General features: G+C 45.9%; 7 protein-coding genes across 8 annotated transcripts; 3 read left to right on the plus strand and 4 right to left on the minus strand.

Moving 5' to 3' along the window:
* Positions 1 to 3,650: 3,650 nt before the first annotated feature.
* Positions 3,651 to 22,404, plus strand: KHNYN (KH and NYN domain containing). 2 transcript variants are annotated; one of them, XM_054994817.1, is made up of 8 exons: positions 3,651 to 3,937; positions 8,237 to 8,532; positions 9,382 to 11,231; positions 13,636 to 13,766; positions 14,650 to 14,746; positions 17,371 to 17,478; positions 19,789 to 19,890; positions 20,704 to 22,404. In XM_054994817.1, the coding sequence occupies exons 2-8, from the start codon at positions 8,314 to 8,316 to the stop codon at positions 21,035 to 21,037; spliced, it is 2,841 nt and encodes a 946-aa protein (XP_054850792.1). In that variant the 5' UTR covers positions 3,651 to 3,937; positions 8,237 to 8,313; the 3' UTR covers positions 21,038 to 22,404. The 2 variants fall into 2 exon arrangements, with proteins under 2 accessions (XP_054850792.1, XP_054850791.1); XM_054994816.1 differs by lacking the exon at positions 3,651 to 3,937 and adding an exon at positions 5,110 to 5,197.
* Positions 22,405 to 24,305: 1,901 nt separating this feature from the next.
* Positions 24,306 to 29,029, minus strand: LOC129338267 (uncharacterized). Its single transcript, XM_054992344.1, has 2 exons — positions 28,908 to 29,029; positions 24,306 to 25,366 (listed from the first exon to the last, which is right to left on the minus strand). Exon 2 carries the CDS (start codon positions 25,358 to 25,360, stop codon positions 24,347 to 24,349), a length of 1,014 nt encoding a protein of 337 aa, XP_054848319.1. The 5' UTR covers positions 25,361 to 25,366; positions 28,908 to 29,029; the 3' UTR covers positions 24,306 to 24,346.
* A 2,123-nt stretch (positions 29,030 to 31,152) lies between these two features.
* Positions 31,153 to 33,200, minus strand: LOC129340473 (uncharacterized). The gene is made up of 2 exons (XM_054995294.1): positions 33,170 to 33,200; positions 31,153 to 32,237 (listed from the first exon to the last, which is right to left on the minus strand). Exon 2 carries the CDS (start codon positions 32,223 to 32,225, stop codon positions 31,254 to 31,256), a length of 972 nt encoding a protein of 323 aa, XP_054851269.1. The 5' UTR covers positions 32,226 to 32,237; positions 33,170 to 33,200; the 3' UTR covers positions 31,153 to 31,253.
* Positions 33,201 to 34,371: 1,171 nt separating this feature from the next.
* LOC129340181 (arylamine N-acetyltransferase, pineal gland isozyme NAT-10-like) lies at positions 34,372 to 38,935 on the minus strand. The gene is made up of 2 exons (XM_054994802.1): positions 38,447 to 38,935; positions 34,372 to 36,016 (listed from the first exon to the last, which is right to left on the minus strand). The coding sequence occupies exon 2, from the start codon at positions 35,724 to 35,726 to the stop codon at positions 34,914 to 34,916; it is 813 nt and encodes a 270-aa protein (XP_054850777.1). The 5' UTR covers positions 35,727 to 36,016; positions 38,447 to 38,935; the 3' UTR covers positions 34,372 to 34,913.
* Positions 38,936 to 44,063: 5,128 nt separating this feature from the next.
* On the minus strand, positions 44,064 to 44,816 carry LOC129339627 (olfactory receptor 2G6-like). The gene has a single exon (XM_054994208.1). It carries the CDS (start codon positions 44,814 to 44,816, stop codon positions 44,064 to 44,066), a length of 753 nt encoding a protein of 250 aa, XP_054850183.1.
* An 11,733-nt stretch (positions 44,817 to 56,549) lies between these two features.
* LOC129339628 (olfactory receptor 5A2-like) lies at positions 56,550 to 57,494 on the plus strand. The gene has a single exon (XM_054994209.1). The coding sequence runs from the start codon at positions 56,550 to 56,552 to the stop codon at positions 57,492 to 57,494; it is 945 nt and encodes a 314-aa protein (XP_054850184.1).
* A 10,574-nt stretch (positions 57,495 to 68,068) lies between these two features.
* Positions 68,069 to 68,995, plus strand: LOC129339629 (olfactory receptor 2D3-like). The gene has a single exon (XM_054994210.1). The coding sequence runs from the start codon at positions 68,069 to 68,071 to the stop codon at positions 68,993 to 68,995; it is 927 nt and encodes a 308-aa protein (XP_054850185.1).
* Positions 68,996 to 69,559: the final 564 nt, after the last annotated feature.

Consider the following 69,559-nt stretch of genomic DNA (forward strand, 5'->3'; position numbering starts at 1 on the left):
GTTGCGCTGCCTTATGTTGTTGGTCCACATTGACCACATCTTCCCTATTTAGCCCCCAAGCTATCTTCTTCTTCCCACCACAGTGTGTCATTGCCCCAGAATTTTTGCCTATGTTCCAGTATCTCTCAGTTCCTCGAACCCCAACTGCCAGACTTAGCGTCAAAATCAGTAAGATGTTTATAGATAATGGGATTTTCTTAGTTCTTTGAAATCAAATTTGCTGAAATAAACAATACTCACAATAATGAGTGTACTGTGCAGGATTTGTATGCGATAAAATGACCCATCAAGTCCTTGTTTTTACTGTGGGAACTGAGGGATTTACTCCGCTGGCCTGGATCTCAAGCTGCTGGGCCACTATGAAGAGTTGACCATGCCAGCTTTTATATCCCATGCATAATTAGAGTTGTCAACCTCCAGGTGGTGGCTGGAGATCTCCTGGAATTACAACTTTTCTCCAGGTCACAGAGATCAGTTCTTCTGGAGAAAATGGTGGCTTTGGAGGATAGACTCTGGTACTGTAACCTGCGGAGGTCTCTCCTCTCCCCAGGCTCCACTCCCCAAATCCCCAGGAATTTCCAGACCTTGAGCTGGCAACCGTGCAGGCATTTCCCTATCCAACTAGGTTTTACTCTCTTCTGCCACCTGCAGGCCATTGATAAAATTGCACTTTGATGGCCAGCCGTCAGACTCCATATTCGGGTTCAGAATCCATTCTTTAATACAGCCGGTATGAAAGCAGTGGAAAAATTCAACAGATACAAGAGTAAAAGCATACAGGTGAACATGCATAAGTGTAAGGTGATGCACAATCATACCAAAAAAATCCCAGCTCTTGAGTATATGCTGATGAACCATGAACTGGCTACGACTGAGACTGAGAGCCAAGCTACAAGTGACGCCTGACACAGGTTGGACACTTGTCAGCTTCCCTCAAGTTTTGATGGGCAATGTAGGCATCCTGGTCTTGCAGCTGTAATGGAGAGCCAAGCTGTAAAACCAGGACGCCTACATTTCCCATCAAAACTTGAAGGAAGCTGACAAGTGTCCAACCTGTGTAAGGCGTCACTAGTAGCTTGGCTCTGAAAGAGATCTTGGAGTTGTTGTGGAATGCTCAATGAAAATGTCGAGCCAGTGTGTGGCCACAAGGGGGAAAAAAGGCAAACTCCATGCTAGGAATTATGAGGAGAGATGGAAAGCAAAATGGCCAATATTGTAATGCCCTTGAATAAAGCTATGGTGCAGCCTCAGTTGGAATACTGTGTGCAGTTATGGTCCCCGATCTCAAAAAGGACATTGCAGAACTGGAAAAAATCCAAACGGGGGTGACCAAGATTAATGGGGCATCTTTTGTTTGACGAGATGCTGGAGTCTGGGACAGTTCAGTCTGGAAAAAAGACTGCTAAGGGGGGGGGGCGTGATAGAGGTTTATGAAGTTATGTACAGGGTGGAGAAAGTGAACAGAGGGTCTTTGGTCTCCCTCTCCCATAATACTAGAGCTTGGGGGCACCCAATGAAATTTTTGAGAAATAGGTTCAGAACAGAGTAAAGGAAATACTCAGTGAGTGTGGAATTCACTGTTAGGGGATGTAGTGATGGCCCCAAGCACAGACATCGTTAAAGAGGGTCAGGCGAATTCATGGAGGAGTGGTCCACCAATGACTACTACTAACCCCTGAAAAGACCACTCCTCTAATTCTCCAGGCTCTTATGATGGTTGCTTGCACAAAAGTGGCCAGTAGATGGCGCAATAGTTTGGGACCTTGCTGGCCAGGCAAAGTAGGGTGGGGGAAATGGAGGCAAGGAGGGAATTTCCCACAGAAAAGAAAGCCGTAGACTTAAGGGTTTGTCACTCCCCAGCCTAGTTTTGCTTGCATCTTCAGAATACGGACACTTTCAAGAGACGTCCCATCCTGACGGTAAGAATGTTTGGGCGGAAGGTCCAGGCCAGCAGTCTGGGTTGACCAAACTGCCTTTTTTCTCTAGGCTGAAAAGGACTTGGTTTTGTTTCATGGATGTTTTGGAGCCGTTCCTGCAGCCCGGGGACGGAAGGACACTTGGGTTCTTTTTGCAAGACCCAGAGGCACAGACCTGAATTTGATTTGGGACTTCTACAAGCTTAGCTTTGGAAGCCAAGCCGTTAGCGGTAACTGAGCAGGCATCTGTGCATGGGCAAAGGTGTTTTTCTCTGGTGACATTTTTATGCGAAGGTCAAATTAGGTGTGGAAGCTACTAAAAACAGCATTCATTGATGAAAATACCATCTCCCCAGATTTGCTGTGTTAACTTAATACAGGTATCAGGAGAGAAAACTTTAGTCATGGCTGACTCCAAGATGGACAGAGCCAAAGCTACTGACGAGTTCGAGTTCAGCCATCTTATGTTGGAGAGCCACTGTGTTGAGGAATAGAGACTTTCAGGTCATGAGTTTTCAGGAAAGCCATTCTGGTTGCCATCTGTCCAGAGATCAGCCTCTGAACCTATTTGCAACACTAGGGTTAATTCTGAAACATATACCATGATCATAAAGAGCACAGCGACTTCCAAGTCCAAAGGTATTTTATTCTTCATGGGGTTATATTTCATTTTTGACATTGTCACTGCTTGATCTACTGTATTTCTGCTGATGCTGTCTTAAATTGCTGAGTTTTTTAAAAAATATTTTGTAAGGCTTTCTGTTCATGTTTGGTCAGTCTCTGAAAACTGTCTCGAAAGCCCAATCTGGTTGAAAGTTGGTAGGAGATCAGTGTTTAGAATAAATAAATAACATGACCTTTAAAAGCAGTCTAAGGTCCAAAAACATCTTGTAAACAATGAGTAGGTAGCGTCAGCAATGAAAAGAGCTGAACTGTAGAGCCTGGTTGGAAGTCAGTCAGTGATTAAGCCACAAACCAACCGCCTGCTTGGGTGCCTGATCAAACTAGGAACCTTTTAATTCAGCATCTGTCGGGTGTCAGTGGGAGAATCTGTCTTTTCCTGTTTATATACTGCATTTTTACACAGTTCCCATGGCACTTCATACCTCCAAAAAGAGGCCGATGAAGAACTGACCCGAACCTCTCAACAGAGAGTATCGCACAGCTCTGGAGCCACAACTAAAAAGGCCCTACAGCCGGTGGCACCCCTTCTTAGCTCTTATAAAGTCAGTGTCTGCTAAACTCAAATTTCTGGGATCACATGAGAACAGTCCAAGGCGCAATGCAATGGCTGTTACTTACTGCCAACCTCTTGGCATCTTTACTTTGAAAGGCTGGAATGTACAGGGTGTGAAACAAACAGAAAAAAAGAGACAACAACAAAAAAACAGAAGTGAGCCTCAGTCTCGGAGGAAAAGAGCAATGGAGCTTTAATGTGTCAGAGTTTCCTTTACAGATCTAAAAAAAAAGTGGAAAAGATGAAGAAAAACTCAAACAAAATGCAGCTGGTGGAGGCCCGCCCTTTTGCCAATAAATTTTGCTATCTGGAATTTCCCCCAGGTGGCCCTGGATATGTTGGGCAAAGTTGCGGCTGTGCATGGGGACAAGCCAGGAGGCACGGAAGAGGAAACAGCGATCAAACCACTTTCACTGATGTTCTCCACAAGTGTGCACTCTGCACGTGCTTAAAAATGTGCAGTTAACCACGCAATTTTCAAACCTAAAAATCATGCAAGAAAGGCAGTTTGAGACACTTAGCAGTTCCTGGATGCTTTGAGCATCTCTGTGCAAAATTAAATAAACCTATGGCACCCTGCGCTTGCTTAAAGATGCAAAAAGCTTGTAACACAGCTTGTTGGCGCCAAGGTGACACTGGACTCAAAATCCTTGCAAACTGAAGGCCGAGACGATCCATCTCATGTTAGGCCCTTCCTCTTCTCCTAGTGCCTTTCATCTTTCCTAGCATTGTTTTTTCAAGTGACTCATCTTGCCATGATGTGACCAAAAGACGACAGCCTCAGGTTAGTCATTTTAGCTTATATTGAGAATTCTGGCGTGATCGGAGTCCAGTGGCACCTTAGAGACCAAAAAGACCAAGCATCTTGTTGGTCTCTAAGATGTCACCAGATCCAAAATCATTGCCCAGGTTTTGCAAACTGAAGGCTGTGGCTCCAATCCATTTCATTTGGAGTCTCTCTCGTCCTCTTTTTCTACTGCCTTCTACGTTTCCTACCTCTACTGCCTTTTCCGGTGACTTGCGTTTTCTCATGATGCTACCAAAATACCATAGCCTCAGTTTTGCCATTTTAGCTTCTAAGGAGAATTCAGGCTTGCTTGGATCTGAGACATTAGGGATAACTTTTTACAAAAGTGTTGCATGACACTCTGCGCATGCCCAGGAACAGCTGCCTCTATGAACAAATGGCCTCCAAAATGTCTTACCATTAACAGCCTTGCTCAGATCTTGCAAACTTAAGTCCATGCCTTCCTTTAGTGAGTCAAGCCATCTCATGTTCGAGCTTTCTCTTTTCCTACTGCCTTCAACTATTCCTAGCATTATTGACTTTTCTAGTGACTCGTCTTCTCATGTTGTGACCAAAGTACCATAACCTCAGTTTCACCGGTTTTGTTTCTAAGGATTGGGTCCCAGATCTTAAGTATAACTTTTTGCAAAAACTTGTTGCGTGGCACTCTGCACATGCCCAGGAACAGCTGCCTCTATGAATGAATAGCCTCCAAAATGTCTTACCATCAACAGCCTTGCTCAGATCTTGCAAACTGGAGGCTATGTCTTCCTTTACTGAGTCAAGCCGTCTCGTTTTAGGTCTTTTCCTACTGCCTTCCACTGTTCCTAGCCTTATTGGCTTTTGTCTTCTCACGATGCGAGCAAAGCAGAGTTTTGTCATTTTAGCTTCCACGGAGAATTCAGGCTTGCTCGGAGCCGAGGAGAACCTTGCGCAAAGACAGCTGTGGCACGGCACTCTGCACATGCCCAGGAACGAGGCCGGGAAGAGCTGGAGACGCTTCCCAAAGAACGCGCTGCAGCCGGGCCGGGCAGCCTCCGAGCAGGAAGCTGCAAAGCGAAAGGCGGCCCTCCTCCCTCCTCCTCCTCCTCCTCCTCCTCGGGTCGCCCCGCCCCGCTGGGAAACTCCGGGCTCGCCAACAGCGCCGGGCATTTCCGCCTGGCTCCCGAACGGAAGGTGGCCGGGGACGGGGGGCCGCGGCGAGGCTGGGCCGGGGGTGGCCATGGCTGCGAGGACGCGGCGCGCTCCGGAGCGGGGGTAGGCGAGCGCCCCGGCGGGGTCTGCGTTTGCTGGGGGTGGAGGATCGGCTGGGGGAGGGTGTGGGTGGGTCTCCCCCGCGGAGGGAGGGATCACGCCCTTTGGGGCAGGGTTTCCGAAGGAGAGCAAATCCACAGCCGGGGGAGTCGGCCCGCTTGCCTTTGGAAAGCCGTTAGAGCGCAGAAAGAGCTTTTGGGGGGGGGGGGGTGTCCGACGATGGTTATTTGTGCGAGCTTTATTAGCGCTCAGCAAGGCTGGGGTTGCCAACTGGTTGGGAAATTCCTGGAGATCGGGGGGGGTGGAGCCTAAGGTGGGCGGGGTTTGGGAAGGAGAGGGGGCTCAGTGGTGTGGAATGCCATAGAGACCACCCTCTAAAGTAGCCATTTTCTCCAGGGGATCTGATCTCTGTCGTCTTGGGATCACTGGGAATTCTGGGAGATCTCCCGGCATTACCTGGAGGTTGGCAGCCCGACTCAGAGCTGCATGGCTTCCCATAGTGGCCAGATCCTGTGCCCTCCGTCCATGCCACCCTCTTTCCCCTTCCCCGGTCAATCTCTGTTACCTGGAGATCACTTGGAATTCCAGATCTCCAGGCACTACCAGAAGGTTGGCAGCCCTAGATGCCAACCAGACCCAGAGCTGCATGGCTTGCCATAGTGGCCAGATCCTGTGCCCTCCATCCTTGCCACCCTCTTTCCCCTTCCCCTGTCTATATCTGTCATCTGGTGATCTCCAGGCACTACCTGGAGGTTGGCTACCCGAGGTGCTAGCCAGACCCACAACTGCATGGCTTCCCATAGTGGCCAGATCCTGTGCCCTCCGTCCATGCCACCCTCTTTCCCCTTCTCTGACATCTGGAGATCACTTGGAATTCTGGGAAATCTCCAGGCACTACCTGGAGGTTAGCAACCATAGCTGCCAGCCAGAGTCCGAGCTGCATGACTTCCAGTAGTGGAAGTCATTCAGCTTGCACTGCCCTCTTGCCCCTTCCCCTGCCAATCTCTGGAGCCCTGTTTGTAAGAACAGTGTGCATCTCTTGTGTTGCAGAGGTGCCGTTCCCTTCCTGCATCTTGCAGTGAGGAGCTGGGAGGCGAGGCAGGGGAGTGGAGCCTTTGCTTTGTTGTGCAGAATGGTCCCAGTTCAATCCCAGGCTCTCCAGTTAAATGATGTGAAAGTTCTTTCCCTGAAACTTCACTGAGCCGCTGCCTGTCAGAGTAGACGAGACTGGTCCGGACAGGGGCAGACTCAGTAGGAGGCCACTTCCTGCATTGCATCAACTAGTCCTAGAGAGAATGAAGACTAGCTGGAGCAAACGCAGGGTCCGCCTAGTCCAAGAGTGGACAAGCCAAGACCTCCAAGAGTGGACAAGCCAAGACCTCCAAGAGTGGACAAGCCAAGACCTCCAAGAGTGGACAAGCCAAGACCTCCTGGTGTCCAGCAGTCCCCCTGCACCGGCCCTCCTACAGGGAGAGGCAGCGACCTGTTAATTTGTAATAAACCAATATTTCATATAATCAAAAATCCCTGGCCTCCCTTTCCAGATAAAAATAGTTAAGGTAGGGAACAAAAAATAAAGTGCAATAATGACAAAAACCGAACGGTGGTGATAAGTGGGACGGGGGTGGTGGGGGTGGGTGGGAGGAACACCCTGTGCAGCAACCAAATTAAAACAGCCACAAAATAACTCTCTTAGGCAGGTGTCCACAGCTTGTCTCATCCAGCTGTGGGATGCCTTCTGCTCCTTGGAGCGAAGGGGTTTGTTTTAAATTCTCATTGAAGTGTAACCTGCCCTTTTTCCAGAGCCCACTGTGGGCCGAAATTAAATTAGGAAAAGAAAAACAGAGCTCACAAGCTGGAACAAGAACGTTAAGATGAACCTTGCTGGATTTGCCTGGCTATCCCAGCATCCTGTTTTCAACAGTGGCCAACCAGCTACCTCCCAGAAGCCTACAAGCAAGGCAATTGCCCTGTCTCTCCGTTTTGCTTTCAGAATCAGAGATTCAGAGATAGACTGTCTCTGGACCTAGAGGTTCCATTTAGCCCCTGTTGCTAATCTTAATCCACAGGTGGTAAATCATCGCAGTGTTAATTTAATAATTTAATTTTTATTTGACTTTTACTTGCCCTCCCCGCAAGCAGGTTCAGGGCTGGTCACAACAATATAACAGTAAATCCATTTAAAATACAATATATAGAAATAAAAACGGTCACATTAGCAAGTAAAAACCAGGTTACCCAAGATGGCTATCGGTGTCCACAATACATCCAATCACTCCAGATGTTATGAGGCCGGGCAGGTGGATGAAATATGATGTTAATAACAGGTGTTAATAAAAAACCACCTAGGAATTCACTGATTTTCCAAGGTACTTAATTATGGTTCGTTCGACTCACAGGATTTTGAGATCCTTCTTATCTCTTATTATTTGGCTCACGGGTTATGGTGATGCAATTGTGTGTTTACAGTTTGAGTCTCTTTTTTGCTCTTTGGTGTAGTGCTTGTTAATCAATAGCTTATACTCCTGTTTAGTGAATGTTTCATTATTTAGGATCTATATGGAACGTTAATTTAAAAACATTTTAAAAGCTTCTAGGAATTTACGGTCCTGCCTGTTGGTAACTGTTTCACCTCTTTAATGGAATCCTTACATAGTGTGTCTGTGGAAAGATCGAATATACACAACTCTACCCATATCTCAGTGCTGGTTTTCCCTTTCCTGTTTTTTCTGGCCACGCCCCCCCCAACCAGTACTTTATGGTTTCCCTCACCTTCTCTTTCTTTTCCCACTCCTGGTACAGATGATTGTAGAAGCAGAGAGAGCGTATCTCAATGCCTAGTGGTTAGAGTGCGGGAATAGGTTTGAGTGGCGATGCTTATACGGATAAAATGGAAGAGGGGAGAATGATGTTGGAAGCCATTTTGGGTCCCTGTCAGGGCAAAAGCAGGGTACAAATATATAAATGTTATTAATAATAAAGTGAAGGCTCAGCAGAGATCCTTTTTTTGCGTTTTTCAACAAATGGTTTCCTCCCCTGCAGCTTATTTGCCACATAAAGGCCCCCGTTGTCGCAGAAACCAAGAGTGACGCCACAACCTGCGACTGTGCTTTCCCGCCATGCCGAGCAGTGGCAGGACCCTGGATGAATTTGCTGTGCCTGAGGAGGCACAGGAGATGATGACGGTGCATCGTCCCCGGATCGAGCAGCTCTTCAGGGTGGAGTTGAACGTCCTGGGGGTGCTAGAGTTGGCACAGAGTCCCAACGGGCAACCCCAGGGGGCACGGAAGATTTGGCTACAACTGCAAGGATGCAGGGAGAATCTGCAGAGGGCAAAGGTAAGGGCTGGGACAGGGCTGGGCAGGGAAGGAATGGCCCTTTGGCTGAGCTGTGAAGATCCTGGATTATGGGTTGGATCCAGACAGCCTTTTCACTCAGTCCTGCCCAGTGCTGCTAACTACAGCCTCCATCTCACATGGCTTTCGGATCATGATCTCGTGCAAACCCTTTTTTGGAGATTCGAGGAGATTCCCCCCCCCTTTGTTTTTCACCAGCAGAAAAGCCGGTTGGATCCAACCCAATAATTTCATCCCGAATAAATTTGGTCCCAATATTTGGTCTCTGCCTCGCAGTTGCTAAAGCGAGCATCTCATCCTCCTGAAACTGCATCAGCGATCTGCACTCATTTGCTGTGCCGAGGCCGATTTCTGTTGAAAGGCTGCTGTCCCCGTGTCCAGGTCTTCCCCGTAATGGTCAGCTGCATTCACCGGGCACTCCAGTGGCCATCAGTTACTCCCCTTCCAGTGATTTGGAAAGGATAAATTTGAAGTGGTTCATGTTTATCCTTACGTGTGGAGAACCACTCTTCTAGACAGATTAGTGCCCCACCTAGAGCGGTGAGAAAGTTAGTGCTGTTATTATCCCCGCAATACAGCTAAGGAGCTGGGGCTGAGAGAAGTGGCTTACGCAGGGCCACCTGCCGAGCTCATGGCAGTAGTGGGATTCGAACCAGCAGAGTGCTGATTCACAGCCGAACCACTTAACCACTGTGCTACAGCAGAGCGTGCTTTGTGTGTTCATTTTGCTTGCGGCTTATTAGTTCTCTTTAGCTACAAGAGACTTAACAGCTACAAGTTGCCTTACATTGTTTCGCTTACTCTATCATGAGTTTTTCCCTTTTTTAAAAGGAATACATCAAAGGTCTTTGCGCTCCAGAACTGGATGAGGAGGTTCGGTACCCCAAGGACATGGAGTGCATCTTTCTAGGAGCCCATGGGTTGTTCCTGGACTGCCTCACCCAAGGGACATCTGCAGACCTCACCCTGCTCCGCCCTGGCTCCCTTTTAGTCTCCGGCTTGGCTGAAGCCTTTGTCATGGCCCAGAGTCGAATCCAGGACTTTGTGGAAAAATACAAGAAGAACCCCAAGCTGCAAGAGGAACGGGAGGCCCAAGTGAAGAGAGCCTTCCAGGAACTGGTGGAGACCTACGATGATAAATATGCTATGGACCTCTTGATCCTGCCAACTGCACTGAAGGAGGAGCTGCTCAGCTTGGTGAAGGAGTTTCGGGAAGAAGGGGGAGAGCAGAAGCAAAGGAATGGGTGTTGGTCACCACCGGGTTTTAGGCAAGACCGTTTGCCAGAATGGGAAACAGGAGGTGTGAGTGGTGGTGGACCTCAGTCTCTAAGTAGGCCTCAAAATATCTCTGGTGAGTCTATGGGGCTCAGCAGAGTTCGAGGGCAAAGTCAGTTTGGAAACTCTGGCTCTGTCTTCTGTGCAGGCTTTGCTAGGCCTCAGCAGTCTCCTCACAAGCCTCTGGGTTCTCCCCAACTACCATACTCAACTAGGCCTGGAAGTTTTAGGACTGACTTACCTTCCATGGTTGGTAGGCCACAAGAGCAGACTATGCCTCAGTTGTCAAGGGTTGACTCTCCCAAAGGGGGTGCTGAGGCTAGGCCCCAAGACGTTTTGGCTGGCCTGCAAAGCGTTCAAGGCTGGTCCAATGAGACAACCACCCCCAGTCCAACACTTCCCAAGAGTTCCTCCCAACCCATTGTAGTTGCTCTTCCTCAGTCTCAGATTTTTCCTGGTTACTCAGGACTAACAATGTCTTTGGAGGATCATGTGGTGGAAACAAAGCAGACTTTTCACGCAAGGGAATCCAGCCCTGTTAGCTTGCCTGAGGAAAGCAGCGAGGAGGAGTTGTCGTCATCGTTGTCGGACACGTTGCTGTCATCGGGGATGGAGAAGGAGTTCAAAATGAGACTCAACTTCTTTAAAACCATGGGCTATGAAGAGCAGGTGGTCAAAAAGGTGCTCCTGGAGGGTGGGGTCCGGGAGACCCCTTCCACTATTCTGGACAGAGTCCAAATGGAGGAGGCGGGCTTGTCCCAGAAAGATGACATTGTCCTCCCTCAAAAGGAGCCTGGGGGAACAGAGAACTCTCCCCCTCCATTGGAAAAAGTTGAGGATAAAGACGAATATCTCCTGGAAGTCATCAAAGCCGCGGTGGCCAACTGTGGTCATTCGCCCAGCAAGATTCCCACAGGGATACAGACAGGTGCCCCACTGGCTGGCCTGCTGAGGCAACTCAATGAGAAGGGGGAAAGTCAAGAGGAGGCTGAGGGTGCCGTTGGGGTATCTGACCCAAAGCTGGAACGTGGAGGTGTCCGAAGGGCAGCCATGATGGCTCATAGAGAATCTTCGCCACACAGACACCATCAGGAGACAGGGAAGACGCATGTATCCCTTTTCTGTGAGGGTGTCTACGTCCCGCCTGTTGATGCAGGTGTTCCTGCTTTGTCGCTGGACAGGCCCACCAACGCTAACTCCCTTTTCTCCACATGGGATTCTGAGGAGAGCCAGTCAGCAGAAAGCTCCAGTCTAGGACCCCCCAACCATAGTTCTGTTTCCACGGTGACCGGGGCCCAGCGCTTCGAAGAGGCGCTCAAGACTCACTTCAACCTCCAATTGGCCAACACACCAGGGAAGAAGAATCTACGAAGGGTCATTATCGATGGCAGCAATGTAGCCATGATGTGAGTACGGTTTTGTGGGGAGGGGAGACACAGAGGTTGGGAGAGCCTCTTCCATTTGGCATGGTCTTGAGGATGTGGAGTGAGGGATGTGGAAAGGTATAGTGTAGTTGGATCTCAGAAGTTAAGCGGAGTGGGCACGTGGGGACCCCCGAGGAAGACTCTGCAGAGGAGGGCAATGGCCAACCTCCTCTGCTTCTTACTTGCCTTGAAAGCCCCTTGTTGGGGGTCACCGTAATTCTTTTGCAGCGTGATGGCATATAAATACATACATACATATCGAAATGTGGTAGAAAGTGCCGTCAAGTCATAGATGAGTTGTGGTGACCCCCTGCTGGGGTTTTCAAGGCAAAGGGCTGTCAGAGGGGGTTTGCCATTGCCTGCCTCCGCAACCTTGGTTTCCCCTGAGGTCTCCCATCCAGTTGCTAACAAAGGCCGACCTGCTTAGCTTCCAAGATCTGGTGAGATTGGGCTTGCCTGGGCTATCCACTTACCTCTATATAACTTTATTATGAAGCTGTGGCTTGCCAGCTGTTCTTGGCGGACATCACTGATGTTCAGCCCTGACTTTGGGTGTGATTCCTGAGTTTCTGAGGGCAGTCTGCCGGCAGTGGCCGATGTTCTGCATGAACCGATTGGACCTTTGAGCTCTCCTAGGATGCTTTGTACAGACTCGCCACATCAGATAGATAGGGTTCCTCAGCAAACAGATGAAAGTCTGAACAGGACTGAGGAAGACGCGTCCGGCAAACTGAAAAAAATTCCCTCACGCTTCCTCTGGCCTTGGCAGATTGTTTTCAGAGCGAGGATGAAGTTCAGAGCCACAGTCTCTGGACAGGAGGGAAAACCTACTTAGGGATGAAGTGTGTCATGATATAAAATAACTATAAACAAGGCCTGGGTCTGCCGTGGTGTTTGCTTCCTCCAGGGCTAGATGAATGGATTTCGTTGATCTGTTGTGCAAACAGAAGTGCTAGCTCAGGAGGAAGCAAGTTCCACCACAACACTGCCTAGTGGCACAGAATTGTCCGTAGATTCAGCCTCGTACCAGGGTTTTGCTCTTTCACATAGTGTTATGATGGTGCAACCCCCCCCCCCCCCCGGTGCACCCAAAGGCCTCTTTGCTGTAAAAGTTCTGACTGTAGACCTGTAAATGAGTACGGAGGGAGGGAACACAGATCCAGGGCAAATGTGGCATTGGCTTCTTGCAGATCGGGAGCAAGACTTGGCGATTTGCTCTGTAACTCTCTTCTTCCCTCCCTGGGATGATCCACTTTTCCCTTCTCACCATTAACTATGCTTTAATTTTAGGCGTGCATCAGTGCTAACCATGGTTGATGCTAAACCAGGGTTGATGATCACCAAATTCCCTAATAATAACTACGATTTGGACCTCCACATTACAGTTTCAAATTATGCAAGGAACCGTAGCTTGCATTAATCATGGCTAGTATAGCTTGCATTAACTATTAAACCATGGTTACTTCTAACAAGGGAAAGGAGGGGATTTGTTTTGGAGAGAAAAGGGAGTGTGCATTTTGAGCTCGGTTCTCAGTCTGCATGTACGTGCTGTCAAGTCGCACCAGACTTACAGCGACCCCAGTAATGGGATTTCTAGGCAAGTGAAGAGCAGAAGTAGTTTGCCATTGCCTTCTTCTGCAGAGTCCTTGGTGGTCCCCCATCCACGTTACAACCCTGCTTAGATTCTGAGGTCTGTTGAGACTGGGCTTTTCCTCTACTTAGTCTACAAGCCATATATTTTATCATTATAACTATTATAACCATGGTTAGCCGGGACCCACAATTATGTCTTAGGTAGCCTTAAGTTTTGAAAGCAGTACAGGGAGAGGTCTAGCTTATTCCATAACTTCTAACTGGAGGCTGCTCTTTACATCTAGTTAACCAGTTAAGAACTTAATTGTTATGTAATATTTTTTGGTGTGCAATTTCCTTATAGGAATTCTGCTAGAAGGCTGTTGAAGAAGGGTTCTTCTATAACTGCGTGAGATCAGTACTGTAAATCAGACAAAATAGAAAAGAGTCCAGTAGCACCTTTAAGACTAATCAACTTTACTGTAGCATAAGCTTTCGAGAACCACAGTTCTCTTCGTCAGAGGCATGTGCATCTGACGAAGAGAGCTGTGGCTCTCAAAAGCTTATGCTACAATAAAGTTGGTTAGTCTTAAAGGTGCTACTGGACTCTTTTCTATTTTGCCACTACAGACTAACACGGCTAACTCCTCTGGATCTGTAAATCAGACAATCGCTCTGTCTCGTCCTTCCTGATGCGTTGCCAGTTCTACCTGCTACTGTCACCACTTGGGGCGACCTGTGAAATTTTTCGGTGATCTTTAATTTGAATGGACGTGATCGTTGCATATCTGAGTACCACTTTCTGTCCTTGTAGGCACGGTCTGAACCAGTTCTTCTCATGCCGAGGCATTGCCCTGGCTGTACAGTATTTCTGGGACCGGGGTCACCGGGAAGTGACTGTTTTTGTTCCTGCATACCGGATGGAACCAGATTCCAGTGTGAGAGGTAAGCAATAAGCTGGTACTTGATTAAAGAAATCTCAGTGGGTTAATCTCACAATATTTAATTTAGTAGATCTGCATTGATTTGCATATGATAAAAAACCCTTTTTAGATGATTTCCAGATGTATTCAGCAGGCATCATTTTAGAAGGGGCATTCCCCTTCTAAATCACGTCTAAAAATTCTGCTGCCTGGTTAGTAGAGGCACTTGTTTAATGGATCAAAGATGATTAATTGCCGTAAAAAGGCAATGTTGTGTAGTGGTTAGAATGTTGGACTGGGATGTGGGAGATCCAGGTTCGAATCTCCACTCTGCCGTGGAAGCTTGCTAGGTGGCCTTGGGCCAGTCGCTCATTCTCAGCCTAACCTACCTCACAGGGTTGCTGTGGGGATAAATGGAGGAGAGGAGAATTTTGTAAGTTACTTTGGCTCCCCACTGGGGAGAAATTATTATTATTTATTTATAGTCTGAAAATATGGAGCATAAATGAAATAAATAAAAATGAAAATAAATTAAAAAAAGGATTGTCGAAGGCTTTCACGGCCGGAGAACGATGGTTGTTGGGGGTTTTCCGGGCTGTATTGCCGTGGTCTTGGCAATGCCAAGACCACGGCAATACAGCCCGGAAAACCCCCAACAACCATAAAAAAAGGATTATTTATTACAAAAGTAGGAGTGGATCCAGCCTGCTTTTTCATTCAATCTTGTCCAATTCCCTTCCTTAGTACATCTGATACACTTTTTGTCAATGCAGGCTCCATAACTCCCAGCATAGTCTTTTGAGGTCATCAAACTGGTTCGATCTAAACCCTAGTCAGAAATTGCCAGTCTAAAAATATGATGTTGATTCCGACTCTGCTTTTTCCAACCCCTTCCCAAATCACAGAGCAGCACTTCTTGTTCGAGTTGCGTGATCTGAGCATCCTCTCCGTCACGCCATCCCGCAAAGTTGATGGGAAGAACATCATGCCGTATGACGACAGGTAAGCCACGGATCATTGAAAGCATGATATTTCCCATGTCACAGCGGCTGCACAGATAGGCTTTTCTCAGCAAAATCTCTCTTTCGCCATTGGCTCCGTTGCTATGATGTCACAGAATGTTTAGTAAAATTTAAAATGTCGACGCTCAGATAACCCATGTAGGTGAAGTGAAAGATTGGTTTAGCCCAAAGAAATACCTTAATAGGAGAACTAGAAATTAGGGGTGGTGGATGACTGGTTGAAGGGAAGGCCCACCCTCTTCCTCTTAATTCTGAGCGCTGATCACAAACACTTCATCAATCTGGCAAATGGGAAGTGTCCCCTTTTTATTTTGTGAGACAAAAAGCTCTTCCTTCCCCAAAGGCCTGGGCTTTCCAATCTCCGGGTTCATTCTCAGGTGTACCCACGCCCCACGCCCAAGTTACGAATTCCAGACTCAGCTTAAATAAAATTTTAGTTTATTAGTTTGAGGCGTGTTTGCAAAAAGCATTAAAACGTTCTTACACAAGCAATAGACATAAAACAAGAAAACAGAATCACAGAGTTGGAAGGGGCCATACAAACCTTCTAGTCCAACCCCCTGCCCAATGCAGGATGAGCCTAAAGCATCCCCGACAAGTATTCATCCAGCCTCTTCTTGAAAACTGCCAGTGAGGGGGAGCTCACCACCTCCCTAGGCAGCGGATTCCACTTTTGAACTACTCTGACCGTGAAAAAGTTTTTCCTAATATCCAGCCGGTACCTTTCATGTAATTTAAGCCCGTTGCTTCGGGTCCTACCCTCTGCTGCCAACTGGAACAGCTCCCTGCCCTCCTCCAAATGACAGCCTTTCAGATATTTAAAGAGAGCAATCATGTCCCCCCTCAACCTCACTGCTGCTACATAAAAAACTGCCTCACTAAAAACTAGAGAGTTTGCTACCTAAACGTCTCTGATTGGATTCGTTTGTTGCTTGTCTCACCCGTCCATTCGAATGTGAGCCCTCTGCCATGCTGTGCTGGGGCATGTTGAGGTGGTGAAGAGCGTAGAGTTCTCAGCTTCTCTCCAGCATACTCGCAGGATGGTAATGGAGACGAGAATAATGTTAGTGAAGGAACTGGGTGAGCTGAGAAGCCGTCTTATCTAGGACTTAGAGCATCACCCGGCAACACAAGAGCCAATCAGGGCAAAGCTGTTAATTAGCATTTCGGCTGTGGGAAAAATCTAGGGAGTGCAGATAGAGCCTGGCTGAGAACAGCCTCCCAAGGTCAGATCGCCGGGGAACTCGGAGACTGCTCCACAAGTGTTGCACATCAGCCGAGCCAGCCCATATCTGAGCTAGGCCAGAATCCCAACAACACTTAAAATTCTGATCGAGTTTGGCCATCTAAGAAAAACCCTGCCTTTGCCTGGCAGATTCCTTACACTGGTGTTGTAGAGAGCTTGGAGATGCAAGGACGTTTAGCTTCTCTGACAAAGTACTGATACCAAAGTACTGGTACCAAATACTTCTAGTATGCATTGGATGGACTGCATAGGTTCCACTAAAGGTGGTTCCTTCCTCCAGCCCAAGGCACTTCCCCAGATCTCTTTTGGAGGTTTCTGAGTCAGTGGAAAGTGTTACCCTTAACTTAACAATTCCAAAGATCTGTGAGTTGGAACAAGCATCAATGCAGTAAAATATTCCAGTGGTTTTCTTTCTTTTACATTTACTTTGCACTTGCTGAGCATGCCTGGGCAGAAGCATATCAGACTTTTATTTTATTTTAGCTAAATCTGGAGTGTCCCTGGGGTTTCCCCCAGGCTGGGCTTTCCAGGTTGCCAGGCGCTGCTGTCATACTTTGATGAGGTGTTCGTGAGCAAATGGGCTTGGCCCAGAAGCCGGAAGTTGCTTTCTTGGCAGGCGGGGTGTGTGTGTGTGTTTGAGGATTGAGTCATGGAGGCTGACTGAATCGACATGCGAAAGGGGAGAGTGCAAACAGAGGAACAGAAACTGATAGTGGGCCGAAAGTCAGAGTGAGAAAGAGAGAGACGTTTGCAAAATACCAAGTTTATAAGCTGGGTTTATTTTTAAAGAGCAAGGGTGGCAGATGAAACCACTGCTGGTTTGGGGAACTATGCTGTGGGATTCCTTGGCCAGAAATTCCTCAATGACAGGTTGAGGGGGTGGGCTGAAATTGTCTTGAAAGAGAGCTTGCCCACCAGAGTTTATGGAAAAATATATGCAGCCCCATCACAGGCTCCTGAAGTGATTGCTGGCCTGCCCCGTAAACATGCTGCTGTGGGACAATCTCGACTAAGTTGTGGGGAATCGTTTCAGTTCAGATGGGGCAACGGTGGAGGCCCAGCAGCCTCAGCTGGCCCCCAGTGTAAGCTGAGTGGCCATCTTGAAGTACATCCCAGAATCCATTGCAAGATTATCACATTCCGTGGTGGAGGAGTCAATACGGAACAGGGTTCCTCACCATACAATGCAATCCTAAGCAGAATTACTCTAGTCTAAACCCACTGAAATCAATGGTCTTATACTGGAGTAACTCTACTTAGGATTGCACTGATAGACTGTTTGAAAATCACCCAAATGGCAGGTGCACGTCTTATTGGGAGATTATACTTTCTTCTCTTTTACTGCCCCCCAACCCCAGGCTCATGCTCAAACTGGCAGAAGAGACCAACGGGATTATCGTCACCAATGACCAGTTCCGGGATCTTGCAAAAGAATCGAAGAAATGGATCAGGATCATCAAGGAGAGGTGAAAGGGGGCGGGAGAGGCATTCGCAATCATTTAGGCGGTTCTTGGCTTTGCAACCTCAATTGGGTTGGTATCAGATGGGATTTTGGGTCCCCTTAGATGCTCAGCTTGGAGGATTGATTGGATCAAGGAGACAGAAGAATTGCAAATTAAGTTTCTAGGCTGTAGCAGGGTGATAGGCCTGTTTCTTGTATGTCCAGGGTAATGCCGATTGTCACTTTGGGGTCAGGAATGAATTTTTCTCAAGACCAGATTAGCTGGGGATCCTAGAGGTTTTTTGCCTTCCTGTGGTCAGTGGGGGAGTGGGAGCTGTGAATCTCCTGCGTTGTGCAGGAGGTTGGACTAGATGACCCTTAAGGGTCCTTCCAGCTTTATGTTTCTTTGTTCAAAGAAAGACACCTGGGACGTTTCTGTTAAGAGCAGACAACTTCAGAATGCAAGTGGATGTGGAGGGTGTACTACACAGTTGAATAATCCGCACATGTAACCCTGCTCCCCACACACACTCGCTGTCTGTCGAAAGCCGGAACAGAGAGTGCTTTAATCATGCAAATTTTCTTCTGTCGTAAGAGCTGAGAATCCAGCCCTCATTTACTGTTCTTGTTTGAGTCGTGGGGCAGTGATGGAGATAGGAGACATTCTATCCACTATCTCTGCAGTGCAGGCCCTATTGACCTTGGCTGCCAGGCAAATCTTGATGCAGAGGAGATGTACTTTCCCTGTATCTATTAAGTTACAGTGTTGAGGGAAGGGCCAGTGGCTGAGCCTCGTCTTGGCATGCAGAGGGTCTGTCATGCCTCAGGTGGGGTGAGCCACCTTACGCTGCCCCCACTCTGGGATTTAGGGTCCCTTGGGAAGGCCCAGAGTCCCCTCCCAACCCTTCTGACCTCCGTACCTTGGCCAATAAACAGGCGTGAGGACCCAGCACAGGAACAACAAACGAAAGGATTCTCCGGCCGTGAAAGCCTTCGACAATACAAACAAAAGGGTTTATTTACAAGGAGGTCAGTTAATATCAAACAAACAAGCAAACAGGAAGCAAGGTGCATTAGCAACAACAGATGGGTGAAAGCAAAATAAACAAAAGGCCCTAGCGGGACTGAACTCCCTGTCCCTCTGTCTGCCAGGCCTGCCTTCTCACCCTACCTGGATGAGGGCCTCTCTCCCTAGCAGAAACCTCCTCTGGCCTGCTCCCTGGGAGAAAGAAGAGAGGCTTTTTTTCTTCCCAGGCTTATATAGCGTTAGCCCCCTGTGTTCTGATGGGCCAAAAAGGGCACCAAAACGGCCCAGGGGCTCCTGGGAATTGTAGGCAGGCCTACTCCCACTGCTAACAGGCTTTTGAGGCCTTGCTAGGCCTTCCTGGCACAGCCAGATCATGACAGGGTCCCAGGTTCAATCCCCGGCATCTCCAGTTAAAAGAATCAAGTAGTACGTGATGTGAAAGACCTGAGACCTTGGAGAGCAGCTGCCAGTCTGAGTAGACAATACTGATCTTGATGGACCCAGGGCCTGACTCAGTATAAGGCAGATTCATGTCAGCCAAATGGCAGCTTTCAACTGAGACTAGGCAGAACCGATTGGCTGCATAGGGACTGGTACATGGCTGAATGCTTCCATCTCCAAACACAGCCCACCAGCCATGTATAAAGGCTCTCTGGGTTTTGGCAACCCTCTTTCACTTCCCACCTGGGACAAAGTTGACAAAGAGTCGGCCAGCTACAATAAATGGATTGCATTCAGCTGGTTGGGTTACCCCCAGGGCAGTGTTCAGCCAAAGGATTTCTGTAGTTAGATTGACACTTCCTCGGGAGGTGGTGGGCTCTCCTTCTTTGGAGGTTTTTAAGCAGAGGCTAGACGGCCATCTGACAGCAATGCCGATTCTGTGAACCTGGGCAGATCATGAGGGGGAGGGCAGGAAGGGTTGCACCAGTGCTTAGTTCTCCTGGCTCCTTTTTACATGCCCAGGGCAATGCCGATTGCCACCTTGGTTCAGGTAGCAATTTCCCCCAGGCCAGTTTGGCTAGAGATCCTGATGGTGTTTTGCCGTCTTCTGGGCATAGAGCAGGGGTCAGTGTGTGTGTGGGGAGAGGGGGGAGGAGGTAGTTGTAAATTTCCTGCATTGTGCTGGGGGTTAGACTAGATGACTCTGGATGTCCCTTCCAACTCTATGATTCCTGTTTCTGACTGACCGCTGCTCTGTGTAAGAAACCCTATTTACAAAGCTATCTTTGGCATCCAGGTGTTAAAAGAATAAGAATGGTTACAAGACTGAGAGAATGTAACCTTCTTGGTATTTTTTTTCCCTGCCAGGGTGCTACAGTACACTTTTGTGGAGAACATTTTCATGGTGCCCGATGACCCGTTGGGACGAGGCGGACCTACGTTAATGGAATTTCTGAAGAAAACCCCCAGGTATCCATCCACACTGGGAACAAACTGTCTTCTTGCGTAGGGAAGGGGTCATTTTTGAACAGTAAAGGAAGCAGGTGATCACAAGTGGGTGGAGCCATCTATCCCTAAAAAAAAAAATCCTGAAAAAAAGGTCGTTGGAAATCCCGCATTCGGAATTTGCAGCTGTTGGTCATGTGGAGATACTGCTCCATCTTGTGGCCAGCATAGAGAAGTGCCTGGATTTGAGCCTTGGGGTTGGTTCAACGCTGAAGTGAACTTGGGATATTCAGGTAAATTTTAACTAATTTATATTTCCTTGTAAAAAAAATTACATCTGTCTTGCACGTAACTCTTCAGATGATACTAGCCTGTTTGCTCACAAATAGCACTTCTTAAATTGGGAGGTGTTTGTGTAAAAAGGACCCTCGTTGAGTTTATCAAAGCTTTCCTGTGTAATCATGTGGAAACAATTTTACTTACTAGAGGTGACCAGAAAAATGCCTTATTTTCAGGCCTGATTTTTAAAAAGCCAATTTAGGATACTATAATACAGCCAATTACGATTTTATTCCCTGTAGATAAACACACCATGTAGATTCTTCTGCGTTTAAAAGAGTAGTCTTTTAATGTGTATCAACAAGGCTTAAGGGTTAATTTCTCTACAAAATCCCTTTCAAAATCAAGATTGAAAAAAAAAAACAATCAGGTTTGGATTTTGAAATTTCCCCCGACGTTGTCATTTCGCAGTTTTGGTTTCGGCTACATAAACTCTCATTAATTCCTGCTGTTAACCAAATCATAAACCAAACATTGCCCATTTATTTCCTGCTGCAGGACGAAGCCGGTGAAATGTCACACCTATGCCGGCCGGGCAGCTCAGGTGCCAGTACCTGTTCACCCTGCCTCAAAGTCAGAGGTCCTCCAGCTTCGAGATAGATGGCCAGCGAGTGGCTCGGATGGGGATCGGTGGAGAAGGCATCAGGAAAACAGAGTTGAGGAGGAGGAGAGAGAGACAGTCCGGCCCGCGGTGGAGACTGAACGGCTGAGGACACAGCTTCTGGAGATCTTTGTAAACCAGCACAAGAAGATCGATTTTGTCCTCCAGCGGGATCCGTGCAGCTCTGACCTCAACAAGCTTTCCGAGGCGATTCTGAGCCTCGGTTTCTGAGCCACCGAACTGGTTTTAATCCTCCTCCAAAGGGGATGCATTAATAGAACTCCTTCCTGTATGGACTTGAACCTCAGCTCTTTGGTGCCAAGAAGCTCTCCGTCTACCAACCTGAGAAAAGACAACAGGAGAAACTCTCCAGCGTGAAGGCAGCGCAGTGGATACTTAAATTCTCCGGTTGATCTGAATGTCCATTATCCTCCCTATCAGAATCCTGGAACCACTGATGACCAAAGACCTCCCTTCCCCCAACTAGCCAGTAGAAAAAGCTCTCGTCTTAATTCTGATGCACTAATTATTCTTAAAATGGAGTTGCTTTCTGGCATTCTTCAGCCCCAAGAGTGTTGACCTTGGAGCGGCGAGACAGGGTTAATTAAGCTACTGTGTGCCGTTTGTTCAGTAAATGGCTGGCCAAAGGTGTGAGAGAAAGCAATACCCCCTTGACAGAGTTTCCTTTACTAGGGAAAGTGACTTCCCTGTAAAGACTGTCATTTACCTTGGAATTGTTCTGTGGAGAGGGTTTCTAACAGGATTCTCAGATACCCGCCACAACCTCCCTCAGAGGTCCTGGGCTTGGAAGCCTCCACAGATTCACCAATTCTAGAACAATTACAAATAGACCAGAGAAGCATAGTTTAGCTTTTTCCATAGATCCAGCGAAAGACAATTTTAGGATGGCCTCAGCCATAATTTTCCAGATCACGGGGGAAATCTCCATGAAACGGGGAAGAAAGTACATTAGCAAGCATTTTAGATGACTCTTTGGATATCCTTTTTTAATTGAAGGCTGATCAGTCGAGGCTCTTCATTTTCCTGTTTTTAAGAACTGCCTCCACTGACATTGTTCAACATACATTCCAGCTTTTAAGATTATTTTTTATTTCTATTTTATACTGATATTTTAAAAGCCCCGGTCTCAACATTCAGAAAGCGTTTATTTTTACAATAAAGTCAAACACCAAATTATTTATTGGGGGGGGGCATTCCCCCCCTAACAATATTGAAAGAAAAAAATCAATATTCATTCTTAAGAAAAAATCTAGAATGCTCAAGAGGAAAAAATCCTTTCTTTTTCTTAATTTAAAAATGGAACTGATTTGGAGAGCTAATAATAAATCTGTTTTCTGACTGCTTTAGTCGATGGCCAAAAAGTGAAATGAAAAATGGAGGATGGTGTACCATCCGTACTGACATTTAACAATACTCTCATGCCCACATGTTGTTGTCCTGAGGTCAGAACCATGTTAGATAAAACGGAGCGGCCCCTCAGTGGAACAGGCTTCCTCGGGAGGTGGCGGGCTCTCCTCCTTTGGAGGTTTTTAAGCAGAGGCTAGATGGCCATCTGACAGCAATGCTGATTCTGTGAACCTGGGCAGATCACGAGGGGGAGGGGAGGAAGGGTTGCATCAGTGCTTAGTTCTTGTGGTCCCTTCTTACTTTCCCAGGGTAACGCCGATCGCCACTTTGGGGTCAGGTAGCAATTTTCCCCAGGCCAGTTTGGCTAGGGATCCTGGAGGTGTTTTGCCATCTTCTGGGCATGGAGCGGGGGGGGGGGGGCATGGGGGCGTGTAGTTGTGAATCCCCGGCATTGTGCAGAGGGTTGGACTAGATGACCCTGGTGACTCCTTCCAACCCTATGATTCTTTGAGGGACTGCTGCCCCACTTCTCCTTAATCCCACGATAACAGATCATGTGACCAATATCGGATTTGTTCTGTATTTAGAACAAAAGTGCAGTTTTTTATAAAAGGCATTCTAGAATTCCGCAGTGCTTAAAACTCAGTCCAGTCACATAATTTTGTGACCGTTTGGGGGGTGTATGAGTGGCTCAGCATTGGAGCATCTGCTTGGCATGCAAAAGGCCCCAGGTTCAATCCCTGGAACCTCCAGAGAAAAGGACCTCTACCCGAGACCCTGGAGAATTGCTTTCGGTCCAAATAGACAAACCTGACCATGATAAGACTTAGGGCCAAGCTACAAGTGACAAATGACACTTGAACGGCAAGTGTATTTCTCCCCCTTCACTTGCCCTCCACTCAATCCACTTGCCATTCAAGTGTCATTCGTCACTTGTAGCTTGGCCCTTACAGTGAAATCCTAAGAAGAGTTACTCCACTCTAAGCCCACTGAAATCAATGGGCTTAGACTGGAGTAACTCTGCATAGGATTTCACTGTGAAGGTCTGACTCTATAATAGAGGCAACTTTGTATGTTTGAATCTATGTGTGAACCAATGTGCAGCCAAAGGTCATTTGGCCCAAATACAGAACTCTCTGAATGCTTAAAAAGTAGCTGGCAAGGGTGCTGTGGATCAGGGAAACAGTACTGTGTACAGGGCAGCAGTTAATTCTTTCTTACTGTATTGCTTCCCCGATTAAATCCTTCCTAGCAGCCTCAAGGCCCATTAAGAGGAGGAATACAGCTAACTCTTAACTATGCAGGAGTTAGCCGTGTTAGTCTGTAGTAGCAAAACAGCAAAGAGTCCAGTAGCACTTGCCCAGTTTCTTCTTACCCTCCATGCATCTGACGAACTGTGTTTCTTGAAAGCTTATGCAACGGTAAAGTTGGTTAGTCTTAAAGGTGCTACTGAACTCTTTACTGTTTTTCTAAACTATGCATGTCTTTTTCCTACTGCGGAAAGCCCAGGTTGGGCATTCTCAACTGAGAAAACTGTCTTTCCTCTGTGACCTCACTTCCAGTTTCTTCTCTCAGCAGCCCTTGGCAGCAAATCTGAGGATCCAGTGATGGGACATTGACGTCATGTGCAGCTTGGATGGAAAATGACTTTGCCTGGGGAATTCTGGGGTTGTCACAAGCCCTCCTTTGGCTTTCTGCTGGGTCTTCCTCCTGCATCAGCCACCTCACCCCCAACCTAGGTGCTTCTCCCCCCCCCCCCACTCAAATAATAGGCTTTTAAACAAACCCAGCCCTTCTGGGCAGCACAACAGACGTTGCAGGTGGAGTGTTTTAACTGGCTGTTGAAGCCAGTTACGGCCCCCTCCCTTCTTTCCAAGTTTAAGAAGGTGGACATTGTTTGTGCAAGCAAATGGTTGCCAATTTCAGTTCCTAACTCACCTCGTCAGTGGTAGAAAACAAAAAGGGAGGCAATTCCCGTAAGAGATCTGGGACAGAAATTATCAAGTACAATCTGCAGCTCGCTCACAATCTCTTCCCAATCCCACTCATGTCATTCCACACAGGGGAAACCTCCCCATTTGGTTTTACTGTCTGTGAAATGGGCACAACCAAGCAAGAGAAGAGAGTCGGGGAAGTTGGTACCTTTTTTATTTCACCCACCACCAAGAGGAATCAAGAGTCAGCCAGCGGCAGAGGTATATGGGTAGGGGGCGAAGGGCTGCGGGTGACCTTCAGAGACCGGCAGAACAGGGTTGGCTCTTTGCCCAAGCCTAGGCGGTACTGCCACCAATACAGCTTCTGCCTCGGCTGCAAGATCACCCGTAAGGGCTCCCCTTCTTCAGCCACTTCCTCCCACTCTTCCTGTTCCGTTCGCAGCCCCATCCCCCCATAAGCGGTGGGGAGCGAAAACTGAGCCTGGAGAAGGGAGACGGCCAATGACTCGGAATCCAGAGATCCGGAGATGGAGAATTTTTGGCCTAACACTGTCTTGGAATACCCTACTTTCCTTGTGATTTCATGGCTGCCGGGCACAGGCAGGTCTGTGGCATTGGAGATCAGTTTCAGACACTCCCAAGCTCCAAAGGCAGGCCCACAAGTGACAGCCAGGCCACCAGGGAGGAATGAGACGATGTCGGGGTGGACGGAGAAGACCTCTTCGTCTCCTGCTGTAGATAACCGGTGGCCACGAAGGCCATTTTCTGCGTCCATCTTGAAGCAGGCAAGGCGAGTGGCGTCAGACCCGTAATAATACAATCCATGAATAAACGTGGACTCCAGACTGCTCTCTTTAGCTGCGCTTCCAGTGACCAAGTCAGCCACAGAGAGGACCACGCCACGTGCCAGGAAAAAGATGAAGAAGCGGCCCTCACAAAAGGCGTAATGGTCACCCCCTCGGCAGCTGGAGTGCAAAGGGAGGGCGCCGCTGGGAGGTTCAGAGCTCAGGTCCAGGACTTTGAAGACCGTGTCCCCACGGAGGAGGTATATGGCAGAACTGGACGGGTCTCCCACATAGTGGTCCCCACCACGACAGGCTGGGTGCAGCTCCCACACCTTGAGATCCTGACCTGAGGAGAAGTCCAGAGCTTGAAGGAAGTAACCCAGGTCTGAGCGGACGATGAAGGCACCGTGGCGAGAGGCAAAGACGTCTGTGCCGGGAGACTCCGTCCGGGAGGCGATGGCAGCCATGGAGTTCTGTAGTTAGGAGGTGGAGGGGACACAACAAAAAGTTCCTATCAATAGCCAGCCATGATCACTAAATGGAACCTCCAGGTTTAGAGGCAGTATATCCCTGAATAACACGTATAGTAGTTTCTTTTTAAAAAGTCTGCACAACTCTTTTAGGGGACAGGACACTGAAACCCCTTCATGGCCTTTCCCCACAAGCCTTTTTGGCAAAAGAGATTTCAAGATGCATAGTCCACCTGCATCCAAGATTTGCAATTGAAGGGTTGTAAGACCAATTTTTGTTTTTAAACAGACACATTTTAAAAAGCGGTAAATCTCAGGAAAATTGAGTTTTCTGCATTGCTATTCTTACATAGTGCAAATCAACCCTAAGGTAGACCAAAATGTCTAAATTGTATCACTCCGTTACTCTCTGCTGAATGTATGGACTGCCTCCATTGCCTCAAAGGACATACAGGAAACCTGTTGTTTTTTAAAATCTTTGACAAGTTATTTTGGAGGTCTTTCATTCATAGGTCGCCGGAACTCAGAAGCAACTGGACAGCACATAACACACGTCACCCATACGCAAGGCACAGTTCGCTGATGCACTCGGCAACTGATGTAGCTGTTTCAGCAATCTCTTCCATCTGCTTTTCAGTGCCTCCAGTGCTAGGCTCCCTATCATACCCCCCACTAGGCAGCAGGCCCTACACACCTTCCTGGGCATAAGCCCCACTGACTAAAACAGGACTTACTTCTGAGCAGACCTGTTTAGACAGGCTCTCAAAACTGACTGATTTGATTTATGCCCCGCCCTCCCCACTCAGGGCGGCTAACAACATTTAAAAAATACATTAAAAGTCGTAAGACCGTAAAATCAGTAATAATTTTTAAAAAGTCATTAAAATAGTCCAGGAGCAGGCTATTTAAACAAATATTGGGAGTCTGTATAGGGGCATTACATTTCTGCCCTGCCTTTCTTCCCCAGAGCTTAGGACACAGCCTATATCCTTCCATCACTTTTATCTTCACGTTAACCCTGCCAGATAGGTTACATCAAAGAGCGGCTGCCCAACGTGATGTGCTAAGCGTTGTGGTCAACCAGTTGTTGTACCCTGGGTCTCACATCATCAGCTAATGACCACAGCATTACAATTTAAGACTCATCCGGCATACATAGCACAGAAGACAGGTCCAGGGCCCATCAAATGAGAAACCTGGGCTGGGAAAAGGTTGGGAGGTGGTTCCATCCCTCGCAGGAGTCTACCACATGTGGCTAGTAGTTCTGTTCAACACAATTTGGGGCCTGGCAGAAGGGATAAGGGCCCAAGTGATAATCTGGAGACCTAGGCACCTCCTAGATGGGACGACTGCAAGCCACTGGTGGACTCCACCAGTTTCTTCTGCCTTTCACTAGATCAGACCCATAGCATCGAAAAAGTGGTGCACACACCTGTACTTTAGCCACAGTACTGGGGTGGGGGGGGGAGGCAGGCAATGGCAAACTACCTCTGTTAGTTTCTTGCCATGCAAACTCCACTAGGGATCGCCATAAGTCAGCTATGACTTGAGGGCACTCTCCACCACTCCACTAGAGGGAGGAAATAAAGTCCTGGTTAGAGGTGAGTAACTGGCAGCCCCTATGCCCAACCCACCGTGCACAAGTTGTGCTTCCTGGACCACCAGCTGCCAGCTCAAGTTCACCCGTCTAGTTTTCAGGTGGCAAACGTACCTGGGCTGTACCACTTCAGACCGGGGGGGGGGGGCTCTCCTGGCTGAATCCCACTTTATGAAACTCAGTTTGGTGCAGTGGTTAAGAGTGGCTGGACTCTAATCTGGAGTCCCGGGTTTGATTCCCCACTCCTCCACTTGAAGCTAGCTGGGCCAGTCACAGCTCTTCCAGAGCTCTCTCAGCCCCACCGACCTCACAGGGTGATTGTTGTGGGGATAATAACAACACTGCAAACTGCTCTGAGTGGATGTTAAGTTGTCCTAAAGGGTGGTATATAAATCAAATATTATTAGGATGCTCACCCCCTTTCTCATATACTTGTTTTCTAACAGCATGGCACTGGAATGTATGAGAGGGGCAACTGATCATGCAAGCCCCTTCAGTCCAAAGTGGTACAGCCCTGACACAAGTTTACCCCCTCCTTAAGACTAGGCCTTGGTCACAGAGACCAAAGTGCGAAATGTCTGCAAATCCCTACACATACAGCTAGGGGATGGCAACGGCCAGCACAGGGTGGCTTAGAGTGGTTAGAATGTTGGCCTAGGAGACCCAGGTTCGAATTCTATTTTGCCATGGAAGCTCACTGGGTGAGCTGGGACCAGTCACTCAGCTTAACCTCCCTCACAGGGTTGTTGTGATGATAAAATGAAGAAAGGGAAAGCGTTGTAAGCCATTCTGAGTCCCCAGTAGGGAGAAAAGCAGGGTGTAAACGAAATAAAAAATAAATACAGAGCAATTTGGACCCAGGATTGCAAATTATGAAGTCCTCATCCGCTAGAGAGGGACAGGTCTAAATTTCATTCCTAGCTTCAAAAAACATTTGCCAGCCAAGCCTCTTGGAGATGGGTGGGGTTAAGGGGGGAAATGGAGATCGAGAGTTTTCTATTGCTGAATCTGGGGCAAGAGGCAGAAGTTGCGTAGCAAAAACTTTCTCCAAGCTGCAACGCAAAATAAAACCCCTGCATCTTTCCCTTCCGGGCACAGGAACCCTACAACAGTTTTTAAATAAAAGTTGCAGTCTGCAGAGGAGCCCTATGCTGGCTGCGGAAAGCAAGACACCTGAATCCAAAATGCGAATATAATTTGGGGGTGGCATTATAGCTCCTGAATCCTTTTCCTGGAGAATTTTTGGGGCTGTCTCTGTTCGACCCTCCCAGCTCCAGCCCCAGCGCTTATTTCGAAGGCCAGAGCTCAGCCCTTTCACATGGATAAAATGCCCTCAAACCCAAAGGGAACTGGCAGGCAGCAATAAGAGCGCCTCTAAGCAGAGAAGGAGTGCCCCCCCCCCCACTAAACGTTCCACCTTATGCATCTGGAATTGGGGACTGGGCTTGCCAACCTCCAGGTGCCAACCTTGCTTACCGGGCCACGATCAATATTGGCCAGGAAGTCGTGTCTCTGCCTCGGTTGTCACCTACTGGGGCCGGCACCTGCCCCGTACCGATCTTTAAAATCACCTATCTCGTCCCTCCCCTGCCCTCCCCACTAGGTTGCAACCCCCCAGGAGGGGGCTGGATATCTCCCGGAATTACGAATCATCTCCAGACTAGAGATGAGTTCCCCTGGAGGAAATGGCTGTTTCGGAGGGCGTCCTCTACGGCATTATACCCCAACGAGGTCCCTCCCCTCCCCAAATCCTGCCCTCTCCAGGCTCCACGCCCAGATCTCCAGGAATTCCCCCAACCCGGAGCTGGCAACCCTCTTCCCCACAGCCTGTTGCGCACTTCCCCAACCCGAGCCAGCTCTCCCTTTGCAAGCGGCTCCCGGGGGAAGAGGGGCAGGGGCGCAGGCAAGGCAAGGCAAGGCAAGGCGAAGCAGTCCAGCCCAGCGCACCTCGGGGCGCGCCGCGGTGTCTTCCCCTCCTCCGGCGTTTGCAGACGCGTCAGTTTCCTCCGGGCGCGGCGGCCTTGGGAGTGCGCAAGCGGGCGGGCGGGCCTGGCTGGCTTCCTGCGAGAGGCGGCTGGGCCGGGGCTGACCCGCTCGGCTCCTCCCCCGGGGTGGGCGCGCTGCGGGCCGGCCCCGGAGGCTGCGCGCTCTGCGCTTTGCGGCAAGCGGGGGGGGGGGGCGGAGGGTGTTGCTCGGTTGCCAGCCGACCCAAGGGGACTGGAGTATTGTTGCCAACCTCCAGGTGAAGCCTGGAGACCCCCTCCTTCAATTGCAACTGATCTCCAAGCTAAAAAGGATCAGGAAGAAATGCAAGATGCAGGCCCAATTCTTGTTGCCGACTCCGGTTTGGGAAATAACGGGAGATTCAGACGTGGAGCCTGAGGAGGGCAGAGTTTGGAGAGGCGAGGGCTCTATAGATGCAACCCTTCAAGGCAGCCATTTTCTCCAGGGAAGTGATCTCGGTTGTCTGGAGATCGGTTGTGATTCCAAGAGATCTCCAGGCTCCCACCTGGAGGCTGGCAATCCCTAAGGTCTGCACTTTCAAGCCCAACTAGATTTCCAGGTTATAAGCTATCGAGAGTCAGAACTCCCTTGATTCTTGAAAGCTCATGCCCTGAAAATCGAGTCGGTCTTTAACGTGCTACTGGACCGGAAGCTTGATCTGCAGACCAACACAGCTACCGACCCGAGCCTGTCTTCCGGGAGGAAATGTCTACTTTGGAGGGTGGGCTCTATGGCTGGACCCCCCCCCCACCAAAAAACTGCGCCTTTCACAAGCTCCACCCTCAAAATCTCCAGGAATTTCACAACTCTTGTTGGCAAGCCTAGCTGTGGAGCACGATTTCTTCCTGTGCTTAAGAGTTTCACCTGCTTCCATTGGCAGATGGACTCTTTTTTTTATGGGACTAAGGAAAACAGCATCGCTTGCTCCTGTTGCAGCTTCTTTAGCTGCTGTCAAAAGGCACAGGCTGGCAAAGGAAGTTGGCGGTTTTATGACCCTTCCTATCTTGCGGCAGCAGCGAGAGAGCAGAGGGAACCAGGAAGGAATCTTTGCAAGGCTGTCCCGAGATCTCCTGCTGGAGTGTGAAGCTGGACAGGAGGGGCTTTCTCTCGTTTCTGGCAAAGCTGGGAAAAAATATGCCTTGCGTTTTTGCCCATCCTGCCGCATAGGTGACAACCCTATTCAAGATGCTGCATAGGGGAATGCTGCATAAGTGAATAAATTAATTGGGATAGAGGTGGTACGATAAACAGTCTTGTGCAATCTTAAGAACAACTTGGTAAAAGTCAAGACCTGCCAAGCTTTTGACCTTGACTGTAACCTTTTCAAGTTGCATTTTCATTTTCTCCCACCCTTTCTTCTAGGCACAAAGGAAAGTGTAAGTGGCTCCACCCTCACCAAGTTATCACAACCGCCTCGTGAAAGGGGTGGTTACACTGAGAGATATTCCATAGTGAGTTTTATGGCTGAACAGGGATTTCAATCCAGATCTCCCTGGACTAAGCGCAACGCTCTGTCCTCCATCCTGTCTTCGTGGACTAAGTGCAACACTCTGTCCTCTGTCTTGTGCTGTCACTCCAGGGGCTGCTTCCCCATCTTATTCACCTGAGAAATCTTGGACCCCTTTCTCTCTTTCACTATGTACTGTCAAACTTCCTGTTTACCCCTGCAGTTCTGACATGAAGCTCTATGACGTGGTAACATGAATGTATTAAGGGGGTAGGAAACACCACACCGCTTTAGACTGCAGAGAATGGTGGGCTCCTGTTTTTGAATGCTCTTCTCTGTAAAATCCCCCTGCAGTTAGAAATCTAGCACAACTGGGTGACAGCTGAGTTAGAATCTTTCTCCCTGATTATTAGTTTTCTTCATGCAGGGCAGATTGGGGAGTTTTGTTTAAAGATGCCTCTCCCCCTTTCAGTCATTGTGCTCTAATGCAGGAAGAGGCACAGGTCTATGCATACACCATATAAGGCAGCAACACTACGAGTATCAATGTCCGTTTTAAAAAAATTGCACCTCTTATTTGTTGTCATTCCCTATTTCACCACATGTAGAGGGAAAGTGTATATCAGAACAAATAATTAGAAACAAATGATGGCGGTGTCTTTTCTCATGTTTTTGTCCCCTCTGCAAAAAATGAATCTGCAGTTTAAACTAAAGCATTTAAGCACTTTATTAATCCCTTCATACATGTGGCCAAAAACTCAACTTCACCAAGTAATCTTTCAGCGTTATCCATCCATTGAGATAAAGAGGAGAAGCAAATGAGAGACTGACAAGGTGGAAATTCAGGATAAAGGTGGCAGGGAGGGCTCATAGGGTGGATCAGAACTGGAGGTGACCTTAATTTCCCTGCAAAACAAGATGGCGTCTTTGCCAAGGCCTAATTGGTACTGCCACACATAGGCCATCTCATTGGGTAGTAATGTGAGTTCCAAGGTCTTTTCTTCCTCACGGGCCTCTTTCCATTCCTCTTGCTCTGTGTTGAGGCCCATCCCTCCGTACTGGGATGGCAGTGCAAACTGGGCCCTGGCTAGTGCCATGACGACAGAGCCTGGCTCGGGAGAATCTGGCAGAGATGCCGTCCAGCCGTACCCAATGTCAGCCAGCTTCTCCTTAGCGTAGCCCACCTTCTGGAATATTCCATGTGACCTGGTGACTGGGATGTCGGAATAGTTGTGGAGGACTATTAACAACTCCCAAGCCCCAAATGCAGGGCCCTTGGCGAGGCCAAGGCCCCCTGGCAGGAAGCTGAGGATATTGGGGTGGAAAGAGAAGAAGCTTCCGCTGAAGTTATCCCACAGATCCCAGTAGAGATAGCTACGAATGCTTCCCACTTTCTCCTTGGACCACTGATGTCCTGGATCCAGGCCTGGAACTGGTTCTCCTGTGGCCAAGTCCTTCACTGTGGTTGAAGTGCCCTGGCTCAGAATTATGACAAAGCCACCAGCAATAGCGAAGTAGTGTTGCCCACCACAGCAGCTAGGGTGTAGTTGTCGGGCCTGTCCACTAGATCCGATACTGAGGTCTTGGGCCTCCATGAACTTGTTGCCCATGACGACGTAGATGGAGTCATGCCAACGAGAACTGAAATAGTGTTTGCCGCCACACAGAGAAGGGTGCAGGGGCCGTAGCTCAGCACGGGGTGAGGTTGGCATAATTGGCAGGAGGAGGTAACAGTTCAGGTCAGGGCGAACAGCCACATCTCCGGCCCTGGTGCTGAAAATGTGGATGTCGGGAACTTCCTTGCTCAGAACCATCACCACCAAGGCCTTTATGGGGCACATGAGAGAAAGCAGACATGGAGAATGAGAGGGAACCATCTCAGCTTCTTAGAATCAAGAATTCACCCATTCCTTTGTTCCTTAAAAGATGCACACGCATGCCTTATAGTGCAATCCCATGCCAGGTTACGCCAGCCTGTTATCCTCCACAAAAAGAAACTTGCATAGGAATTAAAATTAGCACCTTTCAAGAAACATAATAATAAACCAAACTAAATGATTAGCAGGGACTGCTATGTCATGACAGCTTTCTCTAACATCCTTGGTAAATACCCATGATTATTTTTTTTAATATTTCGGTCCAGAGTAATTCAACTTGCCCAACAGAAACCTGAAATGTTGCTACCTCCACATTCTGCAGGATGAAGGATTGAGTGAAACTGGAAAGCCTACATCACTCTTTTCCCCAACCGAAAGGTAGTCCAGGAAAACAACCCCCGTTTTTCAAATCTCCATTGCTTGGGGAGACCCGCTCTCAGCCACCGCACACTGAATTGCTCTGTCATTCGATCACTCCCGGTGGATTCAGGCCTGGCACCAGATGAACGCCACTTGCTCTCCAGAAGTGGCTGCTCTGAGCACATTATTTATTTATATCCCCACCTTTCGCATCAGGTTCCGAAAGGCAAAAGCAGACTGTCCCTCTTATTTTGCCAGCTAAGCGCAGAGTATTTCCTTACCAAAGATGGTCACTGGGTTTTTTCCCCCCCTTCAGAGCTCCTGAACTTTTAATGGCTGCAGGACAGGCAAAAGTAAAGCAGTAGAAAAAAAGCTTCTCTCGAATTCTGGCCTGTCGTGCAGCTCTTAGAAGCACAGGTGCCTTGAAAAGAAAGAGAAGTGGCAACCCTTCCTAGTTAATTTTCTGCAATTCCTCCCTGCTTTGTCAACCCAGCCCACCCCCTGCCAGTCCCAATTCTCACAGCTCTTACTCCTGGTTGTTGTTGCACACCATCCAAGTTCCTGCTTTACACAAGTTAGAAAGGCTTGTTTGGTCCCCACAACATTGGCCCCTCCCATTTCAACTGACCCCGCCTTTGGCTCCTCCCAGTGCCTTAGACGTGAATATAAACACCCCTCCCCCACAGCCAGCCTTCTTCTCCCTCATCTAATGTGCAAAGGAATCCCCACAGGCCGTCGGAAAGAGCTCCCCTCTCTCCCTCCTTTATCTAAAGAACGGGGACTTCTTATCTGCCTGGTTCACATGGCAGAGAATTGCTATCCGTTCTGTCCACGGGGCTGGTCTGTCGTTCATGAGAGATGCAGTCCGTTGAGCTGAAATGTCCTCAAACCTGTTTCCCTAATATCGAGCAGCTGATGCTCACTTATTTTCATACAGTCCCCCCACCCGCTTGCTTTTAAGAATAAGAGAAATCTACCCTCGGAGTCTTCCTGCTGAACATCTGCATGAGTTCCTGGGCCTGCCTCCTCTGTGAGCAGTTAAGGCTGCTGCAGCTCTGCACGAAATGATCTATTCGCACCCAATGCAGAGGCACAAGGCCTTGTTCGCACATGCCAGACAATAAGGTGGTAGAATGGACTGCATGACTAGATTGCAGATCCCATTTGGGAATGCTTGCCTATGTTCAAATTCCTGCAAATTAAAAAAAAACCTAGCATGACCTAAGGATAACCTCAGCAAGAGGAGTTCCCCCTCAGAATTAGGACTGGCAACCAGGAGAGACTGGGAGTGGGTGAAGACTTTAGTGGAGGGTGGCCAGCAACCGCATGATGTCACCTCCAGGAAAACCCAAGCATGATGTAAGTGCTGTCTCAGAATTAGTGGAAGCTGAATAGTAAAACCATAGAGTCTCCAATGGTTCCTAGAGAGTCACAAGGTCTCCAGAGAAAGCTGACAGCAATTTTAATTTTTTTTCTTTCTCCTGCCAGCTACTGGACTGCCAGCGGGCACATGACACCTCTACAAAGTATCCCGTAGGTTACATTGCTGAGAAGTGCAGAATAAATGAATGGAGCTGCTGATCCCTGTTACACCCCAACTCATGTATCTTCAAACTTTGGGGACTTTGCCCAGTTGCTTCTTGCTATAGGAAGCCCATCTTGCTATAGGAAGACAATGCACTGTTAAATCAAAAAGAGCCCAGGAGCACCTTTAAGACTAACCAATTTTATTGTAGCATAAGCTTTCGAGAATCACAGTTCTCTTCATCAGATGCATGGAGGGCAGAAAGAAACTGGTCAAATATAGAGGAGGAGAGAGGAGGGGAGAAGGAGAGGAGGGATGTAAACAACTCCTTTTGATATGGAGATGCAAACAGCTCCTTTTGATGTGGGGATCAGTTTGCTTGTGTAAAGGTTCAAAGGAGTTTGCCGTGTTAGTCTGTAGTAGCAAAACCAAAAAGAGTCCAGCACCACCACCAAGACCAACCAATTCCACTGCAGCACAAGCCTTCGATAACCACAGCCCTCCCCACTAGATGCATCTGACAAATGCACTGTTAGTGAATCTGATTCTACACACGTTTTTTTCCTACACCTAGAGCAACAAAATTGACAGCTTCTTCCCTTTCAGAAGTCAGAATGTTTATGAACATTCCATGATGGTCAGTTGTTCCAGAGATTGAAACCTGCACACAAAAAGGTGAGATATATAATCCAGTTTTTAGCCTACTGTCTAAATAGGGGAGCAGGTGCCCTTCTACCTTCTTAATCTTCCTCAGGAGGTGGCAAGATTTCTTCATCCTTCGGCTCAAAGTTCCCCTCCAGCTCAATCTTGAATTTCTCCCGCAGCACAGCTGGGATCTCAGAGCTTTGCAAGACAGTCTCCGTACGCTTCTCCCCGCTAGTGGAGATGAGACGCCATCCCATGTAGGTAAGGCGGGTGCCATCTTCCTTTTGCAGGGAGCAGAAGGACTTGCACGGGAAGATGGAACTGGGTGAAGTCTGGTGATAGATGCACATGTCTGCAAAATCGTCCAGCTTCTTTTCCTCGAGAGTGAATTGATACAAAGGTCTCCCTTCCTTGCCAGGAACTTCACGGCGCTCCAAGATCCAAACCCCCTCTTTCATGCCCAGCCAGAACACACCCCCTTCTTGGACTTGCTCTGTGTTTGGTATCAACTCTAGGGGCTCCTGGAAAGCTTCACCAAAACCAACGTCGCAGAGGAACGAACGTCCATCCAGTTGGACCCAAATCACCATATGGTCCAGGGGTGGTCCATAGTGCCCCGTGAAGCGGTTCCGGACACGACCAGCCACGGCTTTGGCTTCAAATCCTAGTGTCTGCAGCAGCCACAAGAAAAGCCCATTCAGCTCATAGCAGAAGCCGCCGCGGTGGCGCCGGACAATCTTGTCGTAGAGAAGGGGCAATTCCAGGGTGATGGGCTCCTTACAGTGGATACTCAAGCTCCCGAAGGGCACAGAGAAGAGATGGCAGAGATGGAGACGCCGCAGGGTCTCCAGTGAAGGCTGGGCAGGACCCTGGTACCCGATCCGTATTAGATACTGGCTAACATCCATGCTGGGCTGGATGCACTAGCGGGAGAAGGAGCAGACCAGAGACTAGTCAGGAATCCTGTTTATTCTTTCCTCCAGTTCATTAAAACTCACTTTCTTCTCCTACAAGTGGATCCGAGATCTCTAATTCGTAGTTTACAACTCGCAAACTATTTCGTGTCCAGGAATATGGAGAATCCTGGCTACCATCCCATTCCCTTGTAGCTCCTACTCCCCTCCTTGCGATGATGACACCATTGGAATTTCTGGAGTTCCGCACATTTGTTTGCCTTCTCTAAAGTCAGCAGTTTTCACTACGGAAAGTGAAAGAGAAAAAAAAGAGGAGATGAGGCATGTCACATGACCTCTGGGCACTGCAAAGAGCCCACCCAATAGCCTCATTTTCACCTTTAGGATGACATCATAACCCTTAGAAGGTTCTGGCTAGTCGAATTCTAAAGGATTTTGGGCCAGTAGCATAAAACAGTAATGATATGTGGGATTCTGTCTCACAAACATACACATACACACTCTGTCAATGTGCTGCTATAATTGTGCAACATGCTACAAGTTTAAACCAGTTGCAAACCAGTTCAGCTGTCCTAAGGTCCTTTGGATTGTAGTTTTTACAAAAGGCCAGGGCTGTTTCTCTCTTTCCTTCTCCCCCCACCCCTCTCTCTCTCTCACACACAAATCTCTACAACTTCACCAAAAAAGAATCATAACAGGTATTTGGAGACATTATATCCATTAAACTAGTTTCAAACCAGTTTAAATATATAGATGTTTCCTATAGTTCTTGTAGGCTGCTTCCACATGGGGATTCCCTTCCACACTGCTGCTGCTAATTTAGAAGCATTTGCAATGGCCATCGAGGATTTATATGGGGCAATTCTCTATGGTATCCCCTTATGCTTGCCACCGAACAAAGGTGTTTTTTTTCTGGCTTAAAAAAAATGATTGTAGGTATATCAGCAATTGTGATGTAACTGCTGCTGATTAAAAGAAAAAATCTGGCAAAAGTCTGCCAGCAAAGGGTGGCTAGTAGGTACGAGGAGATATATACATCCAGTATGGTGTAGCAGTTAGAGTATCAGACAAAGATCTGTGAAACCCAAGTTCGAATCTCCACTCAGCCATAGAAGCTCGCTGGGTGAACTTGGACCAGTTACACACACTCTGCCCAAACTACCTCACAAGGCTGTGAGGATAAAATGGAAAAACCTACAATCTCCTCGCTCCGCAGTGGGCAAATTCAATTTGACTCTGATCTTTCTGTAGAGCAAACTCAGGGTTGGAAATCATCCAGACGAACCAAGGGGAACTACAAGAGAAGATGGAGAACAGTTGAAGGGCCTCACTGTATGAATGCTATGTAAAAAGGCCACTCTCATTTGAGAGCCGGGGTTTGTGGTGTGCCAGGTGGCAGCAGCACAATTCAATTGCCAGAAAAGAGTAACAGATGAAGAAATGCTGAACGAAGCATGGATGGGTTGGATCTCTGGCATAAAGGGCCCCACAAATGCCTCATTCACCAGACAGAAGTGGAATCTAACCAGTTGTTTCACCACTCTGATCAGCATACGAATTAGAGACAAGCCAATTTAGTCTTTTGGAAACTGGACACTGTTTATTTCTCTTAAAAGATACTTCTACCAATTAAGACTCCCAAACTTTTCAAAGCCACCAACTTTGGGTTACACAGGAAAGCTGTAGGAGCCACACATTAGAAAAATGACAGATTCTGTCAGAAGTCTACCCATCATCTCTTTAGTCTAGTTCACATGTTACAGTGAACACACAAACATCTTGTTTTTAAGAAGAGACAAAGCATGTTTTGTTTGTAAGGAGAAGTCAAAGAAGTGTGTTCACTTTGCAGTGGAAACCAGAGACCAGTACCTACTCTCTGGATCAGCACAGGTTTTGAATAACCCATATATAACTGCTGGAGGATTATGTTTTACCATTAATGTGAACGAAACCTTTAAAAAATCCATTTGCCTACAGAAGCCAAAGTGAGTTTTATCCTTAGGTAAGTGAAATCTTTAAAAAAAATCTGTTTGCCTCCAGAAGCCAAAGTGAGTTAAAGATCCTGTAGAAAAGGGTCTCTACTTCGCTCAAATATTAAAGATGGTCAAATGTACACTGTATATGGATTGTATGTGAATTCACTGTAACTTGTGAACAGGGGCTTTTATATAACTGGACTAAGGTAGGCTTTTAAGAGGGTCCGATAGATCATCATAACTTCCTAAAAGAATAAAATATCTTCTACATGCAGTCGTAGATCACAGAAAAGAAACACATATTGTTAGATAGCTGCTGAGTAAAAGGAAATTAAACTGAGCAATAAACGCAACCATCTCTTCTTTGGTCCAAAACCTTCTATGAGGCTGAGGGCCAAGCTACAAGTGACAAATGACACTTGAATGGCAAGTGGATTGAGTGGAGGGCAAGTGAACAGGGAGAAATACACTAGCTGTTCAAGTGTCATTCGTCACTTGTAGCTTGGCCCACAGTTAAGAGACTGGCCAAACAATTTTCAAATTAGCAGGCTTCTGTTCCAGGCCTTCTTTAATCCCTTTCTCTTTCCCAGTCTTTTCTCATTAAAAAAAAATCTCTCCTGTTCCTAAAGCGTACCCTTTCCCAAAATCTAGTCTTTCTCCTAGAATTCCCCTCCCCCAAACATTCCCACAGAGGAGAGAATTCTACCTGAAAACCCCAACAGACCCCTCCCATCTTACCTGATGGAAAACTCTCTAGGAGTTTTGTGTGAGCTCACTGTTTCATGACTCCTCCTGAATCCACAGGAAACAACTAATTGGTTCTATTGGCTACTGTCCGTTAATCTATGAACAGCTCCACACCCAGGCAGACTGGAGGCTGGCTGGAAAAACTTGCTTCGCAACCTTTTTCTTGTCTGTGAAAGTGGTTGTAGATGAACCTTGGAGTGTAACATCCCATCACAAGATCCTATCAGCTTTTCCAGTGGTGCAAGAGGAAGAAAGGGTAATCTTGCTCAATTCCCCTCTTCGTTGCAGCGCTGGCACACTCATATGGCCTTTTGCCCTTGTACTTCCATAACCTGTTTCAGGTGTCAGAAGAGGCCCTTTTCCAGCGGAAAAACGAGCGGGATCCAACTCCATGTTTTTAAAACTTGGGCAAAAAGATTTGTAAAAGATCTCAAAGAACTGCTCTTTCAGATGCAAGATGGTAGTTGCTGAGCCAGCCTGCTAAGAACATTGCAACAGTCTCAGCCAGGGGTCATTTCATAGAAAAAGAGCTGGAGGAACTCATTAGCATAACTGATTAGCATATGCCACACCCCTTGCCAGCACCGGAAGTGTGTCATTAGCATAACTGATTTGCATATGCCACACCCCCTGACATCACCTATTCTGGCTGTTTTGGGCCCAATCCTGGCCATTCAGTGGCAGCAGGCCTCTGAGGGGCTGCAGAGACAGCAGGGACGTGAAGCATGGGGGAGCCCTCCTGTGCAGCCTCCCTGCTGACTCCATGACCCCTCAGAGGCCTGCCTGGGAGGTGGTGGGAGGCAAAGTGCAGGGGAGTCCTCCTACACGGCCTCCCTGCTGGCTCTGCGGCCCCTCAGAGGCCTACCTGTGGAGACGGCAGGAAGGCACAGTGCAGGGGAGCCCCTCCCCCTCCACAGTGTCAGGTTCTGATTGTGTTTAAGCCAAAGAGACTCCATTTTAACTTTGTCAGCGTATCAAGTGTGCTTTTTGCAGGCGGGAAGACTGCTGCTGGAAGCCTTGCAGAGAGAGAGGGATTGTTATGTCTACATACCTCCACCTTCCTGCCGCCCTTGAGAAACTTTCCTTTTCTCACCCTCGGGCCGTTTGTTTTGAGAACGGTGGGGGAGGATGGGGCCTGAGGGGAACTGCTTATTCTGTACCTAATCCTAAGATAAGATCTGTGTATCTTGGGATGTGTACTCTAAGGGTTGACTATCTTCAGGAAAGCCTTTTGAAATCAAAGGACTTTTGTCTTATTGCAAGAGGTGGGCTGAGTTGCAACTTTTAGCAAGCCACAGTCTGACACACAGCCCCTCAGAGGCCTGCCTGCAGAGCTGGCAGGGACTGCAGCGCAGAGGAGCTGCCCCTCTGCAGCCTTCCCACCACCTCCATGTCGGCAGTGGGGCCTTGGGCCCGCTGCTTGACCCTGTTGTATTTATTTTTACAATGGGCTCTGTTGCTAGTTTCTAATAATTGCAACGTTTACCTGCAATAATCCAAAGCAGACCATGAAACAACAAGATCTGTGCAGGCCTTTCTCCATCCTTGTCGTGCTGTTGTTTTTTCCTGGGCCAGGCTGAACTGCTAGGCTGCTGGGTACAACCAGTAGGCTTGCCAGCCTCCAGGTGGTGGCTGGAGATCTCCTGGCATTACAACTGATCTCCAGGCAACAGAGATCAGTCCCCCTGGAGAAAATGGCTGCTTTGAAGGGTGAACTCTATGGAATTATACCCCACTGAGGCCCCTCCCCTCCCCAAACCCCACCCTCTTCAGGCTCTACCCACAAAATCTCCAGGAATTTCCCAACCTGGACCTGGCAACCCTAACAACCAGCCACTTTAAGGGAAGCTGTCACACTGAGCATGCTCCATTCTAAGGACAGTATTAAGTATTTCAACCTGTTGGCTTATGATTCTATCACTAATATAGCCTTATTTTAATAACAAACACTTTAAAAAAAACTCCATTTTTTTTAATTCACTCTTTAAAAAAAAGTTGCTTCAGGGGCCTGCTGGTAGGCGCCCTGAAGCTTAAGCTTCATTCGTTTCACAGTAGATCCTCCTCAGCATATGCTCATGTAGAAGCTTGCTTAGCAGGGCAGTCAAGTTTCCAGACCCTGTGGCTGGTCCTGCGAGATAAGAGTCAGTGCCTGGCAAATTTCAACGTGGAGTCTGGTGCCACCTAGTGGAGCGGTGTGAAATAACACCAAAATAAATTTTAATTTTATAACATTTCCAAGCGAGTTTCTTGTATGCCCTTCCAACTCTTTGGCTACAACACCAGAATACAAGGAGAACTGTACAGGCAGAAGTTGGCCTTTGGTGTTTTTCCATATCTCTTCACAAGTAACAAGGCCACAGTTAGATTTAAGTCCGGTAGCACCTTGAAGACTAAAAAGATTTTCAGGGTATATGCCTTTTGAGAGTTAAAGTTCCTTTCATCCATTTGCCTTCAGAAGCCAAAGCGGCTTTTATCTTTAGGTGTGTGAAACTTTTTTTAAAAAATCTGTTTGCATTCAGAAGCCAATGTGGGTTAAGAAGCCTGTATGAAACTCGACAAAAGGTTCAAAAACAAACAAGGAGACACTGTATGTGGGTTGTACACAGATTCAGCTTCGTGCCATAGATTTCAATCCCAACAACCCGCCAACAGCGCAAAGTTCTTCTGGCTGGTCTCTAGAACAGAGCCTAATATGTTTGTTCATTTAGGTACTAGTGAATGCATGGAGGGTGGTCAGAGTTGTGGGCCTGTCCCACTTAACCCCTACCATGAGATGTTCACACATACTGTTTTCATAGTGTCTATCTATGCATCCATGAAACAAAACAGAACTTCAGTCCTGGTGCTGTTTCCTCCATCACTCTGCAAAGCATCCAGAAGAACATGAAGTGATTTTTAAAGAAGTGTCTCAATAAAATAACAGACTGACAACCTCTTGACCTGCATATTTGATCATGACTTGTACTTTTCTTCAAAGCCTTAATTTCTTCAGGAAATATAGTCATACGGTTCTCGTAATTTCTCTGTCTTATCAGTGAGTGGTCCCTTTTCACTCGCCTGTTGGGTAATATATCACAGAATTAATTAAGTCCAACATGAGCGGAGGTGATCAGTCCCAAGTGTTACATTCTAATTCACATTCCCTCAATTTTAATTCTAATTCTAATTTCCTCAAATTTGCCTTGATCTGGATTAGAGATGGGCACGAACCTAAATACGAACCAAAAAAAACCCAACCAACCAGCCCGGTTAGGGGTTCGCAAACCAGGGTTCGTGGAAGCTCATTTCCACGAACTTCTACAAACTGGACTACTGGCTCATTTGGTTCGTATTAAAGGGCCAGTTTAAATGGCAATTTTAAAGGGCCATTTAAACTTTTCCTGCCACTTGCAAGCGGCAGGCCCCTTAAAACTGGCAGTTGGCGATGGGGGGGAGCCCCCCTTGCTGACTGCCAGCTGATCATTTGAAGGGACCTGCCGCTTGCAAGTGGTCCATGAACCACGAACCCCATGGTTCAGTTTTTTTCTGGTTCATGCCCATGTCTGACCTGGCTAGGTGAGCCTGATCTTGTCAGATCTCAGAAGCTAAGTAGGGTTGGCCTTGGTTAGTAATTGGATGGGAGACCTCCAACAAAGACTAGGATTGCAGAGGCAGACTACCTCTGTAAGTTTCTTGCCATGAAAACCATGCCAGGAGTTGCCATAAATCAAGTATGACTTGTGGGTACTCTCCACTCCCCCAAATTTATTTCCCCTCTAAAACAGACCAACACAATCAGAGAACTGGACATGTCCTCTCCAGCAGAGGGCAGCACGTACAAACATGTGTGTATCTTTTTCCATGTCTTGATGGTTTTTTGGCCCCTGTTGAACTTCTCGTATCGGCAGAACCTGTGTTCCTGCTGAATAAATTAAAACAAATAACAGTGTTTTTAATTAATTTAATTTAACATTTTATTTATTATCCTGTCTATGTGAGAAGATTTCAGAGGGCAAGTGCTTCCTGGCTTAAGGATAGTGGTGCAGTGAGCAGTTTGAGCTTCTCAGTATGACCCCCAAAAATCTCTGGCCAAAAATGTCTCATGCTTTTTAAAAATATTCCATGTTTCCCTATAGTACTTTATAAAGACAACATTTCTAATATCCATTGGCCTCACAACATCCCTGTGATGTAGGTTAAGCTAAGAGATCATTGTTTAAAGCAATGGTACAGGTCTGTAGCCTGTAGAGGAACTCAAACTCATTACGCATATGTCCAACTCAGTGTCTACTGCCTCTCAACTATCTGGGATGATCCACACATGCGTCTCAAGCTGGCAGTGGCTCTCCAGGATCTTAGGCAAAGAAAGTCTTTCCAAGTGGCTCATACCTGAAGATGCTAGAACTTGAACAAAGGTCTTCCTGAATGCAAAACATATACTCCACTATTGAGTATAACATATTTCTATGGTTCTGAGATGATAGAATGGTCTGTACAGGGCTTTTTTTCCAGCAGGAACGCAGTGGAACAGAGTTCCGGCACCTCTTGAAAATACTCAGCAATAGTGTGTGAAAATAATATTATTTCAAAGAATCCTGTGTATTTCTTCCCCATTTCCCTCTTGAGAGTTCCGCCACCTCTTTTCCCAGAAAAAAAACCCTGGGTCTGTATCACTTTCAACTGCAAGTGAGGGATACAATTTTCACTGTGCGTGTATGGGCCGTCAAGTTGCAGTCAACTATGGTGACCTCAGCAAAGGGCTGTCAAGGCAAATGTGAAGCAGGGGAGGGCGGCCAGTGCCTTCCCCTGTAGAGTCTTCCTGGATGGTCACTCATCTAAGTACTGACCCTACTTTGCTTCTGAGATCTGATAAGATCAGGCTATACCATGCCCGCCTTCCCACAATTTTCACTAACAACAACAACAACATTCGATTTATATACCGCCCTTCAGGATGACTTAACACCCACTCAGAGCGGTTTACAACATATGTCATTATTATCCCCACAACAAAACACCCTGTGAGGTGGGTGGGGCTGAGAGAGCTAGAAGCTGTGACTGACCCAAGGTCACCCAGCTGGCTTCAAGTGGAGGAGTGAGGAATCAAACCCGGTTCCTGCCCTCCTTATATTTTACAAAAATCCCTCTTGATGAAAAATTATCAGACCGACCTAAGGTTTCCATCCCACTGGACTTGTCCATTTTTCTTCAACACTAATATTTTATACAAGTGGATCCCACACACTTTGTGCAATATGAAATGTTACAATCAGCTTGATCTGAATTTTGCTACTTTCTTCCTCCTGGGTTCTGCTGCTTTAGGTTCAATTTATTAATTTCAGTTCAGTTATTCAGCTCCCGCTATAGTCAAGGTTCAGTCATCATAGCAAAAAGATGGCCAGAGCAGTAGATACAGTAGTTCTGTATTTTCCCTACCCAATCAACGAGACAAGTGCAGGGTTATGAATTACAACATGATCACCCCACAGGTTCGTGATGTCTCAGCACATGTTCTCAATATCATGGAGCCACCATCTAGGATGAACAGTGACTCAAATTCCTTGTAAAACCATTGCACCCGAGCGTCTCATTTATACTCTTTGTATTGGCCAACTGGTGTCCTCTTGGGTCAAGATAAGTACTCAATTTTCTTTTCAGAGCCCCATTTTCTCAACACCTTCGCCATCGCTTTATGGATTTCCTTGTTCCTCAGAGAATAAATGACAGGATTCAGAAGAGGGGTGACAACAACATAAAACACAGCCACTTGCTTTTCATGATTGGGAGATCTTCCTGACCGGGGTCTGATATACATAAAGATGAGGGTGCCATAGAACAAGGTGACTATGGCTAAATGGGAGCCGCATGTAGAGAAGGCCTTGCGCAGTCCAGCGGCGGACCGCATTTGTAACACGGAGAACAGGATGAGCCCGTAGGAGGTCAAGATAAGTGAAAGGGGGCCCAGGAGGACCAGCCCTCCAAGCACAAAAATGACGGCTTCTGTGATGTGGGTATCTGCGCATGTTAGTTTCAGTACCATCGGCAGTTCACAGATAAAGTGGTTGATGAAGCCAGAGCCACAGAACGAGTGCTGAAAGGTGATGCTCACGTATACTGCGGAGACTACGAAGCCGCTGACCCAGCAGGCAGAGGCAAGCTGGAGCTGGCGCCATGTTCCCATGGCAGTGGCATAGACCAGGGGGCGGCAGATGGCTAAGTAACGGTCGTAGGCCATGACGCCCAGCATAAGTGCTTCAGCGGAACCCAGAGACAAAGCTACGTACATCTGTAACGCACAATGGATTAAAGACAATGCTACATGACCTGTGAAAAGTTGAGCCAGCATCTGGGGTATGGTGCTGGTGACATAACAGATTTCCATGCTGGAGAGGTGTGCGAGGAAGAAATAAATGGGGGTGTGGAAGTGGGAGTCTGTCCGTACCAGCATGATAATCACCAGGTTCCCAAAAATGTTAACAAGTAGATGAGAAAGATTATGACAAAGAGAACAATCTGTGTTCTTCGGTGGCTGGAGAGTCCTACCAAGATGAACTCTGTGACAGAAGTGAGGTTCTCAGTGCCCATTCCCTGTGGAGAAAACTCCGGGAGTTAGCGACGTTCTTTAGTACTGGGAGCAACCCTAAAATAAGCCAGGCTTTGCTCCTTCAATACTGATGAGGACAAAAAGCCACCCCAGGAATCTTAGCATCATGAACTTGGTTCAAACAGTAGAAAAACTTCAAAGTCTCTTTTCCTGAATAGATCTCTCCAGTTTCTCCAGCTCTCACCGTCTCTCGTTCTACCTTCACAGTTTGAATCAATAATCTTGGAAATTCCTTATTCTCATCATGACCTTATTCAGCTCTAACCATGGGTAGCTCTAGTCAGAACCATGGTTGAGATTACCCAGCTGTAGTTTATTCCTGTCCTCAGTTGGGCATGTATGAGGATAACCCACCAATTTTTTTCTCATCTTGAAAGCAAAGAGGCTGAAGAGTTCATCCCACTAAACTCCTGATTCAATTGTTCTGCCAAATTCTAGTCCCCTGCTTTATATCTGTCATTTTTATGGCTTTTAGTTCTTTTTAGGAAAATCAGTCCAGAGGAGCTAGCCGTGTTAGTCTGTAGTAGCAAAATAGTAAAGTAGCACCTTTAAGACTAACCAACTTATTGTAGCATAAGCTTTTGATAGCCACAGTTCTCTTTGTCAGATGAGAGCATCTGTCAATGAGAGCTGTGGCTCTCGAAAGTTTATGCTACAATATAGTTGATTAGTCTTAAAGGTGCTACTGGACTCTTTACTATTAAGGAAAATTGTATGCCAATGTGACGACAGAAGCCTTTCTTTAAAAAGCTAGCTACGGTAGAAAATCTCTCCTATTTCCTAATTTCTTTTCTCCTTGTCCTTTTTTCTGCTACTTGTGGCTTGGATTGGAGAGCTGCTGTAGCATAGTGGTTAAGTGGCTGGGCTCTGAGCCAGCACTCTCTTTACTTTACTTTACTTTAATTGAATTTTTATACCGCCCATCTCCCGAAGGACTCAGGGCGGTGTACAGCAAAGATAAAACATACAAATATAAAACAGTAAGAATATAAAATATAAACATATTGGATAATTTAGCTCAGAACAGGACAACACAATTAAAACATTTAGGCCAGCCCCGCTTGTTGGAATAATAACATCTTAAGGGCACGGCGAAAGGTGTGTAGGTCAGGAACCATACGTATCTCCGGGGGCAATTCATTCCAGAGGGCAGGTGCCCTGACAGAGAAGGCTCTCCCCCTGGGGGTCACCTGCCGACATTGTCTGACCGACGGCACCCTGAGGAGGCCCTCTCTGTGGGAGCGTACCAGCCTGTGGGAGGCTATCGGTAGCAGCAAGCGGTCTCACAGATACCTAGGCCCTAAGCCATGGAACGCTCTGAAGATGGTAACCAGCACCTTGAAGCACACCCGGAAGACCACCGGAAGCCAGTGTAGCTCGCGCAGGAGAGGTGTTACATGGGCGTGCCGTGTTGCTCCCATAATCGCCCGCATAGCCACATTCTGAACTAATTGCAGCCTCCGGGAGGTCCTCAAGGGGAGCCCCATATAGAGAGCGTTACAGTAGTCCATACGGGAGGAAACGAGGGCATGGGTGACTGTGTGCAAGGTGTCCCGATCCAGAAAGGGATGCAACTGGTGAACCAGGCGAACCTGATAAAAAGCCCCTCTGGCCACGGTCGACACATGATCTTCTAATGACAGCCGTGCATCCAGGAGGACACCCAAGTTGCGAACCCTCTCTGTGGGGGTCAAAATCTCGCCCCCAATAGACAGCGATGGAACCAGCTGGCTATAACGGGGCGCCGGAAACCACAGCCACTCAGTCTTGGAAGGGTTGAGTCTGAGCCTGCTTCTCCCCATCCAGATCCGCAGGGCCTCCAGGCACCGGGACATCACGTTAAGGGCATCATTGGGGTGATCCAGGGTAGAGATGTACAACTGAGTATCATCAGCATACTGATGGTACTTTACCCTCTGCTTCCACTTCAGCTACTGCCCTGAACTCTGCAGTACAGAGGGGCAGAGCCCACAGTGAGATGCGAAGTTGGCAAATGGGGCTAGCAAGGGATGGCCTATACTAGAAAAATAACCAGCTCCACAGACTCATTAAGAAGTGAACAAATGAAAGAGGGAATGCAACACCATGAGATCTGTTCCACAAAATCTAACATTCAAAGTACAGATTCTTACCTTCGGGTTTCTCCCAGGTGACCCTCAACAACCAAGAGGATGTTTCAAATGCTACTGGCTTCTCTTAAAGAGTCCAATTGGTGGGCAGGTATTTGGTCAGCTTCTAATTAAAGGTAGTAAAAACTTACTTCAAAACTCAGTCAACGATCAGAAATTTAAGAACAGATGTGGAACAAATGCTTTATTTGAATCCAGAGTATTAGCCCCTCTAGCTCAATCTTCTCAGAGCGGGACCACAAGTGACGCCTGACACAGGTTGGACACTTGCCAGCTTCCCTCAAGTTTTGATGGGAAATGTAGGCAGCTTGGCGGAATGTTGGACAAGTGACAGTTGAAAAGTCCATTGGACAGCAGTCAGAGAGCGAAGCTGCGAGACCAGGATGCCTACATTTCCCATCAAAACTTGAGGGAAGCTGACAAGTGTCCAACCTGTGTCAGGCATCACTTGTGGTCCCACTCTTAGTCCATTGGTCTACTAGTTCCTCTTTGTCTCCTCTCAATGGAAGCATCTCTTCAGGGTCTCAGGCAAAAAACAAAAAAGTATTTCCAAATGCCTGCAACTGTAGATTGTTTTCAATAGAAATTCCAAGGAACATCGTGGAATATTTTTTTGCAGACTGAGCAGGTGGTTCACTAATCAATCACAACCTCTTGCACCATCTTTCATGGTCTCCCAGGCAGTGGGTTTCTTGAAAAGGTTGTCAATAATCAATCTCCCTGGACTGAGACCATGCCTTGTTCCTAGAGTATGAGAAAAGCACACTCTTAGAATTTCCTGGCTGCCATGCAACAAGAAATAACATCTGGATGAGTCATTGCTCCTGAGAGCCAAGCTACAAGTGATGCCTTACACAGGTTGGACACTTGTCAGCTTCCCTCAAGTTTTGATGGGAAATGTAGGTGTCCTGGTTTTACAGCTTTGCTCTCCATTACAGTTGCAAGACCAGGATGCCTACATTTCCCATCAAAACTTGAGAGAAGCTGACAAGCGTCCAACCTGTGTCAGGCGTCACTTGTAGCTTGGCTCTGAGATCTTTGGTCAACCCAGCTTAAAGCTGGATTCAAATACCGGCTGTTTCCACCCATTCTAAAAATTGTGCGGTGTTCACCACATGCTGCTGGCCTTTCTGCACAATTTCTGATGTTACCATTTACAAAATGGATGCAGGCAGTTATGATTCCGTTTTTGTGTAAAATCGCAAACATGACACTTTGGAACAAAAATGCAATAAACAATACAATGAAAATGTCTCTGAAACAATTATTTTTTCATTTTTCCATTGAAACAAACTTTAAGACTGTTTATATTTGTCACTGAGGGACTCTCTTAAAGGGACACGGTCAACGATCCATATTTCCCTTTTGTATGGTTCGATGTACACAAGTCTTTATTTTTGTATTATTGGTATTCTATGTATTTAGAAATAGATTTTGCATAGAGCACTTCAATGGAAAAATGAAAAAAATAATTGCACCTACTGTTTTTACTGTACCTAAAAAAATAACTCCATTTTGGAAAGGGGTGACGTCAGAGACCATGCGAAGAAACCGGCAGCATTCGGTGAGTGTCGTGTTATTTTTAGAACCTGTGGAAACAGCAGTTAATTCAATTTTTATTGTAAGACGTTGGGGGAAAGAAGATGAATGTCATTAGATAGTGACTTTGGAACACCAAGGGTCTGAAAGGAAGAATGGCCGTAATGGAATGTAAACATATGGAAAAACAACTTAGGTTTCGTGGGGTCCCGGAAGTGGAAGGAAAATCAGCTCAAGAGCAGATATCAGAAATACTTGCAGAATTTTTAGACAAGGAACCGGAAGAAGTTGCAGCCTTTTTAGACGTGGCGTACAGAATCAACTAGAAATATGCAGCGCAAAAAAACCTACCAAGAGATATGATAGTGCAATTTACAACTAAAAGAATAAGAGAAGATATAGTGAGTAAACAATTTCAAAACCCTCTGGAGGTTGAAGGAAAAAGAGTAAGAATAATGAAAGAATTACCTAAGGGAGTATTGTTGGAGAGGAAGAAATATAGTGAACTGGTGCAAATGTTGAAAGAGCTGAATATCAGATATAGATGGGAGATACCAGAGGGCTTAAGCTTTGAATTTCGTGAGGTTAGGAAAACTATCAGATCTGGGTACGAGATGGAAACGTTTTTGAAGGACAATGAAAAAGACTTACCTAAAAGACCCAGAATTTGACTATGGAGTGTAAAATCATATCTTGGATTGTAAATGGACTTAATTCACCTTCAAAACGTAAAACTACTTTCCACTGGCTATCTAAACAACACTGTAATATAATTTGTTTGCAAGAGACGCATATCAAGAAAGAAGATGTGAAATATTTAAAAAAATGTTAAATTGGGGAAAGAATTTGCAGCTGCATCAAAGCAAAAAAAAAGAGGAGTTGTTTTATATGTTAAAGATGAGTTGCAACCAAAAATGATATTTAAAGATGCGGAAGCCAGATATATAGCTGTGGAAATTATTTGGAATACAAAAAAAATATTGATGATTGGAATTTATGCACCCAATGGTGCTAAAGAGAACTTTTTCAAAGATTTACAAAAGCAACTAGATGGATTAACATATTCAAAAATAATCTTGGCAGGTGATTTCAATGGAGCTTTGAACTTAGATGATGATAAGAAAACAAAAGGAGTTCACAAGAAAAGAGGACTTTTGCCAAAATCTTTCTTTGAAATTAAAAATCAGGAAAACCTGGAAGATGTTTGGAGAAGAAGTAACCCTAAACTAAAACAATATACATACTACTCGGCAAGACATTCGACACTATCAAGAATTGACATGATCTGGGCCTCTAAGGACTTGGCGGTATGGACTAAAGATGTGGAAATAATGCCTAAAGTAGGCTCAGATCATAATCCAGTTATGTGGAAATTTGGGAAAAGTAACAAAAGAAGAGGATGGAGAATAAACGAAGATTTGCTGCAGCAGGAGAGTAATACAGAATTACTACAAAGAGAGACCAAATTTTTTATACAGTATAACTTAAACAAAACTGTTTCGACAAATAAAGTTTGGGATACTTACAAAGCGGTTATCAGAGGAATCTTAATGGATTTAAATGCAAGAGACAGAAAAAGAAAAGAAGAAAAGAGGAGAGAAGTTGTGGAGACTATAAAAACTAAGGAATTACAACTGAAGAAAAGACCTGGGAAGAAGAAGTTGTATCAAGAAATCAAAATATTGCAAAAATGAAAGTCTTAAAATGAAAGTCTTATGTGATGCTAAAGAAAGAGGTGGACTGCAGCTGCCGAATATTAGACTATACTATGAAGCAGTATGCCTAGTTTGGTTAAAAGAATGGATGTCACTGGAGAACTGCAAACTTCTAACATTGGAAGGATACAATAAATTGTTTGGATGGCATGCCTATATGTGGCAAGACAAACTGAAAGCCAATTCGATGTTTTTGCATCATTACATTAGAAGGAGCTTCTTTACGGTCTGGAAGAAATACAAGAATTATCTGGGTGAAGGTACCCCCTCATGGGTGGTACCATTTGAAGTTATTGATCCGAGAGCTATCTATAATAAAGAAAAATGTTTGCCATACAAAAAGATATTGATTATGGAACAAAAGAAGACGAGAATGAAAACAGAAGAAGAATTATCTTCCTATTATGGATGGTTCCAATATAGACAGATTAAGGATTTATATAACTCGAACTGTATAAAGGGAGGAATCAAATGGGAAAACTCAGAGTTGGAAGAAATTATATTACAGGAAAGTAAGAAGAAGATATCTAAAATTTATAAAATACTTTTGAAGTGGTATACAGAGGATGAAGCTGTTGTATCATATGTGGTGGACTTGTGATGTGGCTAAGCAGTACTGGGAAGATATTTTAGAAGTAATAAACGAGGTTCTGCAGATCTCAATAAAAAAGAACCCAGAACTGTTGCTACTGAATTTAAATATGGAGAATGTTCCTAAGCAATATAGAACATTGTTATTTTATATGACTACAGCGGCCAGAGTATTATATGCACAGAAATGGAAGGTGCAAGAAGTACCAACTATTGAAGATTGGATACTTAAATTGCTGTACATGGCGGAAATGGACCAAATGACAAGGAAACTGAGGGATCAGAATTTAGAAGAATTCGTTGCTGATATATGTGCACTGCTTTACAATGTTGTTCCTCCCTCCTCCATTTTATCCAGACCACAACAACCCTGTGAGGTGGTGACTGGCCCAAGGAATCCCAGTAAGCTTCCATGGCGGAATGTGGATTTGAACCTGGGTTTTCCAGACAATCACTCTAGCCCCTGTGCCACAGCAGCTCTGTTAACAGGCCACAATTCGGCCCAGGGATGGCTTGTTGGTGCTGCACCTGGCCTCAGAAGGTCTCACCGCTTCCTCAGCCAGGCCTCGGGCCCCGAGATGCCAGGTCTACTTAATCTCTCGGCAGGAGGGAGAGGGACCTAGTGATTGTTTTCATCATTTCCTGGGTGTTCCTCAAGTGAATATCATCCCTACTTGTGCCTCTTGATTCCGCCACGTTGGTTTGGCTCATCGATGTCTCATTGCTGCTGCGGTAGGGGCATATGCACAGACCTCAGGTAAGTGTTTTGAGGGGGATTTAACCCTCAATTATTTTTATCGTGGGTTTCAGATTTTTCTGCAACCCTGGGGAATCCCTTACGGTTGCTGAAAAGGATTGTTCCCAAGTGGTCCCGGTCAGTGGGTTTAAGTATCCACTGGCAGGGCCTGTATATATAAAAACAAGCAGTCTTACACCAATAGCATGAGTAAGAAATCAAACATTACAGACATAGTGACCACGAAGGGAATCTCTGTATAACTGGAAAAACTGACCTGTGTACTTTCAGGACACTTTGTTGATAAGCGTAACAAACTTTTCATCATTTTAAAAATGTTCTTCAGAGACTGAGGTAAGAAAAACAAAACAAAAGTCTAGTGGCACCGGAAAGACTATTCATCTGACTCAGAGCTCATGAGGTAAGAAAGAAAATTTTAATGATCAAGAAGAAAGCACCAACGGAACCAAAGTGATCCCTGTGGAGAAGACCTGTAGTCTTTATTGTCTTCATGAATCTTCAAACCCTTGAGATCACAGTATGAAAAAAACAACCATCGGGCTATTAGTTTTCTGTTGCTGAGCTGTGAAGCTGAACAAACCAGGGAGTGTAGACCCTCATTGTAGATCACTTGAAATATTGGCTGGAGGAGAACCTTTGAAGATGGCCAAGGAACAGCAATTCAGGTACATGCATTGCATGTATCTCAATGGTCCTTTACTTTTCCAGAACAGAGGACATCTACTTGAAGCCCTGAAAATCAGCTGCCAATCAAGGAGAAACCACTGTATAAGAGGATCCATGCATCTAACTCTGCAAAAAGAAGTCCTCTCCCAGGCATAGAGACCAGGGACTCCTTGGGAAATACAGGCAGCAGAAATTATTTCCATTTTCTCTAATCAACACTCTTTTTTCCAATCAGCAGAAAATTAAGCAGCAGATGTATAAGATCCATATATGATAAAGGTGTGTGCATCTGTAACACAATTGTTTCAATTTATTTCAAAGTATTATTACCAACTTCCTGTCATTTTACGGCTGGAGAATTATTGATGGGTTCTTTCATCTTGGAGGAAGAAGCCTCTAGGAGCTAAGGTACCAAGATGTTGCCACATGCAGCCTCCTCAGAGTAGACTTCATTGGTAGCCTTCGTAGGTTGTCCAGATTTATGGGGAAAGCAGGTAGGCTCCGTCAGTGGTGGCGGACATGTTATGTATGTTTGTTGTCCCAGGCTGTCTTGACTTTATGACATCTCCAATCAAAGGGCATCTGGTAGTTGGGCTCGCACAGAACTCCATCTGGAGGCCAAAGAGACCTATTTCTATGGAGATCAGGAAAAAAAAAACAGGCTCAATTTCTAATTCCAATTCCATGTTAATTAGCCATTTTTTCAAAAGGAACCAAAGTGAAGTGAATGTCTACATCTTTCACTAGAACTTGCCCCGGTTCTCAAACTGTCCCCCATTGCGGAGAGTGGTAAGCTGCACTACTACAGCCCAAGCTCTTCTCACAACCTGAGTTTGATCCTGGCAGAAGCCGGGTTCAGGTAGCCCGCTCAAGGTTAACTCAGCCTTCCATCCTTCTAAGGTTGGTAAAATGAGTACCCAGTTTCCTGGAGGTAAAGTGTAGGAGAGTGGGGAAGGCAATGGCAATCCACTCCATAATAAAAAGTCTGCCAAGAAAACGTCGTGATGCGATGTCCCCCCATAGGTCATTAACAACTTGGTGCTTGCACAGGAATCCGTCTTCTCTCTGGCAGAGGTTCTTTCTTTAGGTATCTTGTCTCCCTCTTGGCTTGGCTCCCTCTTGCCTCCGCTAGCTCCCCTCGCTCCCCTAGAAGCACTCCACAGCCAGAGGGAGCCGACCATGCAGGCAGTGGAGAGAGGGAGCCAGTTGTGCCAGAAGGAGGTGGCAGCTACGGTAGGCTTCTTGTCCCTCTTGCCTCCGCCAGAGCACTTCCCTTGCTCCCCTAAATGCACTCAGCTGCCAGAGGGAGCTGAGCCGAGCTCCACGCGTCAGGCATCTTGTCTGTTTTTGGCTCTAAGGCAGCTTCATATGTTCTCTGAAAGTTGCTGATAGTTGAGTGAATTTCTATACATGTTCTCCATGTCTCACCTTAGAAAGCTGACTGACCTTTATACTGCTATTGGACAGAAGCTGGAAGCTCGGAGAAACTCCATTCTGAAGATTATCAGAGAGAGAACCAAAGGTTTGACTGACAAGTCAAATTGTTGGTGGAGCATTTCACCATATTGCATTGGGCTTTTTAAGCATTTTATCTTGTGGTGGGTTTTACGAATGGTATAATGTATTTTTCTGTTTATAAGATCATTGTTTATGTACTCATACAATTAAAGGGTGACATTAGATGCACTATAGATGGTTCATACATAGGCATAGCAATGGGAAAAAAGAGAAAATGTCACTTACACTGTCCCTTAAAAATGAGAGTGGGGGATGATAAAGGAAGAGTGTAAACAGGGGGTTGTGTAAAAAGGGGATCCATTGCTATGTACTTTTGCCAGACAATGAAATGGGAGGGGAGGTCATCTCACACCTCAAGAGGAACAGCTGTGGCTGATTCCGCACACGTTGGATAATGCACTTTCAATGCACTTTATCAATCGTTTGAGGTGGATTTTTTGTTCCGTACGTGAAAAAATCCATTCCAAATGATCTATAAAGAGGATTGGAAGTGCATTATCCAACGTGTGCGGAATCTGTGACACCTTTTTAATGTCAGCGTACATACACATTTGCCTCTCCATGGATAAAGACACAGTTTTTGAGGGAGGAAAGTGGTCTCTGGAACCCTGTGGAAAGAAGGGCAGCTTGGGATGGGCGATTTTGAGAGAAAAATAAAACAACTCGTCTCTGAGGAAATTTCCTGCTTTCCTTTTTCAGTTAGGATGGAAGTATGCATACACACAGAGAGACGCGCACAGGAAGTTGGATTTAGATTGAAGTATTTTGGACTTTTAATACGCTTATTTTTAAAAACATCATCGATGAATTAGGAAATCGATGTGGTCATCGTTTCCTTTGGTTTCTCAAAAGGGAAGCACATTTCTGGGTCTCATCTCACTTCACACTCCCACCCAACAGGAACGCTCAGCTCAGCGACATGTTCAAGGGACCCAGAAGAGAGAGAGCCTGCTCCATCTAGAGGCAATTCTCATTCTCACTTGCAGGCAGAGCTGAGAGAAAAATAAAGTGCTTTAAACAGCCAAGGGCTGTCAGGTTAACCAGCAGAACAGAGGCAAGAGGGCAGATCTCTTCATCTGCTCATTGTGTTTACAAAAAAATAGGAATTTTTTTGGCCTTCCTTTATACATGAACTGATGGCCTTGTATGGATTGGATAAGACCACAGCTGGTTAGTTCTAACTACAATGAAAGAATCAGAGAAATCTCAGTGAATGAGATTTCTTGAGGGAGGCAAAAGAATTTTGAATGTTTGTGAGTTCAACTAGAACTTGGATGGTTTGAGGGAGTTCTCACAAGGTTAGCAATGAACTCGTACCTGAAGAATGTGTCTGGCTGAGGTATGAAATTTGACAAGAAATGGCTGGTCAGGATTCAGGAATGACACTCATTCTGCTTTCAGCATTCAACATTCTTTTATTCTCCTTTGTCATTCTGGTGCATGATCACTTCTGGCATCTCAGAACAATCTGCCAGTGCTAGTAAGTTAGGAGTCAAGATTGTGCCCACAGAATGGGAGGAGGTTTCGCACTCTGGAAATGTTTGGTTTAAAAGAAAGCACTTTGAATGCACTTTGAAAGTACTAGGAATGTTCTAGCCTCTAAAGAGTTTCTCCTATGCAAATGTTGCTACCTCATTGTACCATATGACTCTTATCCCAGAATTGCTACCTTACTTTTTGAGAATGGAAATTTTGGCCTCATGGTAATATTAGAATGCTTCTATTGGCCAGGCTACAAGAGACAAATGACACAGGTTAGACACTTGTCAGCTTCCCTCAAGTTTTGATGGGAAATGTAGGCAGCTTGGTGGAATGTTGGACAAGTGACAGTTGAAGAGTCCATTGGACAGCAGTCGGAGAGCCAAGCTGTAAAACCAGGACACCTACATGTCCCATCAAAACTTGAGGGAAGCTGACAAGTGTCCAACCTGTGTCATTTGTCACTTGTAGCCTGGCCCTAACTGGCAAAAGAAACTTTTCTTCTGCCATGCAGTTATGGAAGCTGATCTTTATTTTGTTATGCTAATAGCTCAGAATGACTGTTTGTAGTTAGGAAGGTTTTCTCTTGTAATGCACCCTCTAGTCTAAGAAGAGTGCACACCCATGGGTTCTTTTCAAAGGATGCATTCAATAATCCAGCCAAGGTTAGCACTAGAGATGGGCACAAACTGAAATATGAACCAAAGTTCGTCATGAACTGGGCTGGTTCATGGTTCGCGAACCAGTTCTTCGTCTGAGCCCATTTCTGATGAACTGCCATGAACAATTCGTTTGGTTCATTTTTCGGCCATTTTTGGCCTGGTGCTGTTCAATCAGTTTCCTAGGCAACGAGGAGGGGGAGGGGCTTTCTGCTGACATTCTGCTGCCCCAGGAGGGACATTTTCACGAACCAAACGAACTGGTTTGCGAACCGGGGCAAGTTTGTGAAAGTTCGTGGTTTGTGAAACCCGATGAACCATGAACCGCATGGTTCGATATTTCCCCAGTTCATGCACATCTCTAGTTAGCACTACTGATACAATAGGAGAAATTGCAAGCCATTAGAAAAGTGTTTAATGTTTACATTAGTCTTTTTCTTCTTCAGAAGAACCTCTGAATGGGGGTTGACAACCTCACCTGTACTACTGGATTCATCTTGATGGGACTTTCCAATGACCGCGAGACACAGATTCTGCTCTTTGTGCTAATTCTCTTCATCTACTCATTTACCCTTGTGGGGAACCTAGGGATCATCTTGTTGGTACAGACAGACTCCCACCTCCACACACCCATGTATTTCTTCCTCACACACCTCTCGAGCGTGGAGATTTGTTATGTCACCAGCACCATACCCCAGATGCTGACTCATCTCCTACTAGGTCATGGAGGAGTGTCCTTAATCCAGTGTGCATTACAGATGTATGTAGCTTTGGCAATGGGTACGGCGGAAGCATTTCTGTTGGGTGTCATGGCTTACGATCGTTTCTTAGCCATCTGCCGTCCCCTGATCTATGCCACTGCCATGGGAAGATGCCGCCAATTGCAACTTGCTTCAGGCTGTTGGGTAGGTGGCTTTTGTGTCGCTGTTGTATGTGTCATCATCACCTTTAGCCACCCCTTCTGTGGTCCCTGCTGCGTCAACCATTTTATCTGTGAGATACCAATGGTGTTGAAACTAGCATGTGATGACACTCATACCACAGAATTCATCCTTTTTCTGTTTGCATCCATGGATATCTTGATACCCTTTTCCGTTATCTTGATCTCCTATGGGCTGATTTTGCTTTCTGTGTTTCAAATGCGGTCAGCCACAGGACTGCGCAAGGCCTTCTCTACATGTGGCTCCCATTTAGCAGTGGTCACCTTGTTCTACGGTACAACCACCTTTACTTATATCATACCTCAGTCAGAAAGATCTCCTAGTAATGAAAAGCAAATCGCGGTGTTTTATGTTGTAGTCACCCCCCTTCTAAACCCTATAATTTACACCCTGCGGAACAAAGATGTCCATGAGGCGATGGCGAAGTTGCTGCGAAGACTGGGCTTTGCTAAGAAAAGCTGAATGTTAGCATTGGTCCAAAGGGTCATCATTTGGAAGTATGAATATTGTGAATAAGGATTTTGAATGCTGTGTGTTTACAACTGATACCAGTTCCCATGTAGAAAATGGCAGCTTTGAGGGGAAAACCTATGGTATACCAAAGATTCAAGTTGAAATTTCTCTTCAGGTCCTCCCTCCATAGGCACCACCCCCAAATTTCCAAGACCATGTGAATGAAAAAATATTACAGTACCACAGTAGGACTACAATACTCTCTCCTTCAAATTGTGGCCAGAGAACGTGAAGAACCAGCACTATGTCACTTCTGATAAACTGGAAGTAACATATGGTATGATTTTACCATAAAATTTCCAATGATTCTCAGAGCCACCCCATGTCACTTCCTTTTTTTTCTTTACACTGAAAGTAACAGAGTTACTCCAGTCTAAGCCCATTGAAGTCAACGGGCAACGAGCTTAGATTGGAGTAACTCTGTGTAGGATTGCACTGGTAGTGTTGCAGCCATCATTACTATTCCCACTCTGCCCACATCCCTCTCACCTGGCAACCCTTGGTAACACCATAATGACCAGCACAATTTTCCAGGGTATATTTTCATGAGTCAAAGCTCTCTTTATCCGATATCAAATGAAGCTTTTTTCTGTACCCTAATGGAACTTCTAATGCTAGATACTATGGTTGCTGAAGAGAATTGTGAATTTCCTAAGGAAAGGCTTTGCTATAAAAGAATACCAGTGTGGTGTAGTAGTTAGAGCATCCAACTAGGATCTGGAAGACCCAGGTTCGAATCCCTGCTCTTCCATGGAATCTTGCTTTGTAGAGTTGCTCTGCAGGGCCTAGCCTCTGACAAAAGGGCCGTGGATTGGGATATGGGGTGGATATGATGACAGCCGCAGAGCTGCAGCATCACATCATTCCCAGTAAAAGAAAAAGAAAAGGAAGTGACATTGGTAACTCCAGGGATTGCCAGAGAATCTAAGAGCTGTCCTCTGTCACTTCCAGTTTATTACCAGAAGTGACATGATGCCCAAGCCAGCATCATGAGTTTTTATTTTTCTCCTGCTGCCACTCTCAGCAGCAATGGGCAACAGGAGCAGGAGGGGGTGATCCTCCACCCCCACAGAGAGGGGATGGTACTTTTATTGTGGGGCCAGTCCCATATTCTCAGCCCAGCCTACCTCACAGAGTTGTGAGGATAAAAGTGCTGCAGCCTTGTGTGATTTGCCATAGTGTTACCAGAACTGCTCTATTTGACTGGGGAATTAGCTAGCAGTCTGGAACTAAATTTAGTGCGGATCTTAACCTCTGTATACCGGGGTCCCTCTCCAGACGCTCATGCAATAAAGAGGCAGACTAAATAACAATACAACGTGTTTTACTAAATAATGGGGTGTATGCCTGAACTTGCACACATATACAAGATTACACACACGAGCTAGGAAAAACAGAGTAGGAAAAATAGAGACGGTTGCATTAGTGGGGTAGCCCACTTGAGAGCGATGAAGTTGGGTATACTCACAATCCCGATGTGGAGCAAAGACGTAGCAGCAAGGTGGGGTGGTCTAATGCCAGCACTAGATCCACAGGTAGAGTGACAGCAAGGAGTCTGGATAGGAATGGCACGCGCACCATGTGGCCTGGGAGGCCAGCTTAAATACCCCAAAACGTACCCTGGTGCTGGTGCTGTTCCCAGTAGTTCTCATGGGTGAAACAAAGGTTTTAATGGCTTTCTAACTACCCTAGATGGGTCACTTTAGGATCTGATTGACATTATGACACCTTTGGGAAGAGGGGACAAAGGAGGGAGGGGGAGATCCAGGCGTGTTGAAAGGATGTTCCAGTACACTGGGCTGAGTCGCGATGTCATCAGTTCTGGAATGCGGAGGCTGCTTTGTGGAGAGTCCATTAAGTGCTTAGGATGGCCGGCATTTAGCTTCCATTCTGGGGCGGCTGTTAAGATATACAGAGCAGGGTGAGGTTCAACTCTGCAGACGTGGTCTGCTCGCTTCTCCAAAATGGCTTCTCTAAGCAGGCTGTTCAAGCTGGTCCTCTGGCTGCCTGGGAACATGGCTGGTGGCTGGGCATGACTGGGGCTTGCTAGCAGGCTGCCCGGTAGCGAGGGCAAGCTTGGTAATGGGCCCGCGGGAGTCTCCCGGCGGGAACTGACCAAGGGGTGCCTGGCCAGGCTCGTTGAGGGTCTCCCTGGTTGGCACCTGGCTGCTAACAGCATGGCTCTGGGCTCAGGTGAGGCAAACATCCATGGAGGCAGGGAATAGTGCATAACACAGTCCATTGCAAAGATAGAAACAGCCCAGTGTAGGTAATTCATAGCAGGAATGTAGACAGGAAACAGACACGTGTAGTAGAGTCCAAACACACAGGAAAGTCAGGATACAAGCATGGGCAATGCTGCCCAGAAAGAGTCTTTAGTGTAGCTTTAAACAGCAACGCAGGAAACTGACACAGTTCATTGCAGGCCTCAGAACAGGAGAGGGGGGCTACTTGGCAACAATAGTGCCAAGCGTCCCAAGAGCAGCAGCACCAGTGGCAGAGAGATCCAGCCACGTGGCAGCAAAGAGACACACAGAAGGCTACAGAAGGCCGTAAAATACTATTATCCCTTTTTGATTCCAATTAGGTATGTTTTCTAAGCTCGAGTTTTGCATTTTCATATCTTTTTTCTATTCCTCGTCCCTCCTTGTTGAATTAAACCGTACTGGTGTTTTAGGCTCTACTCGTGTCAAGTAACAGGTGATGTGATCGGAGTTATTTTGGAAATTACATTCCCCCTCCCTTTTACCTACTGGCCATCTGTCTTTATTGGAAGTAGAGGCCGGTGGACTGGAGGCACCACTGCACTCCCCCTACATTACCAAACCCAGGTCCTGTAATTTCTTTCCTCAGTGGTTGGAAGGAGAAATTGGGGTTACACATGTATATTTTGGAAATGATGGTTGGGAATTCTTCTGTCAAAACAGATTGAACCACTCTGTTGAATCTTGGAAGCTGAGTACAGCGGCACCTTAGAGATCAACAAGATTTTCAGGGTGTAAGCTTTTGAGAGTCAAACTTTCCTTCTTCAGATGCAAGGATGCAAGGATCCTTCTTCAGATGCAAGAGGGCAGATCTCTTTATCTGCTCATTGTGTTTACAAAAAAATAGGAATTTTTTTGGCCTTCCTTTATACATGATCAGTCAGCCTTGTATGTATTGAGTAAGAACACGGCCGGTTAGTCCTAACTACAATGAAAGAAATTGGAGAGATCTCAGAGAGTGGATCAAGAGATTTCTTGAAGGAGGCAGAAGAATTTTGAATGTTTGTGTATTCAACGAAAACTTCCGTGGTTTGCGAGGATTCTCACAAGGTTAGGGATGAACTCATGCCTGCTGAATGTGTCTGGCTGACATATGAAATTTGAAAAAAAAATGCGGATCAGGAATGGCACGTGTTCCGCTTTCAGCTTTAAACATAGTTTTATTCTCCTTTGACATTCTGGTGGATGACTACTTCTGCCGATGCTGGCATCTCAGAACAATCTCCCAGTGCGAGTCAGGGTTGCTCCTACATGATGGGAGGAGGTTTCTGGTCATCTAGGGATGTTCTAACCTCTTAAAGAGTTTCTAATCTGCAAATGTTGCTACCTCATTCTTCCACTTGACTCTCATCTCACAATTGCTATCTTAAGCGTGTTTGAGAATCGGAATTTTGGCCTCATGTACTGTTAGGATGCTTCTCAAAGTCAATAAATGATGGCAAAAGTAGCTTTTCTTCTGCCATGCAGTGATGGAAACGGATCGTTCTTTTATTATGCTAACGCAAATGCCTCGTAAGAACCAATTACAGTTAGGAGATTTTCCTAGTAATGTAACCATCCGATCTAAGACAAAGAGGTCACACCCATGGTTGGCCCCACTGATACGATAAGAGAAGCTGCAATCCATGAGAAAAGTGTTAAAAGCTAACATTACTTTTTTTCTGTAGGAGAATCCCTGAATGGGGGTTGACAACCTCACCTGTACTACTGGATTCATTTTGAAGGGACTTTCCAATGACCACGAGACACAGATTCTGCTCTTTGTGCTAATTCTCTTCATCTACTCATTTACCCTTGTGGGGAACCTAGGGATCATCATGCTGGTACAGACAGACTCCCACCTCCATACACCCATGTATTTCTTCCTCACACACCTCTCGAGTGTGGAGATTTGTTATGTCACCAGCACCATACCCCAGATGCTGACTCATCTTCTCATGGGTCATGCAGAATTGTCCTTAATCCAGTGTGCATTACAGATGTATGTAGCTTTGGCAATGAGTACGGCTGAAGCATTTCTGTTGGGTATCATGGCCTACGATCGTTTCTTAGCCATCTGCCATCCCCGATCTATGCCACTGCCATGGGGAGAGGGCGCCAGGTTCAGTTTGCTTCAGCCTGTTGGGTAAGTGGCTTTTGTGTTGGCATAGTAGGTGTGAGCCTCACTTTTAGCCACTACTTCTGCAATCCCTGCTGTGTCAACCACTTTATCTGTGAGATACCAATGGTGTTGAAACTAGCATGTGATGACACCTACACCACAGAATTCTTCGTTTTTCTCTTTGCAGGAATGGTCCTCCTCATACCCTTTTCCGTTATCTTGATCTCCTATGGGCTGATTTTGCTTTCCGTGTTCCAAATGCGATCAGCCACTGGACTGCGCAAGGCCTTCTCTACATGTGGCTCCCATTTAGCAGTGGTCACCTTGTTCTACGGCACAGGCACCTTTACTTATATCATACCTGAGTCAGGAAGATCTCCTGACACCAACAAGCAAATTGCAGTATTTTATATTGTGGTCACCCCCCTTCTAAATCCGATCATTTACACCCTGCGGAACAAAGATGTCCATGAGGCGATGGTGAAATTGCTGCCAAGATTGGACTTTGCTAAGAAAAGCTGAATGTTAGCTGAGTGTCCCCCACCCCCTCTGGAGGAATGGTACTCTTATTATTGGGCCAGTCCCATATTCTTAACCTAATGTGCCTCACAGGGTTGTTGCGAGGATAATAATTGTAAAATGAATTGTAATATGATGCTTTGCTTACATTTTAAATGTATGGTTTAATTATGTAGTGCGTCATGCTTGTCTTTATAACAGTTATAATTTTGTTGTAGTTTTTTAAAGAACCCTTCTTAATTTAAATGCTTTTTTGGGGTGAATATCTTGTTGGGGAGCCAAATTGGGGACCCTATGGGTTTGGCCCTCTAGTGGACTTTGCAGTGGGGAGGGGGTATTTTGTCCCCATGATGGAGACAATAGAAGCGCTGAGGAAAAAGCGTTCTGAGGGGAAAGAAGGCTCTAAGGCGGAGAGACAGAAGCCGCCTGGGTGCCTCAAGACAGCTGCCGTCTTGTGTGATTTGCCACAGTGCCAAGCAACCCAAGAGCAGCAGCACCAGCCATGTGGCTGGACCAGAGAGATCCAGCCACATGGCAGCAAAGAGATGTGCAGAAGGCTTCAGAGAGATAGTAAAAGACTATTATCTCTTTTTGGTTCCAAATTTTAAGGTGTGCTGTCTAAGCTGAAGTTTTGCATTTGTATATCTTTCTTCTATTCCTCATCCCTCCTTGATGGATCAAACCTTACTTGTATTTTAGGTTCTACTAGGGTTACAGGTGATGTGATTGCAGTTGTTTTGGAAATTATATCCCCCCCCCTTTTGCCTACTGGCCACCTGTCTTTGTTGGAAGTAGAGGCCGGTGGACTGGAAACACTGCTGCATTCTTTTTTGGTCACTCCCCCCCCCCCCCCGCCTTTCATTACCAAACCCAGATCCTGAAATTTCTTCCCCCAGCAGTTGGAAGGAGAAATTGGGGTTACACATGTATATTTTGGAAATGATGGATAGGAATTCACTATCAAAACAGATTGCACCTACCCAGTTGAATTTCAGAAGTTGATTCCAGTGGCACCCTAGAGACCAAGAAGATTTTCACGGTATTAGCTTTTGAGAGTCAAACCTTCCTTCATCAGATGCAAGGATCTTTGTCTGAAGGAGAAGCTTTGAATCTAAAAAACTTACACCTTGGAAATCTTGTTGGTCTCTCAGGTGCTGTTGGACTCAAATTCTGCTGTTCTACTGTGGGACTAACATGGCTGCCCACCTACAACTATCAGTTGAATCTTTCTGCTCTCCCTGAAGACAGTAGAACCAAAATTGGTTACATTTACATAAAAAGAAAATAACTCATGTGATTTTTGGTCGTTTCTTTATTGAAATAGTTTTCTTAAGGGTTTTCAATAACTTATTACATGAAGGGTTTTAGACCCAAGAGGCTGAAGTAACAAACAAAGTGTTAATGACCCAGGGGAAAGCTCCAAAGAGAATGAAGCAATCCTCGTGGAGAAGATCCATAGTCTGTATTATCTTTTTGAGTCCTAAAATCTTTATGATGATAGCAGAATCACACACTATGCAGTCTCTTTTCCAAGGCTGAGAATAATCAGGAACCTGGGCCTGTGTGTGTTGTTCACCCTCGTCTCAGATGGAGTGAAATCCTGGTGGGAGGAGAAATTCTTGAAGTGATTTAGAATTTGAATTCTTGAATTCTTAGAATTTGAATACTTTGCGTTCATCTCAAAGGTCCCCAGCATTTCCAGAACAAGGATGGATATCTCCTCGAGGGCCTGTAAAGTGGCTGTTAGTCAAAGGACTGCATGCCTGGCCAGAGGGACCATTTTTCTGACTACTCAAAAAATCAGGCTCTCTCCCAGTGTTAGAGGCCAGGGCCTCCTTGAGAAAAATGGAATAAATTCTGACTTCTAACTGAGACTCCGGTCAGCATCAGTAGCAAGTTAAGCAACCTACTCCTCTTGACTAGGTAAGTATAGGAGATACATATTTTGGCAGAATGTATATGTGTGCCCAAACGTTATAATTTATTCTGAAGATTTTTTTAGCAGTTTCCCTCCCATTTTACATCTGGACAATTCTACCTGTTTTGCTCTTATTACTGGAGAAACAAGCCATTGGAAGATAAGATATGGATATCCTGCCACAGGCAGACTTTTCATCAAAGGCTTCATCTGTAGCCCACGTTTGAGAAAATGTACAGATGTCCCTGGAAAATCAGGCTGGGGCCCTCTGTCGTACAGAAGGTGGTATATAAGTAAGGTCCCAGAGGGACTGACCTCTCCAATGAAAAGGTATCTAGTGGCATGGCTCAGATAGCTCAGATAGGGTTCTGCGTATGGAACATGAAATGATACTGTCTGCTTCCACACACGTTGGATAATCCACTTTCAATACTCTTTAGTGAACATTTGAAACTGATTTTCCATGGAACGTTTGAAACTGATTTTCCATGGAACAAAAAATCCACTTCTAAAGGATTGCGAAAGTGCATTGAAAGTGCATTATTCAACGTGTGTGGAAATGGCCACTGTCAATAATAATAGACAACACTGGGCGTAGAAGGCCATTGGCCTCACATAGGCTGCTTCCACACACATTGGATAATCCACTTTCAATACTCTTTAGTGAACATTTGGAACTGCTTTTCCATGTGTGGAACAAAAAATCCACTTTCAAAAGACTGCTAAAGTGCATTGAAAGTGCATTATTCAACGTGTGTGGAAATGGCCATAGTAAACTGCTGGTTCTGTGTTGATGTCTCTCTGATGGAACAGTGGTATTCTTTAATTTTGATTCCCCACTCCTCTGCTTGAAGCCAGCTGGGTGACTTTGGGTCAGTCACAGCTCTTCCAGAGCTCTCTCAGCCCCAGCCCAGCCCCAGCCACCTCACAAGGTAATAGCATACTTTGTAAACTGCTCTGAGTCAGTTTTATGTTGTCCTAAAGGGCAGCATATAAATCAAATGTTATTGCTATTGTTAAGTTTACTGAAATACTGACATTCAACCTACTCAGTGGCTATAAGAAATAAAAGCAAATGAGTGACTGACAATGCACTCCAAATAGCGTTCCACCCTTTTAAGCTCAGAGACCTCGAAGACAGCCTTCATCAGGAGGCCCACATCAGCAAGAGTGTAGATTTTCCTTCTAGGGGTTGGGATAGTGGCTCAAGGGTAGACCAGCTGCTTTATATGCAGGTGATCCCCGTTTCTGTCCCAAGCATCTCCAGTTCAAAGAATGTCAAGTAGACCCTCCGTTTGGGTAACAGCTGAATACCCCTGGCTCATGTATGAGCTGGCTCACAGACGACAGATAGAACAATTGGAGGTCAGTAATAGCACTCATTCTGGGTTCATCTTTAAAAGTAGCTTTAATTCTCATTTGACATTCTGGTGGATGATCATTTCTGCATATGGTGGCGACTCTCAATCGAAGTACGTTAGCAGTGCAATTTTAAGAGTTACTCTTGGCTTCAATGGGCTTAGACCGGAATAACTCTTCTTAGGATTGCACTGTAGGAGGCAAGATCCCATGTACAGGACAGGATGAGCTTTCTGGAGTCCATATTTCATCCCCTGTTCTCCCCTATGAGGGAGAACAGCCCCTCGGAGTGGGTGATTTTGAGAAAGAAAAACCTGCGTGTGTCTGATGAAGGTGGGAGTTTTTCGCCTTTGTTTTTTAAGTTTGAATGCACATGAGCCCATACACAGAGGAAGTTGGATTTAGATAGAAATCCTATGCCCTTTTAATACGTTTGTTTAGCGTCATTAATAGAATTAGTTGAATTAGCTAATCAGTTTGGTTACCATTTCCCTCTGTTTCTTCAAAGGAAAAAAATTTCTGGATCTCACATCCCCGCCCCCCACCCCTCACTCAACTAGCTTAGAACTCTCTCCAAAATTTCAGGCAGAGAGCAGAAACCCTGCCCCTCCTAATTTCTAATTTTCACTTGTAGACTGAGCTGGAGAAAAAAAAAATGCTTCAGATTGCTAAGTACTTGGGAGATACCTGCAGATGTGCATGTGTGCGCCAAGATGTCTGAGAGATCTCTGATTCTGGTGTTCTCTGTAGGAATGAAGAAGAATTTTGCAAGTTTGCAGGTTCAACTCAAACCTTAATGAACGTTCTTGTAAATTTCAGGATGAAACTGTCGCTATCAAATGCGGTTTGCCTGAAATATGAACTTTGTCAGAAAACGTTTTTAATGTTTGGTGCCAGGTCATGGTATTGGATTTAAAAAGAGCTTTTACGTGTGTTCTGATAGGTGGTCCAATTTTATGCGGAGGACTCAGAACAATGAATCTCTTCTTGTACATTATGGTTTCAAAGTCTCAAAATGTTTGGTTGAAGAGAAAGCACTTTGCAGTCAACCAAAAGAAGAAGAAAACGCCGTGATTGTACTTACTATAAACAATAAACAAAAATTAAAATGTTTCCATGTGTATTTATGTAATGTAAATTTAAACAAAGAAAAAGGCACACCAGGTCTTTAATTCAGCTGGCAGACTCAATATCACATTAAATCAACAAATATTCAAAGTACAATAGTGCTCATTGTAAACATATTTGTACAAATTGCTAGTGCCAGCATTTGAAGTGACCGTTCCTTCCAACTTTGTCAGGAAATAAGTACAAGTAAATACCATACAGGAACCAAGTTACAATTCATACATAAATGATCCAGAATTCATAGCAGAGCAACGAGAAGAGCTTCATACAAAATCTTCAGGGTTCATAATCATATTAACAATAAGTGCAATGGGATGACTAGCAAACAGTTTTCTGTGTCAGTCCTCCCTCACCTGGCAGTTACATAGCTAAAATGTATGTAAAACAATTTATTCAAATAATAAATATTTAAAAACAAATTGAGGGATACTGGATATATACTTACAAAATACAATATCACACAGTTCCTATTGAGAAATATAAGGCGCGGCAGCCGGTTGCTTCTAGGCACATGAGCTGTTCTACATGCGTCATTAATTTATTACCAGTAAGTTAAAGAGCCCAATGAAAATTAAATTAAAAATTGAAATTAAAAGGCCAGCGATACTAGAGAAATGACCTTCATAAAATGCAAGATAAATCATTGTTGATATATATAAATTTACATTACATACAAATGGAAACATTTTATTTTTTGCTTATTTTAATTGATTTGTTTCATAGCAAGTACAGTCACAGCATTTTCTTCTTCTTTTGGATTGCTGTTACCGTGACACTCTCTTTTTCTTTGCTTTAGCACTTTGCAGTCAGCAAGGGATTTTCTAATCTCTAAAGAGCTTCTCATCTGCAAAGGTTGCTACCTTATTGTTACTCCTGATTCTTATCCCACAATTTCTAAGATAGATGTGTTTCGGAATCAGGATTTTGGCCTCAGGGTACCATTAGGATGCTGCTAAAAGTTAATAACCGCTGGAGAAAGTAGCCACACACTTATGGAAGCTGATAATTCATTCTTTACTTATGCTAATGGCTCAGAATAATCATTGCGAGATATTCTCCATCTAAACACACCCTCCAGTCTAAGAGGAAGAGTGTACACACACGAATTCTTCTCAGGATATTTCTTCAATAAACCTGCAATAGTTGGCACCACTGATACAATATAATCTGAAATCCACTGGAAAAGTGTTAATTGCTGAAAATGGGAAGTTTGTCTTTGCAGGAGAAGTTCTGAATGGGAGTTGACAACTTCACTTCATCTGCTGAATTCATCTTGGTGGGACTCTCCAATGACCGTGGGACACAGATTTTACTCTTTGTACTGATCCTCCTCACCTATTCTTTTACCCTTGTGGGGAACCTAGGGATCATCATGCTGGTGCAGAAGGACTCCCATCTCCACACTCCCATGTATTTCTTCCTCACACACCTCTCGAGCATGGAAATCTGTTACGTCACCAGCACCATCCCCCAGATGTTGGCTCATCTTCTAATGGGCCGTGCAGGATTGTCCTTAATCCGCTGTGCATTACAGATGTATGCAGCTTTGTCTCTGGGTTCTGCTGAAGCATTTCTGCTGGGGGTCATTGCCTACGATCGTTACTTAGCCATCTGCCATCCCCTGATCTATACCACTGCCATGGGAAGATGGCGCCAGTTACAGTTGGCTTCAGCCTCCTGGGTAGGTGGTTTTTTTGTTGCTGCAGTATGTGTCATCATCACCTTTAGCCACCCCTTCTGTCGTCCCTGCTGCATCAACCACTTTATCTGTGAGATACCGATGGTTTTGAAACTAGCATGTGATGACACCCACACTACAGAATTCATCAATTTTCTATTTGCAGGGACAGTCATCCTCATACCCTTTTCAGTTATCTTGATCTCCTATGGGCTCATTTTGTTTTCTGTGTTCCAAATGCAGTCGGCCACTGGATTGCGCAAGGCCTTCTCTACATGTGGCTCCCATTTAGCAGTGGTCATCATGTTCTATGGGGGAACCACCTTTACCTACATTATACCCCAGTCAGGAAGATCTCCTGATACTGACAAGCAAATTGCGGTGTTTTATGTCGTAGTCACCCCCCTTCTAAACCCTATAATTTACACTCTGCGAAACAAAGATGTCCATGAAGCGATGGTGAAGTTGCTTCAAAGACCTTGATAGGACTTTGCTAGGAAAAATTGAATGTTATTGTTGGTCCAAAGGGTCACCAGTTGTAAATATGAATATTGTGAATAAAGGTCTTGAATACTCTGTGTTTACAATAAAGATTCAACATCTGTGCTATGTATTTCAAAATAACACTATTTAACAGCAACAACATCCAGGACCACTAACCAGACTGTATTTAAAATTTATTAGTGTGATATTTTTATTCAAGCCTTCTTTCAAGGATATGGGAGTAGCATAAACTATCTCCCTTCCTTCTTTTTTATACTTACAATCACTATGTGTGGTTTTTGGGGTTAAGAAAAATAACTCTCAGACATAACTGGTGAGCTTCATGGCTGAACCTGGAGAAGAACCTGGGCCTCTTTGTTCTCTCTATAGAACTTTGGTGAAGTATGGAGCCATTCCATCCACTGCAAGTTCCAATTCTTGTGCTGTAGTTGGTTGACTGAATCTGAAATATCAAGGTTGACTAGGGTTGCCAGGTCCCTTCACTCCCCCAGCGGGAGATTGGGATGCTGGTTTTTACCTTGCTCCATCCCCGTGCGTTTCTCT

This window comes from Eublepharis macularius, chromosome 12 (assembly GCF_028583425.1).
Source record: "Eublepharis macularius isolate TG4126 chromosome 12, MPM_Emac_v1.0, whole genome shotgun sequence".
NCBI classification, from domain to species: Eukaryota; Metazoa; Chordata; class Lepidosauria; order Squamata; family Eublepharidae; genus Eublepharis; species Eublepharis macularius.

What these genes read in the sequence shown, in the direction of transcription:
- LOC129339627 (XM_054994208.1), bottom strand. Translation starts at nt 44,816, where the DNA reads ATGGAAATCTGTTATGTCACCAGCACCATACCCCAGATGCTGGCTCAA.
- LOC129338267 (XM_054992344.1), bottom strand. Translation starts at nt 25,360, where the DNA reads ATGGCTGCCATCGCCTCCCGGACGGAGTCTCCCGGCACAGACGTCTTT.
- LOC129339628 (XM_054994209.1), top strand. Translation starts at nt 56,550, where the DNA reads ATGGGGGTTGACAACCTCACCTGTACTACTGGATTCATCTTGATGGGA.
- KHNYN (XM_054994817.1), top strand. Translation starts at nt 8,314, where the DNA reads ATGCCGAGCAGTGGCAGGACCCTGGATGAATTTGCTGTGCCTGAGGAG. An exon ending in AGAATCTGCAGAGGGCAAAG is followed by an intron (nt 8,533 to 9,381) that starts GTAAGGGCTGGG and finishes CTTTTTTAAAAG; the next exon opens with GAATACATCAAAGGTCTTTG. An exon ending in ATCATGCCGTATGACGACAG is followed by an intron (nt 14,747 to 17,370) that starts GTAAGCCACGGA and finishes CCCCAACCCCAG; the next exon opens with GCTCATGCTCAAACTGGCAG.
- LOC129340473 (XM_054995294.1), bottom strand. Translation starts at nt 32,225, where the DNA reads ATGGTTCTGAGCAAGGAAGTTCCCGACATCCACATTTTCAGCACCAGG.
- LOC129339629 (XM_054994210.1), top strand. Translation starts at nt 68,069, where the DNA reads ATGGGAGTTGACAACTTCACTTCATCTGCTGAATTCATCTTGGTGGGA.
- LOC129340181 (XM_054994802.1), bottom strand. Translation starts at nt 35,726, where the DNA reads ATGGATGTTAGCCAGTATCTAATACGGATCGGGTACCAGGGTCCTGCC.